Source organism: Oryza glaberrima, chromosome 12 (assembly GCF_000147395.1).
Source record: "Oryza glaberrima chromosome 12, OglaRS2, whole genome shotgun sequence".
In the NCBI taxonomy this organism is placed as follows: Eukaryota; Viridiplantae; Streptophyta; class Magnoliopsida; order Poales; family Poaceae; genus Oryza; species Oryza glaberrima.
This window is the reverse complement of record NC_068337.1, coordinates 11,132,154-11,189,312: the sequence shown is the minus strand read 5'-3', so window position 1 is coordinate 11,189,312 and position 57,159 is coordinate 11,132,154. Positions and strand designations below refer to the sequence as shown.

General features: G+C 43.3%; 3 protein-coding genes across 4 annotated transcripts; 2 read left to right on the top strand and 1 right to left on the bottom strand.

The window, feature by feature from the left end:
• Nucleotides 1–6,470: 6,470 nt before the first annotated feature.
• Nucleotides 6,471–8,577, bottom strand: LOC127756953 (uncharacterized). Its single transcript, XM_052282345.1, is given in 4 exon segments — nt 6,471–6,517; nt 6,634–6,704; nt 8,412–8,517; nt 8,520–8,577. Coding segments are annotated over 4 exon segments (282 nt in total).
• Nucleotides 8,578–25,626: 17,049 nt separating this feature from the next.
• LOC127757707 (40S ribosomal protein S3a-like) lies at nt 25,627–29,323 on the top strand. Its single transcript, XM_052283274.1, has 6 exons — nt 25,627–25,786; nt 25,899–26,004; nt 28,308–28,445; nt 28,518–28,703; nt 28,815–29,015; nt 29,099–29,323. The coding sequence occupies exons 1-6, from the start codon at nt 25,728–25,730 to the stop codon at nt 29,189–29,191; spliced, it is 783 nt and encodes a 260-aa protein (XP_052139234.1). The 5' UTR covers nt 25,627–25,727; the 3' UTR covers nt 29,192–29,323.
• A 2,338-nt stretch (nt 29,324–31,661) lies between these two features.
• LOC127758150 (uncharacterized) lies at nt 31,662–35,309 on the top strand. 2 transcript variants are annotated; one of them, XM_052283770.1, is made up of 3 exons: nt 31,662–32,069; nt 32,689–33,271; nt 34,178–35,309. In XM_052283770.1, the coding sequence occupies exons 2-3, from the start codon at nt 32,720–32,722 to the stop codon at nt 35,024–35,026; spliced, it is 1,401 nt and encodes a 466-aa protein (XP_052139730.1). In that variant the 5' UTR covers nt 31,662–32,069; nt 32,689–32,719; the 3' UTR covers nt 35,027–35,309. The 2 variants fall into 2 exon arrangements, with proteins under 2 accessions (XP_052139730.1, XP_052139731.1); XM_052283771.1 differs by lacking the exon at nt 31,662–32,069 and adding an exon at nt 32,084–32,198.
• The last annotated feature ends 21,850 nt before the right edge of the window (nt 35,310–57,159 follow it).

The following is a 57,159-nucleotide window of genomic DNA, read 5'->3' as shown; positions in this document are numbered from 1 at the left end:
TCCAGCTCTGGTATACACATAATTCATTTTGATATAGGTATTTTTTTTTCGAGGACATTTTGATATAGGTATTTGAAATCCCTGACGTGAACTCGAGGAGCAAGATTTGTTCATAAGGATGTGTTATTTAGATGGTGTTGAGAGCTAGTCTATTCCCGCACGTAAAACGGAGCAACTCATCTACCCTATAGTTGAACAAATGGTTTTATTACTCACTAGTAATGTGCCTGTACTACGCTACGGTGATATTAGTAATGACGATACAGGTATAACATGACATATGTGTGGGTGCACATGATAATCAAATTCTCACAAATTGGCATAGAAGGTTCTCCACTATAAGTTATTTTATGAGACAACCACAAATGATAAAAAAAAAATACTAAACGTACATAAAAATGATATGATAATGAGGTTTATTTAATCACCGATATCTTCTTATATAGTCTTAATAATCTACTGAAATGCTCACATTTGCTGAAAAATGGAATTACTAATCAAAAATAAATTAAAAATATATTAAAGAGCCTTTACAAACACATGGTCGGTGGGTTGTAAATATTCCATCCAGCTCAAGCATTTTAAGTGAAATATGGTTTGTGATTTTAAAAAAATGTAACATGCATCTATACTGCATAACAGACTCAAATCATAGTATACATTAAGTGTTATCTCCAAACAAGATGGTTAGCGGTCTCGGTGGCAGAGTAAGATGCAGAGCAAGGTTATAGCTCCTTCAAAAAGACTATCTATACAAAAAAGAATCACAAATTTCAGATATGCATATTCATATTGTCCACTAAATTTTTTGCTTACAACTATGATTCTTCCTTCACCATCGCATTGGAGCAGAAAAGAAAGTGCAGCATATGCCTAAAACCTTGTTGTACTACTTCATCAAAAGTTATTGTTGTTGACTTCGATAATCCAGAGTTCCCATCTTCTCCCCTTCTTGTATTGCATTGCATAATCTCGCATAGACCATAGTAGGTATGTTCCGTCTTCTTCCATTCTTGTGCCAACTCCTAAATTTTCGACAAACCTTGCTGTAACACTTTGCTCTAGAAGTCCTTTTAAAGACTCATCTTTTTTGTCACTGGGAACCCACAACAGCTCTTTGATTGGCACACTTTTCTATTATCACTTTCTACCTGCATACTTACAACACCCAACTAATTACCACTTATCAGAACAACTGGTAATAGCAGTGTACTGTTAGTTTATTAACCAATTATTTTTCTGCAAATGGTAGCACAGTGCTTAAAATACTGAAAATTTAGCATATTGTGTATATAGGATTAATTAGAAGCACATTAGATTTAATAGACAATACTGGAACCTGTGGCGAAAAGGAGTTAATTTGACAAACCCTTTTCTTTTTATGTGCATAAAAGATATCTGTGGAAGATAATTTGTTCTGGTTTGTCCTCTTACTTTATATCAGATTATTACTAATTTGTCTCTGCAATAATGTAGTAGCCAGATTTTAGAGATATACAGGCAGGGTGCTGAAATGGCACAAATCTCTAAATAGAGCAATCATATTGTATACACCTGATAAATTTGTCCTCAATATTCTTTACATAAATTTTATTCAGTTTCAGGGACATGTTCAAGTTCAGAGAATCATTAAGAGCTTGTTTTCAGCCGTAAATTCAGATTTCAGACACATCCAAAATGATCTGATTTTATTCTTTTACTTAAAAATTCACTTTGGAAGCATATTTTGTGCTATAAAAATCAATTAAAAGGTTGAAGGACAACGAGCGAGGACAGCTAGCAAACCTCAGCTCAGCTCAATTGACCCGACTTCATGCATCAACGGCCAAGCAATTACTCCTAAATTTGTACATGAACCTGCTTGTTCTGATGAGGCGTAGGCTCCATGAAAGCTGAACTTGATGCCCACCTATCTGAGACCTATCCAGCACATGGATGGTATCTTGATCTTCACCAGATGACCTGAAAATACAATAATACAACCAAAGCAACAAAAGATCAGGACAAATATGTATTAGGTAAAGATGGTTAGCAAAGAAACCATGAAGGATTTATTAACCAGCTGTTCAAGCACAACTTCATACAAAATTGTAATATAAAAAGCATGAACTTCCTAAATAATCTTCTTTGTACCAAGCAGTCCTGAAAGTTCCAAATTGACTGGTCTCTATCTAAGAGATGGAAGGGCAGAGCTTTTTTATGGTTTTCATCTTTTCATAAGATCAGCTAAAAAAGCTCAGTGTTGCATAGATATATAAAGATAACCTAAAGAGATACAAATAATTCTTGGTCATGAGGGCACGAGTCTACCATCATAGGCAGTAGTCCATAGAGATGATCATTTAGATAAATAATTCACTGGAATAAATAAAAATACAAAATCATAAATCAAGCCTGCTCTCCAGGGACAAATAATCTGGTAAATTTATAAGACGTAAAGAAGCATGTGCATTGCACAAACTTATTGTGCCATGCAAACCATATACTTCCTCCGTCCCAAAATGTAGCTACCTAGTACAGGATGTGACATTATCCAGTACTACGAATCTAGACAGCCTCCCAAAAATAGGAAGTGCATTTCATACCAACCAAGAAAATAGTTCGCCTATAATAATGACTCAACTCATATATTCTATTTATATACAAATCAAAAAAAGAATTTAAAGAAAAAGTATATACAACTCATATACTCTCTAAATTTCTACATCTCTTCTATGACAGGACCTGATAGGTTAGGGGAAAAATGCAACATGCTGGATAAACAAATACATGCTGGATTGAAACCATTTAAAATCAAGCAACTTGTTGATTTTTATCTTATTGCAGCAGCTACATTTTACAACTCGCGAATGGAAAACCTCAAAATCATTAGAAAAACTATTTTTATTGAGAAAATGATTACCTAAATAACCAACAGAAATCAGGAAATGGACCTAATAAAGTGGATACCCAGGCAGAATGTTTCCATTCAAATAAAAAAAGAAATATCTTGTACTTATAGAGCATAAAAAAACCCAACTATTACCGAGCAAGCACCTGAACAGCTCCCCTTCCATCAGTCCCAGCACCTCCTTTGCTCCCCTCCTAGCTTCTGTAAAAAACAATTTTGCCAATCAGAACTGATGTTAGAACAGCAAAAGAAAAAAAAAACTGAGAGAAGGTCATGGACCCATCCAAAAATAATAATAATATATGATTCGATGCTTCCAAATGGTTAGCCTTGGATCAATCATAAGGTTGAAACCGTAATGGTATGGTTGAAAGCACAACAATAGAATCAAATTATTTTACCGTAACCAAATTGTTGTGAGGCATATCCCTACGAAATCTGGAAGGGAACGCAAATTAGCTGGTGGACTAACAGAGGTAGATTAGGCTCGCTAACATCTAATAGTTTGCTCTTGCATCGTAGTCAAAATCAAATAGGCACAAGAAAAATAATGAACTGGGATGGAGAAGAATCAAACTTGCCATAGAGCTCTAGACACCGGACGTCAGGGCCCGGAGAGGACCGAGCGCGCTACAGAGACTGGCGGGGATAGTGGTCAGGCGGCGCGGCGGCGATTTGATGAAGTCCCGATGGAGAGCGGTCGGTGACCACTTGATGCGGACGGCGACCGACAGAGATGGCGTGAGGCGGTGAGACGACGCTAGGGCGAGTTGGCGCGATGGGCAGAGGGGCCAGATGGGGTGGCGATGAATGCGCGAGGGCGAGCATCGGGTCGGCGGCGGTGCTGATCTGTGCGACGGCGAGGGCGAGCATGGACTGGCAGCTGCTGGGGATAGGCGGCGACCTGGCGGAGGTGAATCGGCGACGGCGCGACGGCAGGGGAGAGATGAGGGCGTCCTGTGTCGGGGCGATGGAGAGGGTGGCGAGCCGGCGCCCTTGACGATGGAGGATTGAAGGCCTCGGTGGCGGCGGCGGTGGCGCACTTGACGACGGAGCGGGAGGGGAGAGAGAGGCGTGGATGCGGTACGGGATGCGGAGGAGGCGTGACGAATGCGGAAGAGAGGGAGATGCGGGAGAGGATGCGCGGTCGCACCGATGCGGCGTCGATTGTGGCAGAGAGAGACGGGGGGTGCGGGAGAGGAGGAGGAGCGACACGCGCGCATCTGGGACGTCCGATCTTAACTCATCAGATGATTTTACACCGTTAGATGTGTGATATGATCAATGATGAATGAATAAAACCATTTGTTCAACTATAGGGTAGATTCATCATCATTATTCATCATTCATCATATCACACATCCAACGGCCTAAATCATATGCTGTAGAAACAATGATCTAGATCAGTCTCCCCTCCCCGCCTCCCCCTCTCTTTCTCCCATAACTCCCATCCCCCACCAACCTCGCGGCGAGATTCTCGCCCATGGCCCCTCAATCTCACAACCGCCGAAGTCCGCCGCTGGGTCATCCACCACGTCGAACTCCCGTCGCCAGGTCTCCGTCGGGTCCAGGTTGTCCGCCGCTCGCCGCCACGCCCCGCGCCGCCCCGAATTCCTGTCGCCAAGTCACCGCCACTTCCAGGTCGTCCGCTGTCCGCCGCTCATCGAAGACGTACACGATCCCCTCTGCCAGCACACCTGCACATAAGATCTGTGGATGCTGCCACAGCCCAGAGGTAAGCCACAGTCCTATGCACTGGAGGTTCTTGTCAAAATGCCTAGCCCAAGCATTAAGTCATAGATGGAATTCTGGTGCACCTATTTCTCCGTTGAATCATGTTGCATTAAACTTTCTACATTTGCATCAGTTCTCGATATATGTTTTGTTTTATTCAGAGAACATACAACGGTGGCATGCCTCATTTTCTGATTCATTTAACATTTTTTTCAGGAAGATCATGATCCTTTGAGTTTATTGGCCCTACTAGGCTCATGGTTGAGTTTATTAGTCCTACTAGGCTCATGGGCAGTACAAGTAAATCGTGTTATGTTCGTTCAGTTGTTCGGATCATTGGTAACTGTTCGGAAACTCATCAAGATTCAGCTTTGTACATTATGCTTATAATTCCAGTGGTTTGGTACGATTTAATTAACCTTCTGCTCATCATTGCAATTGGATAATTCATATATTAGCTAGCTCACATAATTGCATGTCTAAATTGTATGGTGTAAACTACCTTGAACTGCTCTGGGTTAGGGAATATTAATGTATGAATTTACATGCAGTGCAAGTAAGCATCTAATCCTATTACTATTGCCACTGATTATTTCGAGACAGCAACTTGCTCTCCAATTATCAAATAATCTGGTTCAGATGATACTCCTACTGTCCATTCAAGAAATCTAGGGTTAAGGACCAACTTGTCTTCCTAATGAACAAGGGCATCAGGAGATGATCACTGAGATACATGTCCTATACAGGAGAGGCATAATAAGGTGTGACATTATCCAGTTATCTTCTTTCAGGTATGTGCAACCTTCTATACTTTCATTTCCTTTGATCCACAAGGATTATCACCGTTTGTCCTTAGTAATGGTTTGTTAATTTCTGTAACATTTCAAATTAGCTGTTAAAAGAATACAGTTCTGAATTGATGAATCATGTTTTAAAGTGCCTTGTGAGTTATGACATTTTCAATGAATTCCTTTTTAGACATTCCCTGCGTGCTAATACAGTTTGAAGATTAATTTGTTGGAGTAGGTATGTGTAGAGCACAACGGCAATGAACTGCCATCCAAGGCAATGAACTTTGTAGTTTCTCTTTCACTCTCCAAATGCTATGATCTATATTACACTACAAGAATCTATTTAATCTATGACGAAAAAAATTCGTCATGTATCACTGAAAGTTCGTCATAGGAATTTGTCCGTGACGATTATCCTTATCGTCATCTGTTGAGCGTCACAGATTAAATCTACTGACGTTTTCTCCGAAATCGTCACAGATCAGCACAATCTATGACGTTTTTTAACCGTCATAAAACGCTTATGGGCTCGTGTAGTCTAGCCCAAGCCCAACCTCTGTGACGAAATTAAACGTCATGGATGGTTGCCACATGGCGGCCAACATGGCAGTTGACGTGGTCGTTTCGACACGTCTGCGATGACGTGTCACTGATGACGTGGCAGCTGACATGGTTTGTTTTGACACCTGTGCGATGACATATCACTGATGACGTGGCTGCTGACATCAGCAATTTTTTTATATGGCCCATTATTTTTTTGACGGCCCATTAATTTTTAAACAACCCATTAAATTTTTAATTGGCCCATTTTAAAATAGGCCTATTTCAGAACTAGGCCCATTTCAAAACTAGCCTATTTTGTCAACCAACTATCAGATCAAAGCCCACTAAACATGCCCATTAAATTTGTGCCCACCAAATTCAATCCAATTTCTCATACCATCTCAGATTCAAACCAACACAACTCGACAAACATCCAATACAACACAAAATTTACAACACAGTTAACAGCCAAATCCAGTCACATTCCAAATACAATCACAGTAACCAAAATTTCACCGGATGTCGCATGACCAAGATCTTCCAAGTGAGCTTAGCAGCACTGCATATGCACAAGATAAAACAACAATAACTACCATATCATCCTAGTTTCTTCTACTGTTCAAGCAGTATAATAGATGAATAAAAAATATTCATGCAGTTACTGATGTCACGGACATGCTGCAATGTCAGGATCGGGAGGAGCTGTCTCCCTCTGCATGTTATCTCCACCTGCACATCGCACATTTCTAAAATTTTCAGTTCATCTCAGTTTAGCATTTTGTAACAAAGAAACTAAGCATGCTCAGAGATCAGGCAAAACGATATATATATACTTTCTTTTGAAAGATGAATTGGATGGTTTCTGAATTCTGATGAGATTAACAAACAAACCTTCAATTTGATTACAAGTCAAGAATTATGTTACTGTGAGGTGAGGTGAGGTGAGGAATGCAAAAAATGCAAATTGCTTCTGGTGGAGAGTTAGACAGTGATAGAAGTGAAGGACTTTCTCCTTTTCGGCAACAACAAACAACATATATTGCAGATCCTCAGAGCAGTACACTGCTGCTGTGGCTGTGTCTAAATGCCACCTATAAAGTTATACTAGAACTTTAGGCGCGCTTCGCGGCGCCCTACCGTTTGTTATTGGTAAATAGTATCACAAGTCAAGACATGTACTTATATTGGTAAGTGTTGAGTTCGTAAGAACCTTCATTCTAGCACAAGCTGTTACATAACTTGAATTCCGATGTAACATGATGATCTGAAATTGACCCTAAATACTGCAAGATAAAAAATCACCTAATAAGTTTAGAAACCACAACAATTTATCATACCCAAAAGAGCAATAAAAGTTATAATAATGTATTAAAAAATGGTTTAATCATTCATCCTCTTCTAAAAGAGGCTAATTCAGTTCCATTACAGGGCATGAATCACAAGTTGTAATGTGAAGTACTATGTTTGCAATCACTTAAGAAAATAAATATTCTTCAATCGCACAAGAGGGACTCTTAGAATTTGTATGCACCAGGTTTCTGATTTTCGTTGCTTGCCAAATTAAGTTGCTTGCAATCCTGGAAGCTGAGTAGACACTTACTGGTGTGTGTGCACGCGCGTTCAATGTGACATGGAGATTATTACAGACAGCACACTGTGGATATGGTAAATCCCTTTTTACCCCTTTTCACTATGGAAATAATGGTTTTCACGCATGAGGGAGAGGCACCCTCAAATTTCCTTACTAAAGTAACATTTACAGGTGTAAAAAACAACCCTACTTCCTGTCCTGCTACCAAATAAATAGCCCAGTTCTTTCGTGAACTCTGAAAAGACACTGAAATGCTTTTGTACTTGCACGGTGGAAAAATTGGTAAACAAAAAGAACTGCCAGCCCTGGTTTCTTCCTGTTATCCCTTAATTTAAAACGAAAAGACTGACATCGTGCTCACAAATTTCCAAAGATTGGGTATAAACTGAGACATCTTAAACTGCAATGCAACTGCCTAGCATAGTATAACATGAGAAAGCACAGCCACAAGTTTGCTAGATAGCCAAAAAAACCACTTCACATGTTAGGAAGAAACATGCCCCTACAGTTTTGACATTCCTAAGCACCACATATGGTGGCAACCAATCCTTTTTATATGAATAAGATAAAAGGAGTCATCAGATATGACATTCATAATAGGATTTCACTTATTACTTTCTAAAAAAAGGTGACCATGGGACTCATAAGAACTCACCAAAAGTGACCATGGGAAGGATGAAAGTTGAAGCAAACTCAGCAATTCGCACACGAAAAACAGCCTCATTTCAATTTGGAGCACATCCAAAACCTCTACACAGCACACCAATACATCTCTAGTTGCATCTGTAGCCCATCTACCGCAGCAAGAACAGCAACAATCACGAGGTGGAAGGAAGATTAGGGAAGCGAAGGGTGGATATACCTTGATGTAGATGTTCTCGGCAGCCTTCTCCTCCTCGCCGAGCACCTTGCCGCTGGAGGAGAGGAGCCGCCGTGGTGCGAGCCACGCCGCTAGCCTCGCCTGAACCCCCTCGCATTGACTCCCTCCCGCCGCCGTACCAGGTCGCCGCCACCTCCACCGACCCCATCCACGCCGGCCCGCCTCCGCAGCTCCGCCACCGTCTCGCTGCCGGCCTGGCCGATGGGTCCTCCACCTCTGACGCGCCGCTGTCCTCCGCCTCTGCAACGGCGCCACCAGATCCGTCGCCGCAGGCCGTCGCCGTGCCCGCCGCCCGCCGCCGAGAGCCCCTAGGGCGGCGGATTCGGCCTTCCCGAGGACGCGTCGCCAGATCCGCCGGAGCAGGCTGTCGCCGTGCCCGCCGCCCGCCGCCCGCCGTCGAGAGCCAAGCTCCTCCCTAGGGCGGCGGATCCGGCCTTCCCTAGGACGGCTCCTCCGGATCCGCCACCGCGCCTCCTTGCTGCTGTTGGAATTAATAGATGGGCTAAGGCTCATTCGAAGATTAATTCTTTGGAAAATCACAAAAGCCCACCTCATGAAGATGGCATGGATGTGGAATTTAGTACCACCTTGCTTATTCTAGGAGAGGGGGACCTCCTTAAAAGGGAGGGTGCCCTCCTAGCCACTTGAAGCATGTGTGGTGGATTGAAGAGGGGAAACACACGCGCGCTCGCCTCGCCTCGCCTGGCCTGGCAGGGCAGGCGGCGCGTGCACGACGTACATGTCGAATGGTCCGCAAAATTGGCTCCTCACCCTTGCGCAGATGCAGCTTCCTTTTGCAGTTTTGTTTTGCTGCGGGAAATTCGGATTTGTTTTGTTTTGGAAACATTCCGAAAAATCCGGTGCGTGAAAACGGCATGGAGTCCGGATAGGTTACGCGCGACTTATCCGGTTCGGTTTACACGGGCGCCCTGATCAGGCGATCTATCTCTATATAAACCGAGCCGCCGCCTTCACGCAACACACGCGAAATCAATCTAGGGTTTGCCTCCTACTCTGTACTGCGCCGTCGCTCGTAGACTACTCCGTCTCGCTCGCCGGCGTGCTCCGGCGATCGAGAGAGCAGGTCTCCGGAACCTCTGCCTTCGACGTCCTGCACCGGGAGAAGGCGGCAATAAGGTTTTTGGGAAGCGCTTCGCGCGACTGCTCCCTGTTCGTCCGCGACGGCTCGCCTTCCTCTCCGCTCGCGTGCTTCGCGTCTTCGTCGACGCTCGCAACCGCGAGTAGTTCCTGCCGAGCAACCGGTCTTTCCACCACCTCGGTATGTGTTCGACATGTTGCGCATATTTGATCTGTTCATGTTTTACTGCTTAGTTTACATGTGTAGATCTAATGATGCGTTCAATCTAGTTTACATCTGCAATGTCATGATTCATTTATGGAATAAATTAAATCATTATGTGCTTATAATTTGAACAATCCAAAAACCTTATTGTAGGCGCTGTGATTTTACTATGGCTGGTTTTGCCGATGCACTGAGGCCGGATAAATTCACTGGTGTGCACTTTAAGTGATGGCAGATCTGGGTCACTCTGTGTCTGACGGCTATGAAATGCTTCTGGGTTAGTACTGGCAGCTGATCAGCAGAAGCAATTCAAGGAAGCCACTACTCTCTTTGTGGGATGCATTCTTAGCGTTCTTGGCGATCGTCTGGTCAAGGTGTATATGCATATGACCGACGCTAAGGAGTTGTGGGATGCACTGAATACTAAATTCGGTGCTACTGATGCTAGCAATGATCTGTATATCATGGAGCAGTTTCATGACTACAAGATGGCTGACAACCGTTCTGTAGTCGAACAGGCTCATGAGATACAAACCATGGCTAAGGAACTCAAACTCCTTAAGTGTGTCTTATCCGACAAATTTGTGGCCGGGTGCATTATTGTGAAACTACCTCCATCATGGAGAAGTTTCGGTACTATACTCAAACACAAGAGACAGGTATACTCCGTTGAGGGGTTGATAGCGTCTCTTGATGTTGAGGAGAAAGCTCGGGAAAAAGACGCCGCGTCTAAGGGCGATGGTGGGCAGTCTAGTGCCAATGTTGTGCACAAGGTCCAGAACAAGAGCAAGGGGAAATACAAAGCTCAACAGACCACCAACTTCAAGAAGCAGAAGAAGAACAACAACAATCCTAACCAGGATGAGAGGACTTGTTTTGTGTGTGGGCAACCTGGTCATCTGGCTAGGAAGTGTCCACAACGCAAGGGGATGAAGGCACCTGCAGGGCAGACTTCTAAGTCTGCTAATGTGACCATTAGCAACACTGGAGATGGAAGCGGGTATGGTAATTTACCTACTGTTTTTTCAGTTAATCAGTCTACTAATTGGTGGGTTGATACTGGGGCCAATGTACATGTTTGTGCTGACATCTCATTGCTTTCTTCTTATCAGGTCACACGGGGTTCCACCGTCCTAATGGGGACTAGGTCACATGCTTCTGTTCATGGTGTTGGCACGGTAGATCTGAAGTTTACTTCGGGAAAGATCATGCAGCTGAAGAACGTGCAGCATGTCCCTTCTATCGACAGGAATCTTGTTAGTGGCTCCCGTCTGACTAGAGACGGATTTAAGTTGGTTTTTGAGTCTAATAAAGTAGTCGTGTCTAGAGGCCTATTCCGTTTTTCCCTTTCTGATTTCTGCAATAAGTCTGTGAACCATATTTGTGGTAGTGTGGATGATGAGGCTAATGTTTGGCACTCATGTTTATGTCATATTAATTTTGGCTTGATGTCTCGGCTTTCCAGCATGTGTTTAATTCCTAAGTTTTCCATTGTCAAAGGTTCTAAGTGCCATAGTTGTGTGCAATCGAAGCAACCTCGCAAGCCTCACAAAGCTGCCGAGGAGAGAAACTTGGCACCACTAGAACTCCTACATTCAGATCTTTGTGAAATGAATGGGGTGTTGATGAAGGGTGGAAAACGATATTTCATGACGTTGATTGATGATGCTACTAGATTTTGTTATGTGTACTTGTTGAAAACAAAAGACGAGGCTCTAGACTATTTTAAAATTTATAAGGCAGAAGTTGAAAATCAACTTGACAGAAAGATAAAAAGGCTTAGGTCTGATCATGGTGGAGAGTTTTTCTCGAACGAATTTGACTTATTCTGTGAGGAACATGGCATCATACATGAGAGGACGCCTCCCTATTCTCCCGAGTCAAATGGGATTGCTGAAAGGAAGAACCGCACACTGACTGACTTGGTGAATGCCATGTTAGACACCGCGGGACTATCTAAGGCATGGTGGGGGGAGGCATTGTTGACCTCGAATCATGTGTTAAACAGAGTTCCTAACAGAAATAAGGACAAAACACCATATGAGATATGGATTGGGAGAAAACCATTACTTTCTTATTTGCGCACATGGGGGTGCTTGGCGAAAGTCAATGTACCAATAACGAAGAAGCGCAAACTTGGACCTAAGACTGTGGACTGTGTCTTTCTGGGATATGCTCATCACAGCATTGCCTATAGATTTTTAATAGTTAAATCCGAGGTACCTGACATGCATGTTGGTACAATTATGGAGTCTCGTGATGCTACCTTCTTTGAGAGCTTTTTCCCAATGAAGGATACACATAGTGGTTCGAGCCAACCCTCTAAAATAATTCCCAGTTTAATCACACCACCAGAACAAACTAAACATACACATGAACATGTCTCTGAGGAGGATGTCAGTGAAGCTTCTCGAAGGAGTAAGAGACAAAGGACAGCTAAGTCCTTTGGTGATGATTTCACTGTGTACCTCGTGGATGACACTCCTAAGTTAATTTCAGAAGCATATGCATCTCCTGATGTAGACTACTGGAAGGAGGCTGTCCGTAGTGAAATGGATTCCATTATCGCTAACGGGACTTGGGAGGTGACAGAGCGACCCTATGGGTGTAAACATGTGGGGTGCAAGTGGGTGTTCAAGAAGAAGCTTAGGCCTGACGGTACTATTGAAAAGTACAAGGCTCGGCTTATTGCTAAGGGCTATACTTAGAAAGAAGGCGAAGATTTCTTTGACACTTACTCACATGTTGCTAGATTGACCACAATTTGTGTGCTACTTTCCCTAGCAGCCTCACATGGTCTTCTCGTTCATCAAATGGACGTTAAGACAACTTTTCTTAATGGAGAGTTGGATGAGGAAATTTATATGGATCAACCTGATGGGTTTGTAGTTGAAGGTCAAGAAGGCAAAGTGTGCAAATTATTGAAGTCTTTGTATGGTCTGAAACAAGCTCCTAAGCAATGGCATGAGAAATTTGACAAAACATTGACATCTGCAGGCTTTGCAGTCAATGAGGCAGATAAATGTGTGTACTATCGCCATGGTGGGGGTGAGGGAGTTATTCTGTGCTTGTTTGTTGACGATATACTGATATTTGGGACAAACCTTTAGGTGATAAATGAGGTTAAATCATTCTTGTCTCAAAATTTTGATATGAAAGATTTGGGAGTAGCTGATGTTATCTTAAACATTAAACTAATTAGAGGTGAGAATGGGATTACACTCTTGCAGTCCCATTATGTGGAGAAGATCTTGAATCGCTTTGGCTACATTGATAGTAAGCCTTCTCCAACACCTTATGATCCTAGCTTGTTGCTTCGCAAGAACAAAAGAATTGTTAGGAATCAACTGGAATACTCCCAAATCATTGGCTCGCTGATGTATCTGGCTAGTGCAACTAGGCCTGATATCTCCTTTTCTGTGAGCAAGTTGAGCCGGTTTACCTCTAATCCGGGAGATGATCACTGGCGTGCGCTTGAGCGAGTAATGCGCTATCTGAAAGGTACTATGGAATTGGGGCTTCACTATACTGGGTATCCTGCGGTACTGGAGGGTTATAGTGATTCTAACTGGATCTCTGATGTGGATGAGATCAAAGCCACTAGTGGATATGTCTTCACACTGGGTGGTGGTGCTGTTTCGTGGAGGTCTTGCAAACAGACCATTTTGACAAGGTCAACCATGGAAACAGAACTGACGGCACTGGATACTGCTACTGTTGAGGCAGAATGGCTGCGTGATCTATTAATGGATCTGCCTATTGTTGAAAAACCGGTGCCGGCTATCCTTATGAACTGTGACAATCAAACGGTAATTATCAAAGTGAATAGTTCTAAGGATAATATGAAATCGTCTAGACATGTGAAAAGACGATTGAAGTCTGTCAGGAAATTGAGAAACTCCGGAGTTATAACGTTGGATTACATCCAAACAGCTAGAAACCTGGTAGATCCCTTCACGAAGGGACTATCACGAAATGTGATAGATAATGCATCGAAGGAGATGGGTTTGAGACCCATGTGAGTTATACTATGGTGGTAACCAAGTCTATGTGATCGGAGATCCCATGAATTAGAACCTGGGAAGAACAAACCATTAGTAAACTAGAGGAGAGTACCAATCTATACCCTCTTTAAGTGAAGATGCATGTACTCTCGTGAGCTGCAAGGCAGGTTGGCTATGCCTTAATGAGTTCTGTTGGCTTTAATTAGCGAAGATGCTGTCCTGCAGAGCATTCTTGAAAGAACTCACCTTTGTAAGCTTGACTGTTGGTCGCAGTCTATGGAGATTTTGGGTGAATCTTCTAGGAAGCTTACTAAAGACCTAGGAGTATAACTTATACGCTCCACCCGAGGGGTAGTCTACAGACGATCTAGTACCAGATAAGACTCCGAGTGAAACTTGCTTGCACAGGACTTGCAATTCAAGGCGTAGTCCATTGTTCAAGTTGTGAGTAAGTGTAGCTTGGAGTTCTAGGTGGATGTTCAACCTTAATCGGTCTCCAACGAACCGCTGGTATATAAACAATACATTGGAAAAGGCAAATCTCAGTGGGATTTTGAGATTTGGTGGGGGATTGTTGGAATTAATAGATGGGCTAAGGCCCATTCGAATATTAATTCTTTGGAAAATCACAAAAGCCCACCTCATGGGATGGCATGCATGTGGAGTTTAGTACCACCTTGCTTATTCTAGCAGAGGGTGACCTCCTTAAAAGGGAGGATGCCCTCCTAGCCACTTGAAGCATGTGTGGTGGAGAGAAGAGGGGAAACACACGCACGCGCTCAATGGCCTGCCCTGGCAGGGCAGGGCAGGCGGCACGCGTGCACGACGTACGCGTTGAATGGTCCGCAAAATTGGCTCCTCACCCTTGCGCAGATGCAGCTTCCTTTTGTAGTTTTGTTTTGCTGCGGGAAATTCGGATTTGTTTTGTTTTGGAAACATTCCGAAAAATCCGGTGCGTGAAAACGGCATGGAGTTCGGATAGGTTACGCGCGACTTATCCGGTTCGGTTTACGCGGGCGCCCTGATCAGGCGATCTATCTCTATATAAACCGAGCCGCCGCCTTCACGCAACACACGCGAAACCAATCTAGGGTTTGCCTCCTACTCTGTACTGCGCCGTCGCTCGTAGACTACTCCATCCCGCTCACCGACGTGCACCGGCGATCGGGAGAGCAGGTCTCCGAAACCTCTACCTTCGACGTCCTGCACCGGGAGAAGGCGGCAATAAGGTTTTTGGGAAGCACTTCGCGTGACTGCTCCCTGTTCGTCTGCGACGGCTCGCCTTCCTCTCCGCTCGCGTGCTTCGCGTTTTCGTCGACGCTCGCAACCGCGAGTAGTTCCTGCCGAGCAACCGGTCTTTCCACCACCTTGGTACGTGTTCGACATGTTGCGCATATTTGATCTGTTCATATTTTACTGCTTAGTTTACATGTGTAGATCTATGATGCATTCAATCTAGTTTACATCTGCAATGTCATGATTTATTTATGGAATAAATTAAATCATTATGTGCTTATAATTTCAACAGCTGCCGCCGCCGCTCCCGCCGGAGTTGGGACGCCAGCGAGATTGCCGAAGAGGGGGGAGAACGGAGGAGCGGCGAGAGGAGCGGAGGGGGAGGCGGAAGGGGCGGTGAGATCCGAGGGGGCTGTGGATGGTGAGGGAAGGCAGGAGGATGACGACGACGGCGTGGTGGGCGGCGGCGTGAGGGTGGGGAAAGAGAAGGTGAAGGATGGTTGGCTAGGGTTTGGATATATGTATAAGAAGCCATTTTGATGCGATTTTACCAAAATAACCTTGGTATCTGGAAACCTACTATACAAGTTACTTGGACAAAATGGTCATTTAACCTGGAAATTTCAAAATTTTGAAACTTTGAATCGAATTTTATCATACTAAATGAAACAAAGTTGTATAACTTATTGAGATCTACCAATTTTATTTTGGTTATTTCTCTATCTAAGTTTGATTGGCCTATATAAAATTTGAATTTCAAATTATGACAACTTCAAACAACATTTTCAAAAACTAAATGATCTCAAATGAAAAGATCATCAACAACAAAGTTGTATAACTCATCAATACCTATAATTTTTATTTTGGTCATTTTGCTATATGACTTTGTGTCAACGGTTTGAATTTGAATTTCAGATTATGACAACTTCAAACAACATTTACAAGTACTAAATGATTTCAACTCAAAAAGTCATCAATAACAAAGTTGTATAACTCATCAATATCTATAACTTTAATTTTCATCATGTCTTCATCCGACGAAGTGGTTTGTAACATTGTTCACAAAATCTACATATCTCTCTTATTGTTTATAAACGTATAAGAGATATGTACATTTTGTGAACAATGTTACGAATCACTAGTCGAACGAAGAAATGACCCAAATAAAAGTTATAGATCTTGATGAGTTATACAACATTGTTGTTGATGACTTTTTCCGTTGAAATCATCTAGTACTTGTAAATGTTGTTTGAAGTTATCATAATTTGAAATTCAAATTCAAACTGTTTAAACAAAGTCATATAGAAAAATGGCCAAAACAAAAGTTGTAGATATTGATGAGTTATACAACTTTATTGTTGATGACCTTTTTAGTTGAAATCATTTAGTATTTAAAAATATCTACCCTATAGTTCGACAAATACTTTCACTTATTCTTTCGTTCATCACTCAACTGCTCAGATCATCTCAATGAAATCCAACGGACGAAAATCATCCAACGCATCTCAATCAACAAAAGCACATGCGGGGTCACCCAGAAAAATCACGCACGCGATCTCCCCTTCGCGCATTCATCGCCCCCCCCCCCCCCCCCCCCCCCCCCCCCGAGGCCCAAATCGGTGCGTCTCACCCTCGCCGCTCATCGCTGCTTATCGCGCTATCGCCGACCCTGCTCTCGCCCTTGCCCAGATCGGTGCCGCCGCCAACCCGATCTCCCCATAGCGTCTTTTCCTTTTAAAATTCAAATGCCAGTACCAATTTTTTTTCTTTTTTTCCTAGATAAATAGACTCGGTCACGTGTTTATCCTTTGTTTTCATAATTATCCTCTTGGCTCTTCCTCGATAAACACCCTATCTTACCAGGTCATTGTCGATCCCGTGCGATTCACCACCAACACCGAGATTCGCCACCGACCCTCCGCAGACGTCTTGGGATCTCGGCTGTTTGGAACCCGCCGCAGGTGGCTCAATGTAAGACGCAGTTCTCCTCCCCCTTCGTTTTTTTTTTCTTAAGTGGTGTCAAATGGTAATATTGTTTGAGTGTATGTGGTATAGCATTTGTTTTCTCGACCATCGCCATCACCTAGCAGAAGTATTAGCGAACAACTGAAATTCCAGAGTTGGTCGACACCATGCTTCCTTCTTCAAATCCCAATTACCCTTTGGGTCCTCCCAAACAGTTCGGACAGGAACCAAAGGTAACCACAATTTCTCCTATTAGTTATACGGTTAACGTCCCTTTAGCAATTGGTTATATACTTTACTGGTGTACAATTTGTTGTACAGTTAATGTCTCCTACTTGCTGTACAATTTCTCCTATTGGTTTTCTTGCCTGAAGTATCACTGAGTTATAACGAGTGCTGTATGTTATTGCCACCCTACAAAAATTGCTTCTTTTCAAAACGATAAGGGCACAGGGGTACAGAATTGCCTCTCTCCCACGATTGCCTCGCCTCAATTATTCAGGTGTTATATGCCTGTTTATACCATATATCAGTACCATAGAGGTCTTTTTTAAAAAAAAATTTAGAAGCATGACTATATAGCATAATGCTGACCGGAAATAAGATGCTTTCCTAACAATTGTTGTCCATTTAAAAATAACGAAATATTCTGAGACTATGCCTGGCAAAGAAAATGGAGAATTGATGGAGGTGGAAGAATTATTTTTTCCTTCACCCACCCTCTTTACTGTCTAATGTCTACAGTTCATACTACCTCCTGATTTTCTTGTTTTGCAGCGTAGGGTTTATTCCTGGAAGATACGATCTTTGATCATGGTTTTGTACCTGACGTTTGGAGATTTCCTGCTCTTTTTGAAGAATCGTGCTGCAACAGTATTGGCGACTGCTTCTGTGACCAAGGTACTGTGCTAATTAGTCTTCGAATATATGCGAACCATACATAGCTTAATTAATTCAGCACATCTCAGGCTTTAAACAACAACGTGGATTCATTCTGGAATTTAGAATTTAGAATAAGAACCTTAGATACACGCTGCAATTTGGAATAAGATCCTGAGATCCAGGGTCGTGTCCAGGTACCTCCTTCAAATGTAATCTACAGGGTCGTGTCCAGGTACCTCCTTCAAATGTAATCTACGTTCCAGGGGCGACGCCACAGCAAAGCATCGGGGTCTACTGACCCCGACGATTTTTAACAAGCATGTTATACCCCCCCCCCCCTATTTTACCGGCACTGACCCCGGTCAAAAAAAGTATTAGACCCCAGTAGAATTAATTAGTTGAAGCCCACTTGTGATTAGCAGTAATGACACAACAAACAAATTAATATCTAAGCTAGGTCAGCCCAGCCCACATAATGAGAAAACGCTTGGATTTGAGCCCACAAGGCTGGCAGCCCACTACTCCACTAGTCTCCACAAATTCCCTATTTTGATAACGTATTCTAGTATTCCTCCCTGGTAATTACGGAGTCTCGACTTCTCGTCTTCAGGTCTTCTCGAGTCACACTTCTAGGCAAGGGCGGTCGAGACGCCGGGATGGCCGGACGGTCGGCGAACGGGCGAATTGGTGAAGACGAAAGACGTCAAGAACTAGGATTAGGTTATCAGTGACGCCGCGACGGCCAGTGCGAGCAGCCGAGCTGCCGTTTGATCAGGTAAGTAGGTAACCCTATCCCATTTTTTTTTCTGCGGGGACTATCCCAAATTCTTGTTTTCTCATCTCTGAAACCTAATCTTAGTTATTTAGGGTTCTGAAATCTGAAATATGCACTTTTCAATTTATTCAGACTTCTGTTACATGGCCTGATGCCTGATGGGCGTGAACGAGGAGGAGGATTGAATCATATATTCATAATTTTTTTTCTTCCCAACATAACGGATGGTAAGAAATTAGTGGTTTTGCTAAGAGTGGCTGCTTATGCATTTGTTGTCTATATTGTGTAATTGTGTTCCTGATCAATCTTGTTCTATAACTATTTAATAGGCATGCAAACTATGATGGATTGATTCTTGAAAACAAAAATACCCCCCATGGTGATAATGAGAATCGTGGTGGAGTAAATTCTACGGAATCGTATTGGTGATCAATTTATGAATGATTGTATCATTTGTTTCGTCGAGCCGGAAATGCTAGCTTCAATTCCAAATAATGATGTGGTTGTTGGCTTTCACAAGATGGAGAATAGGAGCCGTAGACAAAATTTGTAACATGTAAGAGGTAACCACTACAGCAACAGACTTTATTTTATCATAATATGTCACTGTTAATTTAGCTCTATCTTATGCATAGTCTTAGGTCATTGCAAGCTATAGATCTACTGTTAGTATCATTAGTTAGTAGACCCCGGTGACCATTTTTCCTGGCTTCGCCCCTGCTACGTTCTATATATTCCCGTTCGCAATATCCTTGCCCGTGACAAATCTATAATTTCTGTTTACTTTGGATAAACTATAAGAATTATTCCTGTGAATCGTCATCGCCATATAGGGCAAATAATTTCAAATGTCCCAAAGACAGCATACTAGAATGTTTGTGTGTCAAAAAGCAGGTTTTCCATGCAGTATGGTACATTAACACTGGACCATGTAGAATACCGCTCTTCAAGGCTTGGTAGCATATGTATCCAATTATCCATACTGAATTATGACATAATATCTGTTAGATGTAAATGGATTGTGTGGCCTGATATCTGTTAATTGTAAATGGAGGAAGGTGGCATACTGCAATGATATATTTATTACATAGGTTTGATCCATGAATTATGATTCAGTTTCAGGAATAGTTGTCCAAAGTTTGGAGATATATTGAATGTATGCAGATTTGGAAATTATACATTCTCATTAGTTCCAGTACTCTATCAAATTAGACTCAACTGCATGTTGTATTTTTTTTTATTTCTTCATTGAAGTTTTTCATGTGCAAAATGTTAGACCAAAGCAAGGTATATAGTAAGAAATGTGTATGATTACTACTATGATAGTGCAGTGGCAAGCGGTGTGTGGTTTCAACCCCGAGGTCCCGTGTTCAATCCCCAATGTGCTCACAATTTATTCTTAAAAATGTTTGGAGAGACGTCTCTCCCTCCAAATCTCCTTTTTTTTATGATTACTACTATGAAATTTAATAATTTACTAACAAATGTGGATTTTTCCCTATATACAGTAGATTTTTGGGGCACAATTATTTTTCCACCAGCACGATGAGCATGTCTATATGCCCTATATTTTTATTATAAAGTGGGAAAAAAAAAGGAATCCTCTGTGCAGAGCTCAAATGAATTTTTCATGTGCGAAACTCTGAATTACGATTCATGTCAGGCACGTTTTTTGGTGTGCTACTATGAAATTTAATAATTTGCTAACAAATGTGGATTTTTTTCCCTATATACAGTAGATTTTTGGGGTACAATTATTTTTCCACCAGCACGATGAGCATGTCTATATGCCCTATATTTTTATTATAAAGTGAGAAAAAAAGGAATCCTCTGTGCAGAGCTCAAATGGATTTTTCATGTGCGAAACTCTGAATTACTATTCATGTCAGGCACGTTTTTTGGTGTGCTTGTGGTAAAATAGTCTATTTTAGGATAATGTCATGCGTCTATTTTATTTTTTGCCACATGTTTGATAAAATAGTTTGATTTTTATTACTCTACTTCTAACCATTTACCTGCTTGAACAATAATTGGGCCAAAACCGGTGGAAATTATGTTGACTTTTCAGGGCGTAAATTAAAAGATGTGCTTGGATGGGCAGTAACACATTAAAATTGCGGGCGGTTTCAACCCATTCTGACGAAAAAAATATTGTGGCCTCAAGAGGCCACATTTCAAATGATACGGTTGGGCCGATAACTCGAGCGAGTCGATTCTATCCGCCTCTCCTCAGTATTGACCATAGAAAAATAGTTTTTTTTTTTTTGCTAACATCAAATTTTAAAAGTTATTGAAGACAAATAGAATTGCACCGTAGCGTTTAGCACGGGCATATTACTAGTTAGTATATGATTAGTTAAGTATTAGCTACTTTTGAAAAAATGAGTTAATATGATTTTTAAAAGCAACTAGGAAGGTAGCCCGCGTATTCGCGTGGACATGCATATTAGATTGCGTTAGAAACTTATAAGAACATATAACACCAATTGGATTATTCGTGTTGTAGTTCAAAAATATGATTTCCAAAGAAATTCTTCATGGTATTGCTTAAATAACGTTTTTCCAATCTATTTTGTTATCATTGTATTGTACAAAAATTAATTTGCCCCTATAAGAAATTATCTATAATTCGCTTAATCATCTTTAATAGATGATAGGTTTAGCTTGTTTTAGGAACATATTTCACAAATTAAGTGTAAATTAAAAGTAAGGTGTTTTCCTTTTTATAATTTAAGGGCTCTATTTTTTTAAAAAAAAACTTCCAACACAATAAAGCTACTCTAATTGGTTCACATTGACGCTACTTGTTTCATACTTACGACATGTTTGTAATCTATTAAAACGCCATGTAGCGACTTAGGAGCGTTTACAGGATTGCCACATGGAGGTATGAGAGCGTTTGTAGGATGTTTAATGGATTTTTAATATATATAGATTTTTCTATAACTTTTTTTAAAAAACACACCATTTAGTAGTTTGAAAAATATGCATGCGGAAAAAGAGTAAACTGAGTTAGGAAAGTAGGGGTAGAACACAACTTTAAAGCTAATTTCGCAGAATCATTATGCAAACATCATAAACATCCACTTCTAGTAGTTTGGAAAGTATACATGCAGAAAAAGAGGAAGTGAGTTGGGAAAGTAGGGGAAGAACACAACCTTAGAACTAGTTCCGCATAATCATTGTGCAAACATCACAAACATCCACTTCTACTACTACAGAACTACACTTTTTAAGAGCTACTCCCTTTGTCCCAAAATATAAGTATTTTTAGTTACGAATCTAAATAAATATGTGTCTAAATTCGTAGCTAAAAGTTATTATATTTTGGAACGGATGTAGTAGTTACAAGGAACTAGTTGAAGCAACTTGTAACATGCACTAAGTTTCATCGAAATAGGAAATATAGAGACAATTATAACTTGATAATTTCGAGTGGCTTATCAGAATCTAGCAGAGACATGATAACTTGTTGTATAAAGTCAGATCATCCAGGTCTCTTTTCTATGAGTGTTCTGAGGGTGATAACTTTGACTGAGAATGCACCGAATCCGTTGAGAGGTTTACTGGTATATAATTAAAGCGCTCACACATTAGCTACCGAGGAAGATATTCCTATGCTCTATCTTATATCGATTGATTGGTTAAACTATTGCAATTGCCTCATTCATCCTATTATCATATTAACAAAGTACGGAGATTGAAAAAAAGATTAGCTACCTAGTTTTTTGGTCAGAACGAAATGCAGTCAACTCCGGTGAAACTCTCAGAAGTCGGTAACATAGCTATGTGTGGTTTTGTTCACTACTAGAAAAACCATTTTTCCAGGTGATGATATATTTTTTCCAAATGGATAGGCCTCTCGGAACCAAATGATCGCCTACGAAAATGTAAACGGGGGTTGAGACTGTCATCCGCCTACGAAAATAGATTTTTACAGGCGGATGATATAAGCTGCCATCTGCTGTAATCATTTTCATAGGCGGACTAGATAAGGCATCCGCTAATCGCAGGGCGGATGCCTTATGTTGTCCGCCTCCGAAAATCGTGCCTGCAACTCACCCTAAAATAATATCTAAGTCATCTTATCCTTTCCTCCACCATCATCCTCTCCATCACCATCATCCTCTCCACCACTCATTTCTCTCCACCATCCTTCTCTCTCTCGCGCACGGCTCAGAGGGCAAGGGTGGCGTCGGCTTCGAGGAGGAGTGGCTGGGGGAGGGGCGCCGTTGACGGTGGCTCCGACGAACAGTGGCGACGGCGACGGCGACGGCACAGCCAGTGGGGGGAGGGCGGCAGCGGGTGAGTGGTGTTTTTTTTGTTCGCCGATAACATTTTCATAGGCGGGTGGCTATAGCGCATGCGAAGATGGAGATGCCGCCTGCGAAAATCATTTTTGCAGGCGGGGCAAATGTCCGCCTGCAAAAATCATGTATTTTCACAGGCCTTGAAGTGCGGGCGAAGTAGATGGCCGCCTGGAAAATTCGTTTTGGCCTGTTTATGTTTTTTCTAGTAGTGGTTGTGGGCTAAATTTCTGAATTTGCTGAATCTTTTGGGAGACCTGAACTTACTAGGGACATCATGCTTAAATTTTGGCAGAAACCAGATGACCCTAACCTGAAGGTTAACGCACTGATGGTGATTTTGATGATAACACCCGCTCAAGGTGGCTGGGGTTTTGTTGTTAGGGATACTAATGGCCAGGTGGTTGAAGCAGATGCTGGAATGGAAGCTTATCTCACGGCTCTTTTTTATGCTTCCGAAGTTGGCAGGGGCGTGTTACCTTAAGGTAGTGGCCTACAAAGCTCTATGCTTGGGGCGTTATTTAGAGAGGCTAAATATCTCGTATCAACATTTTATAGAAGTATAAAGGCTTCACTACTAAAGAACTGATCTTTGATCGGATGCCAAAAATCATATTTTTAGCCACGATTCAATAGCTGTTAGTTCATGTCAGGCTATATTTAGTCCAGGTTGGTGTTACCAACCTGGACTAAAGATGCCTCTAGGGTTAGTTTAAAAAGAAAGCATTGCCATCTAAGTTAGATGTGTGTAGTAGGTAGGATGGTAACGCACGTAAGAGCTGAGATGAGAGATCTTTAGTTCGAATTCTACATCCCACACATTTTTTTGACTTAATATGCATCTTTAGTCCCGATTATTTCAATCAGGACTAAAGATGGGCGGATTATGCATCCAAAAAACGGTTGCGAACCGGGACTAAAGTCCCTTTCTCCAGCAGTGCTTACTGTAATGCTAGATTATGTTTCAAAAGCTAGATCAGAGCAATAGGTTGCATCATATTTCGGGTCTTAGACGCCGCGTTTGCAATAATCTTGGATTTTCAGCATTGAGCCAATAATCTGGCTCAATAGTGTTAATGAAATTCTTGAAGAAAAAAAGTGGGACTGCCTATAACATTTACGGGAAAATTCCTCCTCATCTCGGTAAACTTTTGGACGATCTAGATCGCTTAAAGATTCATCCTCCTACAATCACCTTCCTTTCCTCTTCCCTATCCTCCTCCCGAGTCCTGACACATTGCTCCTCATGCTTAGTCGCTTGATGCTACTGCTCCCCTCCTAATGCGTCCACCCTGAACTCGTTGGCACTTGAAGGCACCAATGGTGTCACCGAGGTCCTCACTTCCCGCACCCGCCTCTCTTGTTCTCTAAGCTAAGGGATGCGGTGAGGTGTTCTACCATTATGGTTTATTCTCATTTTTGACGGTTCACTACCACTTTCATCTTCTAACTCCTTATGTCACACCTACGTTTCTTTGGCAAAAATCTAAATTAAGAGGCCTCTCATTTTAGTGCTATCAAGAGACTTATTAGATGTTTGTCTGAATATTTTAGCTATAGGGACTAGTCCATCAAGCAAGTAGAAAATATATTCATACTACTTATGCTTCAAATAAAATTTTCTCTTAAAATACTCATTTGATCTATGATCCAATTACATCATTGTGTTCGTAACAACTAAATCTTTATAACAAGATTTCACATTATTATGTTTTGATTAAAAATTACAAATTACTTTTATAGCCGGAGCAGCGGGAGAGGGGGGAAGGGGATGCGGACGACGACATGGAGGCGACGAGGCGAAGTGGAAGGACATGGAGGTGACGTGGCGAAGTGGAAGGGAGTGGTGGACGCTCCAACGCCCCCCACTGCCACTCCGGCCCTCGCCCGCATGCTGCCTCCCTATGGGAAGAGAAAGGGGGAGAGAAAGAGAGAGAAGGGAGAGAGAGAGGGGAGAGGAAGAAAGGAAGGAGAGAGGATGACATGTGGACCCCACATGTGCGGGTTCCACAATTTTTTTTGGTGTGAATGACAAATGGGTTCCACATATCTATACTTTCTATATAGTTGGTACCCACTAAAATTATTAGAAGCTAAAGCTCAACATGCAAGCATGCAACATCATCACCTACTAGGAATTACTATTCTAGCCCATTTAAAATCCCATGCAAGTATGCCACTTCTTCACTCACTAGCAATTCCTATTCTAGCCTATTTAAAACCCATGTAAGCATGACACATCATCTACAATACTATATTATAGAGATCAACAAGTATGTGTCAAATTATCTTCCTCACATTATTTTCTCAACATTTCAACTTTCATCATTTCGACAATATTTAAATATACTCATCAATGAATCCTGCAGCAAAGCGCGGGGTATTACCTAGTATTTTTTTAATTCTAATACCACCTAAGCACCACATCAACGCCACATGTAACAAAGACCAGATGAACACCGTCACGTAGACGCCATGTTAGCGAAACCGCCCTCCAAAATCACCGAGGGTCAATTTGCACCAGTTTTAATAGTTGAGGAATTGAGATATCCAGTATCGTGGTTTAGGGACATGAACCATATTCGGCTACTAGTTAAGGGAGACAAAGTGAACTTATTCCTCGCAGCCGTTCATCCACTCTATTCAAGCGGCCCATCTCAGCCGCGGAATCGAGCCCCGCACGTATGAGTATATAAACCCACCCCTCGCCCTAGATAGGGTTCCACCCGCGCCGCGCCCCACCCAAGACGAGAGCGAGCGAGGCAGTGCCGCCGCCGCCGCCACTGACGCCGCCCGAGCACCACCGGAGCAGGAGCAGCGTCAGCCATGGCCGTCGGCAAGAACAAGCGGATCTCGAAGGGGAAGAAGGGATCCAAGAAGAAGACGTGAGTTTACCTCTCCCCCCCACCCTCCTCGTCCGTCCTTCTTCCTTTCGCTCTTGGTTGCCATGGCGCATGGGTGTTGATGTGGCTTCCTGCTCGTTCGTTTTTCTTGCAGCGTCGATCCTTTTGCGAAGAAGGATTGGTATGATATCAAGGCCCCGTCGGTGTTCAACGTGAGAAACGTCGGGAAGACGCTCGTGTCCAGGACACAGGGCACAAAGGTATCAGCCTGCTCGCTTGCTTGTGCTTGGGTGGTCTCTGTTCTGTACTGCACTAAGGATTTGTTGCTTAGTCGTTCCTGCGTGATGTTCCCTCGCACAGGCCATGTCATTGATTTGGCAAGTTTCTATCTTTGTTGTGCTTGAGCACGGCATATGTAGGATTGATTTGTGTTTGATGTACTTGTAGTATGGGCTGGGAGAACATACAGATATCTAGAAGATGCATGTTACTTTTCCTGTTCGATTGTTGTTTATGTGCTACTCCCTCTGTTCCAAATTATAGGGAAAATTGGTTCCACGCCACTGAAAGTTCTCCAGTTTTGCTTTATACCACTGAAAGTTGCTGGTGCACTTTAATACCACCCAAAGTTTACTCCGTTAGCTTTTATACCATTTCCTTCTGAGTTCGAGTTTCTTCCGTTAAGCATATCTAAAATGCCCTTGTTTCTGGTCAACAAGATCAAGCACAACCAATCCATCCATGGCGTTGGCCTGTTCATCTGTTCGTCGCCGCGCACGATGCAACCAGGGCAAAGGGCAAGCTGCTGTATGTGCGTGTGCCGAACGGCCGAAGGCGTGCTGCTCCACGCCTCCCGTCGGAGCTGCTCGTCGTCCCCAGTCTGGGGACACCCCAGCCACCGTGTGCGCATAAGCTGTGCAGCTATGCCTCCTGCCCGAGCTGCTGGTCCTTCCTGGCCGCCGAAGCTGTGCAGCCGCTCGTCGTCCCCGGCCACCGCGTGCCAAAGCCGTGCAGCTCCGTGCCTCCTGCCGGTGCTGCTCGTCGTCCCTGGGTGAAGGTGTGCAGCAACGCGCCTCTCCCGCCGCCTCCGCTTGCCCGTGCTTCTCAAGCGCAATGCCCGACTGTCCACGAATAAAAACTGGATGCAGAACATTGGATGTATAGAGCAGGGCAATATGGTCATATACCTCCATATTCTAGCAAAAAAATAAAAAGAAAAACCAATATCTAACAGTAGGTACACAGATGTGGTATAAAAGCTAACGGAGCAAACTTTGGGTGGTATTTAAGTGCACCAGTAACTTTCAGTGGTACAGAGCAAAACTGGAGAACTTTCGATGGCGTGAAACCAATTTTGTCCAAATTATTATAAGGCCTATATTTTTTTACACGGTATTCAATAACATACTTTGACCAGTATTTTATTTCCTTCTATAATCCCAACAAATATGAAATTAGCATCACATGAAAGTACTTCAAAATATGAATCTAGTGATATAACATGCATAATACTTAGTATAGATATAGTTAGTATGATTATTAGTCAAATGCTACCGAGTTTGATTTTCCTTTAAAAAGGGGACGCCCTATAATTTGGGATGGGAGGGAGTATTTAAAAACAATACGGCTATGTTACGTCATCTATTCCATACTGGTGACACAAGAACAGTTTGATGTTATTAGCTGAGATTAACAGTTGGACTAACATGACCTTGCATTTCTTCTGTTCTGTGGCAAAACAATAGGATATGCATGTAGACTATCGAGTCCTATATGCACTAACAAAAGGAATTAAGAAAAAGAATACTCATGCATGAATCCTGTTGAAGCTACACAAAACCAATCTGACAAGCATTTGACCTTTGCATCTAAGTAAAAATTTGAATCTTGTATGCATGTTTCTGTCCTATATGCTTCTCACAGATGGTACATACATATTCCACAATAGGCTGGAAGATTTAACTGTAGATTCAGAGATAAATGATTTTTCTTTTTCAGATTAATGTGAAAATGTCTAGCTCTTTATACCTCATAGAATTAAGATGGAGGCTTCTACAGGGCCTCTAATTAGCATAAAGAAATAATTTTGGTTCAAGATGATGATGCTAGTTCAGATGAACTTGGTAATACAGTTGACAAACTATTATTGTTGAATTGCAGAAAACACTACTTTTTTTTATCTTGGGTCCAATGCTCTCTACTTCCACATATTTGAACTACAGTAATGTACAGTTTAGTGTTTCCTTAATTTTTTTTCTGTTTATGCTGATACGCTATTCTGTTTTAGTAATCCATAGTCCTACAAAAAGTAACACTAGTGTTGTTAGTGGTTAATGTGTTCTTTTAAGTCTTCTTTGTTCCTCCACTGCATTGGATGCACTCCTGACTTAGGTTTGGTGCAGCATTATGTAGGAATACATGTCGTTCTTAGTGGATCTCTGAATGTTATAGTTCAATAGCAGTTGTTCCTTTATTTGTCTGTTTATCTGTGTTTACATATTTGGTCATCAGCAACATAATCTTAGATATCGTTTGATGACATTTGATATTTCCTTCATTTTAGATTGCTTCAGAGGGCCTCAAGCACCGTGTGTTTGAGGTCTCCTTGGCTGATCTTCAGAACGATGAGGATCAGGCGTACCGTAAGATCAGACTACGTGCCGAGGATGTGCAGGGGAAAAATGTTCTTACAAACTTCTGGGTAATGCTTCTCTTACTGTGCAAAATTACTTCTCCAGGTTGTAATTTTTGTTGTTAACCAGTTGTATTGTAGGGCATGAGTTTCACGACCGACAAGCTCAGATCATTGGTCAAGAAATGGCAGACGCTAATAGAGGCTCATGTGGATGTAAAGACCACTGATAACTACATGCTGCGTCTCTTCTGCATTGGCTTCACCAAGAGGAGGCCAAATCAAGTCAAACGGACATGCTATGCTCAAGCAAGCCAGATTCGACAGGTAATTTCAATCGATGTATAGTTATTTTTTCTTTATCAAATTCAATTGATGTATAGTTGTTCTGCTATTGTTGAGCTGCTTGTTTATCGTGTTTGATTGTAATCTGTGCAGATCCGTCGCAAGATGGTGGAGATCATGGTGAACCAGGCATCATCCTGTGATCTCAAGGAGCTGGTGTCAAAATTCATTCCTGAGGTGATTGGGAAGGAAATCGAGAAGGCCACATCAAGCATCTTCCCGCTTCAGAATGTGTTTGTGCGCAAAGTCAAGATCCTCAAGGCCCCAAAATTTGACCTGGGCAAGCTTATGGAGGTGACTGTTACAATCTAATCCATTTTCATTTGACCTTGTATGACATGAATCAGCATTGTAATGTGGCTTGTGTCATGTTCCAGGTTCATGGAGATTACAAGGAGGACGTTGGGACGAAGCTCGAGAGGCCTGCAGAAGATGAGGTCGTGGTAGGACAGGAGGTCACTGCCGAGTAGATTTTCACTTATTTTACTGCTATTTTATTCAGACAATATATATATGTATCGCCTATCAAGGTTTTTGATCACGAGCAGCAGGCTCGGTTTTTGTGGCTAATTTCCTGAATACTTTCTTGAGATTACTAGCCAGCATCGTTTTTGTTTTCTGGATGGAAGTTTATTTGTCTAAAGTTTGTGCTTTCCTTCTTTTTTTTGCAACCTGACAAGTCAAGACTGATAAAGAAGAAAGTTCTTTAACTGATCTCTAATGCTTTGGACCTTTATGCGGTTGTCAGTTTTGGTGGTGTGTAATTGTGCTACTATTTTTAGTTTTTTGTTTTGTGGTGGCCGCAAAAACTCTGGTTATGGCTATATGCCTAACCCAGGTTCGTTTGTATGCATTCGCTTGCTTGCCATATTCTGTAGCCTGTATCAATCTCATTGGAAATTTTTTGATTCAGTGGAAGAAGTTATATACAGATTATGTGGGTTGTCTCGTGAGATTTCTGTATTTTCATTTAGAAGCATGCTTTGGGTCCTAATGTTTGGCTGCTCAAAAGAGGAGATCGAATATGAGGCTTAATTTTTTTTCCACTAACACGAGAAAACAGCTTCATGTTGAAGGCATTACCATATCATACATACCAGATGCACTGTATGCAACTTCATCTTTCTAATCCGCCTGTATTCCAGCCAACAACATTTCTAGATGGCTGGCCAAGAGCCCAAGACTAACATGATTTCTAGGTTGGTAAGTAACCTGGTATTGACAACGCACCCATCAGACGAAGGATTCGACTTTTCATTTCTTGATTTCTTGAAGGACTAGCTTTCTTGTAAGTATGAAGAACAAAATTTGCTTCGAGCCAATGTTGTCCAGGCGTTGCTTGATGCCTCGATGACTCTTACCCTCTCTGGCTCTCTACATATGTTACGAGTTGGCAATGAGTCCCCTTTTAGGAAAGAGACTGAAGCATCATTGGCATTTTAGTACCATCTGCTGATCTGCACCACCAACTTCGTGTGTTCGCCTAGGTAGGTAGATGTTTGGTTGATGTACCATGCTATTTTTTGATTCTTAAAATGTAGGAACATGAAAAATGCAGAAATGAAATGCCCTAAACAGCTAAATCCCATAAATCTTATGACACACCTCAAATCCAATTCCTATGGATTGGAAAAACACATAAGAACTACGAGAATAGCCGTTTGGATAGAGTGACACAGGAATTAAAAGAGAGGTGAACACAAAGAATTTTTTCCATAGGATGAATCTCATTTTAGAATTCCTCCTTGTTTTGAACCAATCCAAAGAAATTTCATAGGTTTTTTTTAGCTGTTCCCATCATCCAAATGACCCCATAGGAAAATTTTCTATTGGATTGAATTCCTGTAAATTCTTTAAAAATCCTTTGTTCTATAGGAGCCCTCAATAAAGTTTTGTGGCATTCTTTTAAAAAAATAAATGGTATAATTAATCTCAACTTGCTGCTGCTGCAGCAGCAGCAGCAGCGAAGTATAATTAATCAAAGTTCTGTGGTTATATAGTATTTGCAGAGTTTGATTTTGGTAGTTTGTTAGAGATTCTCTTCGTGACAGGCTTAAATCCTGGGCAGTGTGGCCATGCAACAATGCGGTTATGAATTGGACACCCGTACATTTTATCAACCATGTTAACTATGGACAACACAACTATGTTTGAGACCTTTGCGCTGTATTTTTTTCGGTATGCTATGTTTGAGACCTTTGCACTCTATTTTTTTTCCGCATGAATTTAAAAAGCGTATACCTACGTAATATCTTGATATGGATTTGGTTTTCCGCACGCTTTTTACTGTTTTCCATGAGTGATGTATTAATTATGATAACATAAAGTCACCCTTAAACGTATAATTTTATTACAATACTGTATGATTTTTTATTTTCAAGATATGCCGGCTTAGTCCATTAAAGATGTATATCTTAGAAACATATACGGTATGCGTATATGTGTTTAAGGGGTGAGTATGTGTGTTATGATTGTTCGTGTTTGTAGCATATTTCTAAAATAATACACCCATTTTTCAATAATCAAATAATATAAAAATAAGATCACACGACTAAAACATTTGACCGTTTAAATTTTCTGGAGAAGATGGGACGTCCGATTTGAAGTTTCTTCCATTTTCGTCACTTCCCAAATCCCCCGAAAAAAAAATCTCCAGCTGCCAAGGTCCTCCGTCACTCGATCGCATGACTCGCGTCTCGTCGCCCCTTCCTTCCGCTCTAGAGTTGGGCTGTGTTTAGTTCTACACCAAAACTAGAAATTTGAAGAAATTGGAATGATATGATAGAAAAGTTGAAAGTTTGTGGGTAGGAAAGTTAGAATCTACACAGGGCCTTGGTTGTGTTGTGTGCTCGTCATTTGGTTAACGGTACGTGCAAGGGCAGTAGCAGGCTAGCTGCAGCAGCAGCAGCGTGGCCGGTCGCGAGGCAGGCACACACAACCCACATCAAACACGGCGGCCACCTGCTGCCGCACAAGACCACAAAGCCCCCAACCACGACACCACACCACATCCCCGCCGCACACCGCCAGTACAGGTGTCCGGTGGTGTCCCCTCCCTCCTCCGGTCAGCCATCCCCCCACGCACGCACCCGCCAACTACTTGACGGCTTGACGCCCGACCTTTCCCCCACAACGACCAACTACTTTGCAGCCTTGCAGGCAGCGCGAGGGAGGGAGGAGAGGCGGGGGCCATTGCCAGCCGCTCCAGCAACGGCGGGCGCCACCACAATCTCCCTGTCCCTGCAGGGGGTAGGGGGGGTTTGGATCACAGCGAGGATAATCGGAGGGTGTCGGGGCCTGATCCGTTTGCTGCCGAGATCTCACAAGAGCAGCGAGAAACACCCCATGGTGAGCCTCCTCACCTGATTCTTTTCAAATTGGCTGGTTGGTAGGTACTTGCTTGATTAGATTGGGTTTGGTTTAGTTTGGTTTAGCCTTTAATTTTGCTTCCTTGCTACTCTGGATCAACCTGCCATGGTGAGCTTCTTCTTCCCTCTCTCTTTCTCTCTCTCTCTTTTTTTTTCTTCCTTTCTTTTTGGATTTATTCTGTGAAGCAAGTGATTAGATTCTTGGGTAATTCTGTAGCCTTGGGACAAATCTACGGACGTGCTCCATGTTTTGCTGAATTATTGGTACTGGGTTGCTTCTGTTAGGTTTCTTGGTCCAAGTTTGCCTTTCTCACTGGGGAGCGGGTGGGCTGTCTGCATTGTTTAGCCCATGATATGATTCTTGATTTCACTTGCTTGTTTCTGAAAGATTTCTGTAATTGTCATGAGGCATTCAACATTTCTGAGTTGGCGCATCACTAATTTTGGGAATGAAATCTGGGGACAGTGAATACCGGACTAATGTGGAGAATTTCCCTTCTTAATTGCCCCAACTGTTTGTTTCCTGATTTGATATAGAGATAAGTTTGTGCATTGATTCATTCTTTGTGCCCTTGAACTGTTCCTTCAATTTATTGCAGCGATTATCAGTTGGAGCAGAAAGGTGCCAGCATGGGTTTGAGGAGCAAGCAGCCAAAAGCATTAGCTTTCCGCTGCTATGCGGCGAGCCACCGATCTCTAACTCTTGCAGTGTGGAGCCTTGCAGCACTGGTAGTAGTTGTGAATTTCCATCTTCTTATCATACATAAGGAGGATGAGAGCACCAGCACACATGAGATCAATCGGTCAATTGTAAGCGAGCTGGAGGAGGTTGAGGAGGAAAAGTTCCGGGTATCGCCTCCCCGGAGCCGGAGGAATCCCCGGGCTGTGCGGCGCAAGGGGGAGCAGAAGCCACCTTCTGTAGTGGATGAGTTCTTGGATGAGTCTTCTGCGGTGCACGACATGTTCTTTCCAGAACGCAACATGGCTATAGATCCAATCAATGGTGGGAATGACAGCATGTACTTCTACTACCCAGGGAGAGTTTGGCTTGACACTGATGGTAATCCAATCCAAGCTCATGGAGGAGGTGTACTGTACGATGAGAAAACCGAGACCTATTTCTGGTATGGGGAGAATAAGGATGGCAAAACATACAAAGCTCACAGCAAGGGAGCTGATCGGGTAGGTTGAAAATTTTCTTATGCTTTCCATATTTTGACATCATTTATGTGTGCAAGAGCTTTTGACATGAGTTAGGTAGGAGTAGTCACTTGGGTAGCACTTCTCACAGAACCTAAATCTAATACATGTAGTATGCATGTTTCTTTGGAGTAGTGTGTGCTAATGGATGGACCAAGTTTTCCTGCCCTTTTACATTCTGTTGGTGACACCCCATTGATAGTGGACATGTTACAATTATGTTATGTTGGGGAGGTACGGAAAAGCCTGGCTTGTGTCAAGGCAGGCCACTAGGAATTTAGTCTAATATACATAGATTGCAGAGATGAAAAGAATAGATAAAGAGCTTCAAAGTGACTTCAATAGTGCCATGGCATCTGATATTGTTAACTAACCAGCATGATTGGAAATTATGTCTCTGGGTTTTAGAAATGAGCAAAAGGGCTGGTTCTGAAAAATGGGTTTTTATCTGTTCAGTAAGGATTCCCTATGTAGTGCTTTACTTGGTTGTCCTGATATGCGGAGCACTGTCTCTAGATAGATAGGGAACAATCATCATTTTCTGTCTCAGGGTGTGTTTAGTTCACGCCAAAATTGGAAGTTTGGTTGAAATTGGAACGATGTGACGGAAAAGTTGGAAGTTTGTGTGTGTAGAAAAGTTTTGATGTGATGGAAAAGTTCGAAGTTTGAAGAAAAAGTTTGGAACTAAACTCGGCCTCAAGAGCAAAATGCACCATCCTGCAGAGACACGTAGTATTTCAGAGTCTAAGTGACATCTGTAGCGTGTCAGAGCTAGTGGTGTCAGAGTTAGTGACTGTCATTGTAATTAATTGTGATATTCTGTTATACTGTTCTGTATAGATTTCTGTGCGTCCCTATGTCATTCCTAACCATGATAACCTTTTCCAGGTTGACATTGTGGGAGTAAGTTGCTATTCATCAAAGGACCTGTGGACGTGGAGAAATGAAGGAGTTGTTCTCCGAGGTGAGAAAAAGAATGTGACACATGATCTCCATAAATCCAATGTCCTGGAGAGACCCAAAGTTATATATAATGATCGGACTGGCAAATATGTTATGTGGATGCACATAGATGATACAAATTACACCAAAGCATCAGTTGGTGTGGCCATCAGTGACTCTCCCACAGGCCCATTCAGTTACCTGTACAGCAAGCAGCCACATGACTGTGAAAGTAGAGACATGACCATCTTCAAGGATGACAATGGGAAGGCCTACCTGATATATTCTTCTGAGGACAACAGCGAGCTCCACATTGGTCAGTTAACTGATGACTACCTTGATGTAACTGATAATATGCGAAGGCTTCTCATTGCACAACATCGAGAAGCTCCTGCGCTTTTCAAGTATGAGGGCACCTACTACATGATAACCTCTGGTTGCACTGGCTGGGCACCAAACACTGCACTAGCTCATGCGGCGACAGCAATAATGGGACCTTGGGAGACGCTGGGAAATCCTTGTGTGGGAGGGAATGACATATTCAGATCAACAACATTCTTCTCCCAGAGTACATTTGTGTTGGCGATTCCAGGACTGTCAGGTTCATTCATCTTCATGGCTGATCGGTGGAGCCCATCCGAGCTGAGAGATTCGCGATATGTATGGCTGCCTTTGACAGTAGGTGGACTACCTGATGAGGCTGCAGATTACAGCTTCATGTTCCCTCTTTGGTCCCGGGTGTCGATTTACTGGCACAGACGGTGGCGGCTCCCTGAGGGGTGGAGGGACTCCTGAAATTTACTTGAGGACTGAAATTGGTATACAATTTATACATGGTGGTCATACTAGAGATACCATACCAAATTATTGACACGACACATTGGAGTGCACTGTATAGATCAGGTTTAGATCAGGTAGAGTTGTAAATGTGCAGTTTTTTTGGTCTGTTCTTAAATCACATATATGGTTGTGGGCTTGTGGCCTGTTGGGCGAGGTGTGGTGTTGATTATTTTTTCCTTTTACTGAGAATAATAATGTAGATGCAGAAATATCAAATATGGGTTTGTCTTGTGGTCTATCTGCTGCACAGGAACAATCACATTCTGAAAGCTCAAACGTCAGGTACTCACTCGCAAAATTGCTGCTTGTTTGTGGTACGATGAAGGGAGTCTGCAGCGGTCAGTTATACTTTTACCTTAAGCAACCATGTTTATGACCACGCGTATGTTCTTTCGCAAGTTTGGTTATAAGACAACCATGTATGTTCATCTTATCGTGAGCGTACTATGGGTTACTTATTTTTAAACTTCAATAGGATTAATCATTTTTATTATTTTAGTTGTATAAAAAACGCTGGGGGCATACTGACTGAATTATAAAAGTCAATACAAAGAAACAGTGTTAAAATCTTATGATGAGAAATAAATCTTGTACTATCATGTGGGTCACTTGATCAAGAGTACGTTGTGCATCAAGGAAGAGATTGACAAGCAACTAACTAGAGACAGGATTCATACGAGAGACATTGCACCACAATTGGTTACCTAATCCTACAAGTATAGGGTGAAAAAGGCAAAAAATAGAGGGTATGAGTGAATTTTACTGACCTCGTGGAGGTCTGTCCCAAGGACCCTTTAGGCCTTGTAAGTACTTATGTATTATGTATTAAGTGTATACTAGACATTGTATCGTAATTCTCTTATGTATTTACTTACAAGGCATAATACATAATACACTCAATCATATTTATTCTAACCCATGTTTAGACTATGATGAGTTAATTATAAATTGATTAATGATGTATAAACTATATTTTTGCGTCGCCGCTTTCTCTTCGGAAATATAAATATATACCCTTGGAAATGCTCATGGATAACATGCTATAGCATATCCGTGCACTTGCGGATTTACCTGTGACCGTAGCAAATACCAACATCGTCTAGGAGGCGGCAACCTCCAAAAGTAATAACAACCCGACTTAGAGATGATCAAGTATCACATTAGCTTAAACAATAATGCAATGCACTTGTCTTGAATCAAACTACTCTCAAACAATCACAACGAATTTGGTCAAAGAGTGAATGTATTGAGTATATGCAAGTGAATAATGTGCCAAGAGAGGCCCCTCGTTGCTGGTGGGGGAGTATTTATACCCCACCCATCAAAACTAGTCGTTGGAGCCAATACCCTAACTCTCAGATGCCTGCCAGTGAGACTGCCAAGGGGTGATCGGTCAGATTGGCCTCTAGGGCAACGCCTAGAAAACTAGCCGTTGTTGTGCATTGAATGCACGTGGGAATACTTGCCGGTCAGACTATTGGTGGCTCCAATCTGACTGGCCCCGGCTCGGTCAGACTGCCATCGGCTCTGGTGACTTTGGATCCCCAATGATGTGACCATGGCTACTACGGATACAACCATTGCTCACATCATGCATGAACAAGAAGACATCGAGATCAAGTACTCCAAGTGCTGGAATCCGATTCGACCACCTACTACACTGCTGACTTCAAACGGCCACCGAATCTGCATACGACCTCCGTTTTCAGCCCGTGAGTACTTGATGGAAAGCTCTCGGAGCCCTCTTTCTAACGGATCCAGCCTCTTCTCTGAATTCCATCTCGTGTGGCTGGAATCACAGGAACAAGGTGCTGCGTCACCTATAATGGGCCTATGGGCTTGTAACTTCATTTGGGACCTCGGCCCAGGTGGGGCCCATGTGGGGTGCGCCCCAAGCTGGTGGAGCACGATCCTAGGCACCCCTAGGTCGTCCTCCCACTCCTATATATAGCTAGTTACCCCTTCAGGGTTTCTCGGGTTTTGATTAATTGTAAGTTTAGCCATTGCTACTTCGCTTGCAGCGCGCGTGTCGGCTAGACCGTCCATCTGCTTGTTCTTCGGAACCCCAACTTATCATTTGTATTAAATTCCTATTTGCAATATCAGATTGCTTTTATCTTGTTCTTGCTTGTTTCTTCGATTTGCTTGCAGGAATAGGGTTGATCTGCACCGGCAAGATCAACAACCCACGGAGAGGTGTATCGATCGCTAAGGCGCAACACAACGTCTCGTACGGTTGTAGTCGGATCGTCAACGTTTCTCCTAAATCGTAGTTATCACAACTCACCGAAAGATCGGGCCAACAACAGCCTTGAGTGTCGAGAGGAACTCAGGGTTCATCAGGTGGTATCAGAGCTTTCGTTGCTCGGTGAATTTTTATCTTCCTATAACCAGAAAATAGCCATACAAAAAAAATTCGCATCATTTACCGAGCCATATTTGTGCCATTGCATTGTTCATTTCAGTTTTTGCTTTGTTGAGTTTGCGTTGCATCGTCTAGTCGTGTTGCTGGTCTTAGCGTTTAGTCCGTTTAGAGTTTCGAGTTCTGGTCATGTTTAGTACCACTGTCGCCGCCGCTGTCGTGTCTTTGTTATCGTCGGGACCTACAAAAACGGAATCGTCTTTCCGCCAAGGTTCCATTTTTCTAGTTTTCAGAAGCTTTTGTCGGTCGGTCTTGGAGTTGCTGAGTTGCATCAAGGGTTTGTCATCTGTATTTGGCCGTGCTTGTTTCTGTTGCGCGAGGAAGAGGAGAGAAAGAAAAGATAACAGATCGGTTTTTGGAGGAAGTTTTGTAGATTAGATCAATCAGGTTGGTTAGTTTCGATCTAAGGCCAAACTTTCCACTTGGGCCGAGTCTATTTCCTTCCCCACGCGTGAAGACCGGTTGGCGCCATCTCCTTTTGTCGCCCACTTTTTGAGTCCGACTCCCTCCCTCTCACGTCGGTTTCGCCTGTTCCGAGTTGTGTCAAACACCTTGGTGAATTTTTGTTTGGTGTCAGTTTCGAGATCCGTTTGGAAAAACGGAACCAGCATAAATTCAGCATTCCATTTTTGTATAATTTTTAATTTTGGTTTGGACTTTTACAGTTGAGTCCCTGTAATTTTTATATTTACAGCTGAAAAAAACCTTACAGTGAGGTCCTTGAGTCCGTTTTTGGTAAAAAAAAATAAAAAAAAGAAATAAAAAAAAGGTAGAAAGGTGCAGAAAAAAAAGAAGAAAAGAAAAGCCGCACCAAAAATAAAAAGAAAAAAAAGAAAAGAATAGAAAGAAAGAAAGAAGGAAAAGAGAAAAATCACTTGTATCCTTGAGTTTGCTTTCATATATCAGAGTGTGCTTGAGTTGTTTCTGGTGTTATCTTGTGGTATTGTTTGTGTCTAGGCTCGCGTCTCTAGTACGTTCTAGCCTAGGACCAGCACGGTACTTGACTTTGAACAATTATTCAACTTTGCATTCTTTGATTTGAGCATTTGCTATTCCTTTGCTACATATTTAAGCCTACCCAGAGCTCCACAGATTTGATTGCAGCCGTACAGCAAGTGTTTGCCAAGGCATCGATACATCCAACCTCCATTGGGGTGCTTGGTTGAGTCGGTGTATGTCACCATTCCACTTGCATTGGTAAGAACTTGTAAGAGCTCGATGTAAAGCTTGAGTGTGTGTGATTTGTGAGTTTCCACTACCTAGTAGTTGATAGGAACGTATATATTCTTGTATATGTTTCTTGTTTGCTACTAACTATGGCAGGGTTACACAAAGAGTTTGGAGCTGTTCGTGCTCAATGTGGACATTTTCACTTGCGACAACACATGGCAAGTGACCAGCATGACGCAAATAAGGTACATGATCATAATCTTGCAAGAGTGGAGTCTGTTTTGCCATCTTTTGATGGGAAGTATGATTCCGCTGCATACATTAATTGGGAGCTAGCAGTAGAAAAACAATTTGATGAGTATGATTTCTCTAATGCTCAAATGATTAAGGCTGCTAGTAATAAGTGTACCGGTTCTGCATCTTTTTGGTGGCATACTGTGGGAAATAAGCTTGAAACTTGGGATGAATGCAAAATACTAATGAGAAAAAGATTTGTGTTTTCATACTATAGACGTGCTCTCCTTGAGAAATTTGAACATCTAAAACAAGGTGACAAAACCGTTAGGGAGTACTTTCATGATTTTAAAATTTGTATCACTTATAGTGGTTTACAAGAATCTAATGAGAACACAATGACTAGATTTTTCAGAGGGCTTAATTCCAATATTCAGGCTGGGCTTGTTAATGTGACATATAATCATATAGGCCAATTGTTTATGCTTGCTTGCAATGTTGAGCGCAAAATTTTGGAGAACCCAACGGAGCAACAAGTTATGCGTGTGCCTCCTATCGCTGATGTTTTGCAGGAAGTTCAGAACAATCTCCAAAATGAGAAGAATGATATGTTTGAGATGTCACTTCCATCACTCGCGAATGAGGAGAAGGCTGATGCACCTACATTATCTGAAGAGGGCATAAAAGGTAAATTAAATGGTGCAGAAATTACTCAAGGTGAGTATGCTTCTGATGAATTACATTTTTCCACTTTCCATGTTGACCTAGAGCAAACTTTAGTGGAACCTACTTCTGAATTGCCTTTGTCACAAGTTGGTTTGCATTCTGTTCCTTGTGATAAAGAAGAGTTGTGCGATAGTACTTCACTTATATCCATTCCACAACTAGTGAATGAACATGCTACTTTTAATATTGATTCTCCATGTACTGAATTTAAGCATGTTATTCACACGTCCAGCGAGAATGATGAACTTCAATTTCAATCTTCTTTAAATACATTGGGCTATATTCTGTTTGATGATTCTTGTGAGCTCAATTATTTGAAGGCCAAAATATTAACTCATTCTGATTTGCCATGTCCTCGTAATGTTATTTTTCACATCTTTGGCAAATATAATGATAGCGACATTTATTTGGTGCACAAAGTTTACATTCGTTCAGATATGCAACCCTCTGTTGTTGTGCCAAGAAAATGCAAACTGGAGAGTAGTGTTAGGACCACTGATGTTACTTCAAGTTTGTTTTGCTTTTGTCCAAAGACACAGGTTGGTTTTGAAGAAGGGGAGCAAGATTTGCACCACATGGAGAAACCGAGGACGGTTTTCCGTGAAGAAGGGGAGGATGATGTGACCATGGCTACTACGGATACAACCATTGCTCACATCATGCATGAACAAGAAGACATCGAGATCAAGTACTCCAAGTGCTGGAATCCGATTCGGCCACCTACTACACTGCTGACTTCAAACGGCCACCGAATCTGCATACGACCTCCGTTTTCAGCCCGTGAGTACTTGATGGAAAGCTCTTGGAGCCCTCTTTCTAACAAATCCAGCCTCTTCTCTGAATTCCATCTCGTGTGGCCGGAATCACAGGAACAAGGTGCTGCGTCACCTATAATGGGCCTATGGGCTTGTAACTTCATTTGGGACCCCGGCCCAGGTGGGGCCCATGTGGGGTGCGCCCCAAGCTGGTGGAGCACGATCCTAGGCACCCCTAGGTCGTCCTCCACCCCTATATATAGCTAGTTACCCCTTCAGGGTTTCTCGGGTTTTGATTAATTGTAAGTTTAGCCATTGCTACTTCGCTTGCAGCGCGCGTGTTGGCTAGACCGTCCGTCTGCTTGTTCTTCGGAACCCCAACTTATCATTTGTATTAAATTCCTATTTGCAATATCAGATTGCTTTTATCTTGTTCTTGCTTGTTTCTTCGATTTGCTTGCAGGAATAGGGTTGATCTGCACCGGCAAGATCAACAACCCACGGAGAGGTGTATCGATCGCTAAGGCGCAACACAACGTCTCGTACGGTTGTAGTCGGATCGTCAACGTTTCTCCTAAATCGTAGTTATCACAACTCACCGAAAGATCGGGCCAACAACAGCCTTGAGTGTCGAGAGGAACTCAGGGTTCATCACCCAAGACGTGGCCATCCAACCAACTTGCCAGGTGCCCGGTTAGACCGAGCCCAGCCTGGTCAGATAGACTAGGGCACGCTAGTTAGACCGCCCTGGAGCCCATGGTCAAACCGACCTTGGACAAAAAATAAGATGAATAAAATTATCGAACCAAGCCCTCATGCAAATGACCTACTGTGGTATTTTGATCACTTATTTACCAAAGTCACTACCCCTCTTGATAGTATGTCAAAGTTAGAAATAAACTTAGCAAAAATTCAATCGCCCAACGCCTCGATCGATTAAAATAATCAGGCTAGATTTACCACCTTATTCCATTAATTTCTTTGCGCCATAAATTTTAATCCATGGTAATCATCCTTGGCATATACATCATTGGCATATACATCATGTGGTTCTAACTCAATTATATCACTCAAATAGAATAGTTAGTCTATAATTAGCACTTATCATTAATTACCAAAATTAATAATAGGGACTAGATGCTTCGCCCCCTCGCCCTATTTTTTTTAAATGTTAATGATTGGATGTACTTTAATGAGGGTATTTTAAATTTGGAACAATTGCTTTAAATTTTTGCTGCTAGTATTTTAAATTTGCATTGGACTTATAAGGTTGGTTTTTTCTGGGATAGAGGGATACTCGTCGACTTGTGTTACACGATCACCATGATTGCTTATGTATTCATTTTCGATCCTCATCTATTTATACTACTAGAATATATTAAACCCAAATTAAAATGCTGTATTTTCCAACAAGTTCATGTGGTAAGCAAAATGATTCTTCAAACTGAAGCAAAGCACCAACCTCTTGATTGCTGGCTGGATTCATAAAGAGCTTACTCTCTCCGTCTTAAAATAATAAAGTAACCTAGGATCGGATAAGACATGTCCAGATTTATAGTACTAGATTGAGTCTCATTCGATTTTGGTTGCTATATTTTATAACGATGGGAATATTTCTGACTAATTAATTATAATGCTAACAGACAAGCTCCCTGCCAGTCCCCCTCACTCTGGGACTCATAAAGAGCTTATTCTCTCCGTCTTAAAATATAGTAACCTAGGACCGAATAAGACATATCCAGATTTATAGTTATAGATTGAGTCTCGTTCGATTTTGGGTTGCTATATTTTATAACGGCGGGAATATTTCTGACTAATCTCTACTATCGAAATTTGAGCAAAATCTCGAGCTAATAGCCCCTCCACGTGGCATCATGCAATTGCAGCGTTTGTCCTCTTCCCGCAGCCGTCGGATCGCGGATCGCCGGTTAAAAATTGCTGTGGTGGAGCTCGTTGTAATATACAAAGTTTAAGGGTCTATTTTGAAAAAAAAGCTAATCCATATCTGTCCATCTCTCCTCTCTCGCCTTGCACACGAGCCTCAGCCTGTGCGCTCCGAGTCCTCCGACGCCGCCGCCTCTTCACGCCCCTCGCCACCGCTGCTATCGCTCCTCTCCATCCACGCCACCTTGGCCCACCTCCCTCCATGTGCCCAGTGAGTGCCCTGCGAGTCCCTCTCCTTCCACGCGCCGACGAGCCGCTGTCCCCTCCTCGTCGTCGCTGGATGGGGACGAGGAGCTCGGTGACGGCGCGCGGGATTGGGGAGCAGCTCTCCGGCAGCGATGAGCTCCAACGATGCCGCCACCTCTCCCCTCAATCTTGACGGCGGCATGGCGACGGGGCTCCTCGAGCGGCTGCGGCGCAGATCCAGCCCACACCGCTGCCCAGGGGCGGAGCTAGAGAAGAATGGAGGGGGTGCACCAGCAGCACCACTAGTACTCCCTCCGTTCTAAAATATAACAATTTTTAGCATTTAGGATTTGTCCCAAAATATATAACAATTTATCCACCAATATTCTCTTCTCAACCAATCACTTTTCCCACCTACATTCACTACTCATCCAAACTTTCTTAATAATCGTGTCCAACTCTAAAACTTTTTATATTTTTGAACGGAGGGAGTAATTTATATATTTTTTAAAGCAATATTATAGTAAATTATAATTTTTTTGCGTGTTGTTATCATCAGCAATAACAGTGGAATGCACTAACAAAGAAGCAGAGATAAAAAACTGCACTAACCATAACCATTCGATCTGGAAAAAAAGAGAGCTATTATCGCGTAATTGAAAAGTGAAGGAGCTATTCAAATGAATCCATTAACTGGTAAAGAGTTAGTAAATAGAACAGAAGATAGAGGAGGCAAGGAATTGCCTGTGCCCAGCCTCGGTGACATCCCATCATCTTGCTGAGGCGTCGATTAGTCATCCAGGATTAATTGTGGCATTGGCGGTAAGAGGCGAGGATTAATTGTGGCATTAGCGGCAAGAGGTGTCGGCACTGGTAGGGACAAAGAGGAAGAGCGAGTTGCCAGAAAGAAAAAAAAAAGAGAAGAGGCGTGCGTGTGCGTACGTCCTCACGCTGATGCGGCAAGCAGGACTGAATTGGGCTCCTATCGTGGTTGTAGTTGTAGGCCGTTCGTGCTTCAATGGCCTGATTTCTAGCGTGGGGGTACACCAAGCTTAGCTGAGGGGGTGCACATATGGTTACAAAGGGGTATTAAGCACTAATTTTTCTTTTGCAACCGGGTGCCTAGGAACCCTATAACACTACTTAGCTTCGTCCCTACCGCTGCCCCCTCCTCCTCGTCGTTGGATGGGAGCGAGGAGGTCGGTGGTGGCGTTCAGGAGAAGGGCATTACAGCGAGCTAAAAAGGAGATGATGATATGTCTATAAAGGCAATATATTTTGGTCTATCCGTGTTCTTCAAACCAGGTATATGCATGTCACATTTTAATGCATGTGTAGTGGTTTATTTTTAATGCTAAGAGAGTAACAGATCAACACATAATGTGTATATGCCTTCTTTGCTGTATAATCTGTGGATAGTAGTTAAATGCCAACAGAATCGAGACCATATCCTAATTATATTCTGTTGTTTATCCATCTTCCTTGACAGTTCTTGCATTGTATGTGTCAGCTCATGTGTGAAGTGTTGTGGTTACAAATTAGTTTTTGACTTTTATCTCTACTTAAATTTGCCGTTTTACAATATCAGGTTTTTACTGAGAGGTGCTGCACAAGTGTTATGTTGTTATGTACTAGAATCTGTTGGGAATAGTCCCACATTGCTAATCTAGAGGAAGTTGAACCAAACTTAAAAGTGGGGGGAGCCCTCACCTCTTGAGCTAGCTTTTGGTGTAGCAAGGCTTTCTCCCGGTTGGGCCAACGTCTCCTGGTTTTGGGCCAACAAGTGGTATCAGAGGCAAACCCACAATTTCTAGTGCTTGTGCACACTCAGGGTGGTGTAAGCCCAAAGCCCAGTGGACTGCGGGTGTGAGGCCCATATGTGCCCGTGTGTGGGGCCGGTCAATGGACCGCGGGTGTGAGTCCCGTATGTGCGCGTGTGTGGGGCCGGTCAGGGCTAAGGGGCGCCAATGTGTGACGGGGGAGATAATGTTGGGACTTATTCCCAACAGAATCTAATGTGTGTTGGGTGGTGTAAGCCCAAAGCCCAGTGGACCACGGGTGTGAGGCCCGTATTTGCCCGTGTACGGGGCCGGTCAGTGGACCGCGCGTGTGTGGGGCCGGTCAGGGCTAAGGGGCACCAATGTGTGACGGGGGAGATAATGTGGGACTTATTCCCAACAGAATCTAATTTGTGTTCAGCTGGAATGGTACTTTACATTTTGCTTAGTGGAGTGCCGCCATTTCTGGAATATCAGGTGTTAAATTTGAAATCCAATATATTTCTGGAATTGCTAAAGGAATATTTGATGCAGTTCTGAAGGGTCACATTGATTTTCAATCAGTTCTAAAGATATCTGATAGTGCAAAGGATCTTATAGAAAAAAAAAAGCTCTCTCATTGTTCTTCAGAGCGTTTGAAGGACCATGAAGTGCTAAGTATATTTGACATATTTCTTCACCTAAATTTGTTGGCCCTTTGTTTCATTGCCTGTCTATATAGCTGAGTAGCTCTGCATTTTTGTCATAACATATATTGATGCATAATTTTTATTTTCACTAATTATTTAATATGCACAAACCTTTTGATTTTTTGACTGATATATATGTTAATATCAGGACATCCTTGGATCTGTGAAAAATGGAGTTGCCACTTATCAAGCTCTAGATAACAGTGTTATCTCTTGGCCCAAACAATTCTCTGCAATGAACAAGTTAAAAAAGTTGGCTTTGAGAGTGAGTGCTTCATCTACCCATATGTTGCTTCCATATTGCTGCTATGATATTTGTATCATATCATCTTAGTCAATATCGTCGATTGGCCTTCACTAGAATCCCTTTGTATGCCATGCCATATTGTCATTCTTCTTTGGATCCTTATGATAATAAAATAAGTTAATTTTGGTCAATGTCAACATTGAGAGCTGCTCAAGGCTGATCATATGATTTTATTGCAATATCAGTCATCACTATGCCGCCACCTATATTCTAAGTCTTTAGTTCCATTCCTAACTACCATATTGCAAACATCAAAGAATAAAGATTTAATAATCAGACTAGCATGCACCATCACTTGGTTTAACATTAATTTGCAAAATAGAAATGATCAATGGCTGCCAAAGTCCATTCTTTGTTTTCAGAGATGTGAAAGTTCTATCAAATGATAGCAAACGTGGGACTATTGTTTTTCTTTGGGTGACTCTTACTGGATCTTTTTATAGTGAGGATCATGCTGAGTTGAGGAGTCTTCCTTCACACCCTCATTCCCATCTTAAAATGGTCTACATTACAGGATTTTATGGTCAGAAAGATCAACTGGAGCTGGCACTTTATATTCTCCGAAACTCTGTCAGGCTAAAGTCAATGAAGATAAATCCAAAGCCTATAATTGCTGAATATCTTGGAGAGGTGAGAGAAAGTGAAGGATTTTTCTTTCTGGGATGGCTACCAGGTTGCTCTTAAGTTTCTCTGCAAAGAGGATCGCTATAATGTTGTTGATGTTAAGGAAGTTGGCCTTAGTGTTATTGAGAGCGCACCAGATCTCTAGCTAAACTGGTCCAATATGTATCAAGTTCCTAGCAGAAAACTCTTGCCAGCAAAGAAGGCAAGAAAGAAAATGCATAGACCCTTGAATTTTATTGAATAGTTAGTTTATATGAAACTTTCTTTACTGAATATATGCTACGCGTGCCTCCAAAAATTACGTATGTTTGGAATTTGAAATAAAAAGTACCAAACAAATTTGGAGTGTGTTGAATTTTTTTTCTTCTTTAGTGACAATAATGTTTATATATTTTTTGTCAAGTGCCTTGTTCAACTTCCCTAAACTATATATCTCTGTTTCCACCTGTTGGCCATGAGAAAATGTTCAAATAAATAGAACAATCACCGTAAGGCGCGGCTTTTGCCGCGCCGTGTTTTCTAGTTTATATATCTAAAGCTGGCTAATCTCCTTGCCAGCTTGGTCCATCTTTTACCCGTTTATTTACTGCCACGTGTCCCTCCACCATTTAGACAACCGGCCTAGCATAAACTCCGTGCGTGCAGCATACATGCCTCCGTTGCCATTCAGGAATAATAGGGAGTAACGGTGTGTGCCTCTCGTGTGAAAATCATGCACTTTCTAGACGTCTCGCTTGCCCACGTTGGTTCATGGGCAATTGCAGTGCTTTTGCACTATGCCGACCGAGCCAACCGTGCAGTAAGCTCACATATTGTCACATGCATGTGCATAAACTAAACCGTAACTTGTATGAAGAAAAGAAATAAACAAATTAATTATATATAAAAATTAAATTTCAATATAGACGGTTCAAATACAAGAGGTGAGGGTATAAATATTTTTTATTCTATCGCATCTGCAGATTTAACTTCATAGTAAGTAAATGAGAGATTTCCCGCAAAAAGAAAAGAGAGATTCCAACAAGTTAACCTGTATTTCTTAAAAAAATTAAAACAATTTTTTTTAAAAAAAATAATAGAAAGCAAGTATATAATAAAAACTATTTTATTCTAATCATAACAACTTAGATGCTAAACTTTAAAAAGTACAAAAGCAATGTAGAATGTTCAGGAAATACACCTTTATATATATTAAAATATCATCCTCACCGCTGATAAGTTAAAACTTAAAACAATATTATTCTATAGCATGATATATGTTATTCTTCGGTGTTCTACAAACTCATCTAGAAAACACTAAAGGATACTTCCAATGTAAGATATTTGCATATATTTGATATAAATCTTTACACTAATTGCTATAAATAAATCCCATATTCCAAATAATATCTAAATGAAACATTAGAGGCTAAATTAGCATGCGTGCCAACAGGCACGCTCATTTTCTAGTTAATTATAATGCTAACAGGCAAGCTCCCTGCCAGTCCCCCTCACTCTGTCACCTACTTTCGCAAAACCATTAGTCCTTCTGATTACACATAATGGGAGGATAATGTTACTTAGGCTGTGTTTAGATCCAAAGTTTGGATCTAAATTTTAGTCCTTTTCCATCATATGAACCTATCATAAACACACAACTTTTCAGTCACATCATCTCCAATTTCAACCAAAATCCTAACTTTGCGCTGAACTAAACACAGCTGTGGAGATTATGGATACCCCATATCTACACGGCATATATAGTCCGACTGGGTACGGGATACCAGATATAGATAGAATATCTTTAAGAGGACTCGGGTTAGGTTCTAAACTTGTATGTCAAGGAAATATCCGGGATCCTAGTCGGTTACGATTGTATTTTATCTGTAATCACATATTCCGTTAGGGATATGGATTGTATTTTGTAATACGGACCCCTTCCCCTATATAAGGAGGGGTCCGGGTCCCTTTGGGGACACGATTTTCTCCCAGATCATACGATCAATAATACACTCGGCGGATCAATCCCCGGACAGGAGTAGGGTATTACTTCTTGATTAAGAAGGCCTGAACCTGTATAAAATTCCTTGTCTCTAAACCCATTCACTTTTCAAGCTTGATACCCACCCCCTTTTAGTATTGCCGAAATCTTGTTTCGACAGTTGGCGCGCCAGGTAGGGGTAGCGTCAAGTTTTTCGCCGATTAGTGCGATGGGTTCCGTCTCCGGCATCGACGACTTCGTCTTCCCTCCCGGGCAGGCGTTCCGGTTCGGCAGCCTCGACTTCATCACCAACGACTTCGGCAAGATTTCTCTCCTTGACTTGGATTCAAACCAGTCAGGGAGAGACCAGGTCTCAGCCCCGTTCGGTATTCCGAACTCGACCGAGATCTACCCCAAGCTTATCTCGATCGAGTCGGCTCCAAACCACTCGGACGAGATCCCATCTACTTCAACACCACCAGATCAAGACGATGGGGCTTACCCGCCAATCCTGATGAAACTCCCCGACGATCTGGCTACCGTCTTCACTACAAGGACGTCTTCTCCCTGTAGGCCTAGGCGGGATCCGGCTTTAGCACCGATCCGGCCTAGCTCCAGGGAAGTCGGCGTCATACTCCAGCCACTCGGTACGGTTTCGACGGATCAATTGGAAGGCTACTTCAGCTCCCCCGGCGTCGACTCACGACCGACAGAGATCGTAGAGTATGATGAATTTGGCTACCGCTACGACAACCGCGACCTCGACGACTTCGACGAAAGCTTTGAAGATAACTACACCCCTCTCTACTTCGGTGTCTTCATGGCCGATAACGAGACGGAAGAACAACGCCAAGCCCGAGAAGCAGAAGCACGACGCGTACAACAGGAGGCCGAGCGACGCCGACTGGAAGAGGAGCGCCAAGCACAAGAGCAAGAACGGCTGCAGCGTGAGCAACAGGAACGCGAACGGGCTGCAAAGGAGGCTGAGGACCGACGACAACGAGCCTTGGACGCAGGGCGATGAGCGCGAGAACTCATCGGGCAGCAAGACGTTGAGGGGATAGCGGTCTTCCGCACCCCTCAACAGAACGCGGTTGCGGCGATCACTCTCCTCGACACCCTCCTCAAGGAAGACGCACTCAACCAAGCTGATCACGTCGTCAACATCTTGAACCAGACCAAGACCATGATTGCTGCCTCGGTCCCGGTTAACTCCGCAAGCGTCCGCACCCCGATTGGCAGCCGAGTCCCATATCTTCGATCTCAAGATTATCACCAGCCAAGCCTCAGCATCGCTGGCGCGGGATCCAATCGCAGGAGCAGGGGTCACAACGAGCGATCTGTCTACTCGCCTCCCGAACGACACAGGAAGCGCCGAGTCGAACGACCTCGCTCCCCACCTCGTAGGCGCCCCGTTGATCTTCTTGATACGATCAACCAGCGCCGCCCAGCACGAGGCTACGCCTACCGCCATTCACTGGATCGCTATGACGACGACATGGATGGAGTCGCTGCCTTTACCAATGACCTGCGTCGAGTGGATTGGCTAGCCGGCTTCAAGCCGACTGGAATCGAGAAGTATGACGGCACCACTAATCCGGAGTCTTGGCTCACCGTCTACGGTCTCGCAATTCGCGCAGCAGGAGGAGACAACAAAGCCATGGCAAACTACTTGCCTGTGGCTCTAGCGGATTCTGCCCGGTCCTGGCTTCACGGGTCACCCCGTTGCACGATCGGATCATGGGCGGAACTTCGCGACCACTTCATCGCCAACTACCAGGGCACCTTTGAACGCCCTGGCACACAGTTTGATCTCTACAACGTGATTCAGAAATCTGGAGAATCCCTTCGAGATTATATCCGGCGCTTTTCTGAACAACGCAACAAGATCTCCGACATTACCGACGACGTCATCATTGCCGCTTTCACCAAGGGGATTCGTCACGAAGATCTAGTCGACAAGTTCGGGTGCAAGCCTCCCAGGACGGTCAAGCAGATGTTCGACAAAGCCAACGAGTATACCAAAGCTGAAGATGCCATCATCGCGTCCAAGCAGTCGGGTACCACTTGGAAGCCAAAGAAAGATGCGCCAACTACGGGAGGGGGTGGAAGTAATAATCACAAGGACCATAAGCGTAAACCCGAGGAACCTTTTGCGACTACTACACAATCCTCCCGACAACGTTCGCGCGTCAACACTTTTGACAAGATCATGAACTCCCAATGTCCGCATCACCCCAACTCCAATCATGCAGCCAAAGATTGCTTCGTCTACAGACAGTTTGCAGAACAATACGCCAAGAATGCACGGAAGGCCTCTGACGGAGATCAAAGCACGTCAAAAAAGAAGGACGACGACGATGATGCCTCGACAGGTTTTCAAGACCATCGCAAGGAGCTCAACCACATCTTTGGCGGACCTCTGGCTTATGAATCTAAAAGAAAACAAAAGCTGACTGAACGGGAGATTAATGCTGTTCAGCCTTATACGCCCCAATATCTTCGGTGGTCGGAGACAACAATCAAGTTTGACCGCTCGGATCATCCAGACTGAGTGGTCCACCCGAGGCGGTACCCCCTGGTACTGGACCCAGTGGTTCGCAACGTCAAGCTTCGCAAATCCCTCATCGATGGCGGGAGTGCACTCAACATCCTCTTCGCCAAAACCCTGGACGACATGCAGATCCCTCGCACAGAATTGAAACCGAGTAATGTGCCCTTTCACGAGTCATTCCAGGGTTATCCGCTACGCCACTCGGCCAGATCACTCTTCCGGTCACCTTCGGTACTCGGGAGAACTTCCGCACAGAAAACGTCTGCTTCGAAGTCGCTGATTTCGAGACGGCGTATCATGCCATACTCGGGCGCCCGACGTTAGCCAAATTTATGGCTGTCCCGCACTATACCTACATGATAATGAAGATGCCCGGTCCTCGAGGAGTCATATCCCTACGGAGCGACATCAAACAAGCCGTCACATGCGACAAGGAAAGCTGCGAGATGGCCCAAACCCACGAGATCGCGATCGCCCGAGAAGACATCCGACTGGCTGCAACCACGGCAAGCGAAGGGGAAGTGCCTACAACCAAGATCTCAAAGAGTGGAGAAAGTGAAGCCAAGACCAAGAAAATTCCTCTAGATCCTTCTGATCCTACTAAAACTGCTGTAATAGGCGCTGAGTTAGATTGTAAATAGGAAAGCGCGCTCATCACCTTTCTTCAAAATAATAAAGATATCTTTGCGTGGAAACCATCCGATATGCCTGGTATTCCTAGAGAGGTGATTGAGCACTCTTTGCTTGTTAAGGAAGACGCTAAACCCATCAAACAACGACTCTGCCGCTTTGCACAAGACAGGAAGGACGCGATCAAGGAGGAATTGACCAAGCTGTTAGCAGCAGGCTTCATCAAAGAAGTCCTTCATCCCGACTGGCTGGCTAACCCAGTCCTGGTTCGGAAGAAGACCGGGCAATGGTGCATGTGTGTCGATTACACCGACCTCAACAAGTCTTGCCCCAAAGATCCTTTTGGTTGCCTCGCATTGACCAGGTAGTCGACTCGACCGCCGGCTGCGAGCTACTCAGTTTTTTGGATTGCTACTCAGGATATCATCAGATCCGATTGAAGGAATCCGACTGCTTGAAGACTTCATTCATCACGCCCTTTGGGGCCTACTGCTATATCACTATGCCTTTTGGATTGAAGAACGCAGAAGCAACTTACCAACGCATGATCCAGAGATGTTTTTCAACTCAGATCGGTCGCAACGTTGAAGCTTATGTGGATGATGTAGTCGTCAAGACCAAGCAGAAAGATGATTTGATCACGGACCTAGAAGAAACCTTTGCGAGCATCCGCGCTTTCAGGATGAAATTAAACCCTGAAAAATGCACCTTCGGAGTACCGTCAGGGAAGCTGCTTGGATTTATGGTGTCTCATAGAGGCATACAAGCCAACCTGGAGAAAATCAACGCCATCCTCAACATGAAACCGCCGAGCTCCCAGAAAGATGTCCAAAAGCTGACTGGTTGCATGGCGGCGCTCAGCCGGTTCGTTTCACGACTCGGCGAGCGGGGGATGCCCTTCTTCAAGCTGTTAAAGAAAACAGACAATTTCCAGTGGGGACCCGAAGCACAGAAAGCCTTTGAAGACTTCAAGAAACTTCTCACCACTCCACCTGTTTTGGCCTTACCACATCCGCAAGAGCCGCTATTGTTGTATGTATCGGCAACTTCTCAGGTTGTGAGCACGGTCTTGGTTGTTGAGCGTGAAGAAGAAGGCCATGTCCAGAAAGTCCAGCGACCAATCTACTTCGTTAGCGAGGTTTTGGCCGACTCCAAGACGAGATATCCTCAGGTCCAGAAGCTATTATATGGTGTTCTAATTACCGTCAGGAAATTATCTCACTACTTCCAAGGTCACTCGGTCACGGTGGTTACATCGTTTCCACTCGGGGATATACTTCACAATCGCGAAGCAAATGGGCGGATCACAAAATGGGCCTTAGAACTGATGTCCTTGGATATATCGTTCAAGCCGCGAACTTCGATCAAGTCCCAAGCTTTAGCCGACTTCGTCGCCGAGTGGACCGAGTGCCAAGAAGATATGCCCAAGGAGAAGATGGAGTATTGGACTATGCACTTTGGCGGGTCGAAGAGACTTTCGGGCACTGGGGCTGGGGTTGTTTTAATTTCCCCGACTGGAGAAAGATTGAGCTACGTGTTGTGGATACATTTTTCTGCATCTCACAACGTGGCAGAATATGAGGCGCTTCTTCACGGACTACGGATTGCAATCTCTTTGGGAATTAGGCGTTTGATAGTTCGTGGAGATTCACAGTTGGTTGTTAATCAAGTTATGAAAGAGTGGTCCTGCCTTGATGACAACATGACCACTTATCGACAAGAGGTACGCAAGTTGGAGGATAAGTTTGATGGACTCGAACTAACCCATGTTCTTCGGCACAATAACGAAGCAGCCGACAGATTAGCTAATTTTGGATCAAAACGCGAAGCAGCTCCTTCCGACGTGTTCGTCGAACATCTTTACGAACCGACCATACCAAGAAAAGAAACGGTTGAGGCCACGGACGCTCAAGACATAGTTATGATTGAAGCCGACTGGAGAGAGCCCCTTATACAATTTCTGACCAAACAAGAACTCCCCCAAGATAAGGATGAAGCCGAGCGGATCTCCAGGCGTAGCAGGCTCTATATTATTCATGAGGCCGAGCAGTACAAGAAAAGTCCATCAGGAATCCTGCAATGCTGTGTGTCTTTGGAGGAAGGGAGACAATTGTTGAAGGATATACATTCTGATATCTGTGGCAATCACACTTCTGCACGGACCATTGTCGACAAGGCTTACCGGCAAGGTTTTTTCTGGCCTACAGCTGTGTCCAATGCTGACAAGATTGTGCGGACATGTGAAGGTTGTCAATTTTTCGCTAGACAAACTCATCTGCCAGCCCAAGAGTTGCAAACCATCCCATTGTCTTGGCCGTTTGCGGTTTGGGGGCTTGACATGGTCGGCCCGTTTAAAAAGGCAGTCGGCGGTTATACTCATCTCTTTGTGGCTGTCGACAAATTCTCCAAGTGGATTGAAGCTAAACCGGTCATCACAATCACGACAGACAAGGCTAGAGATTTCTTCATCAACATTGTGCATCGGTTTGGGGTACCTAATCGGATCATCACTGACAATGGCACTCAATTCACTGGCGGAGTATTTAAAGACTTCTGTGAAGACTTCGGCATTAAAATCTGTTACGCCTCCGTAGCGCACCCTATGAGCAATGGACAAGTCGAACGAGCCAATGGCATGGTACTCCAAGGAATAAAGGCACGAGTTTTCGACTGACTGAATCCCTATGCCGGCAAGTGGGTAGAACAGCTGCCGTCTGTACTTTGGTCCTTGCGTACCACTCTCAGTCGGGCCATGGGCCAGTCGCCTTTCTTCCTAGTTTATGGAGCAGAAGCAATGTTGCCTAGTGAGGTGGAATTTGAATCTTTACGTTTTCGCAACTTTCGCGAGGAGCGCTACGGAGAAGACCGAGTAGATGATCTAAACCAACTGGAAGAGGCCCGCGAAGCAGCCTTAATTCAGTCGGCCCGATACTTGCAAGGGTTGCGTCGTTATCATAATCGTAACATTCGATCACGAGCCTTCTTAGTCGGCGACCTGGTTCTGAGAAAAATTCAAACTACACGAGATCGGCACAAGTTATCCCTCTTATGGGAAGGGTCATTTATAATCTCCGAAGTCACTCGGCCAGGTTCCTACCGACTCAAGCGTGAAGACGGTACTCCTATCGACAACTCCTAGAATATCGAACATCTTCGTCGTTTTTATGCTTAAGTATTACTCTTGTATTTCCCTATTTTGACTGCTAACATCAAGCTTTTCCTTGAAGTTATCAGTCGGGGGCTACTATAATAATAATGGAGTGTGATTTTTATCAATTCAATTTGCTTACTTGATTTATCATTGCCTTGCTTGATTTTTTGGCTTAGTCAATAAGGACTGAAAGTTTTTTAATAACTTTTGCGGGTTTTAGGCTCAATAAGGTTTGACAAAAGCTTTTAAGAAATCAGAAGCTAAGTTCGGAATATTGAGCACAACATAAATTCATCAGTATTGTACAAATTGTGCCTCCATCATCATCATCATCATCATCAGAATCATTGTCCTCATATCATATCAATCAATATCAGTCTTTTCATCATCGGAATTATCAAATCCAATCGGCCGAAGGTTGTTTTCCTGGAATCTCTCGACTACATCAGCGGCTTTCTGCGCATCGTTGATGAGGTCGAGAGCAGCTTCTTCGCTTGTGCCATCTGCGAAGCCATCGATGGCGTCAATATCGATCTTCGGGTATAGAGACTTGGTCATCGCTAATGCCAGGCTCGCTCCCATATTTCCAGCCTCCTTGATATTCTTAAAATATGTATCCGGAGCAACTCTCAGCTTGTCGAAGATTTCGGAAGCATCGAATGTACTTGGACCATTGTTATTGAAGAACATGGCTTGGACGAGTGGGGTAGCAGCGTTGGCGACTTTATCCCTGGCCCCTTCAAGCCTTTTGATTTTGCTGACTAAGAGATCGCATTGAGCCTGCGACTTGATTTTGCGGTCTGCATTAACAGATTCACTTTAACAATTAGGCGTAAAGAAGATAATGGCTTTTGAAGTATTGATTGCTGGTACCTTCAACGTCTTTCAAAGCCGAGTCCCTCTGTCTTGCCAGTTCTGCTTTGTCATTTTCCAGAGTCTGAATCTACTTTTCCAGTTGAGATATCTTGGCAGCTTGCACTATATTGCCTCTAGTTAATCGATATTACAAAGATGGCAGCACAAGTAAGTTGGACAGAGTTTGTGTGTACCTTTTGACGAGCCACTCAGTTCAAAGTTGGATTCCTGGAGTTCGGCAATCCGATCCCTCAGATCATGCTTAGTTTTCCTGGAAAGTTCTTTGGCTTCGTGCAGCTGGTCTCTGGTAGCCTCAAGGGTTCCGAGATGAGGAACTAATTTTTCTAGGGTCGCGGTTTTCGCTTCATTCCTGAGATGGATTCTCTGCAAAAAAGTTTTACTGGCATTTGAGCTAAACAGCAAACAGGTTGAGGCTGTGAATGAAGAAACTTACGTTTACAATGCGGGTAGCCTGGTTGAGTGCCTTTTTCAGCAGGCATACTTCCTCATCTTCTTTTTGCTTATTGATCACAATTCCTTGAGGTTGCATATCGTCGTCCCACCACTTGACTAAAATGGGTGGAAGGGAATCCTCAGCTGATTGTATCCGGAGGACTTCTTCTTCGTTGCTGACCATCGGGCCTTAGGCATTTATGAAAAGCGATGAAACAACTGGAGAAAGTTTGTCGGGTCAAAATTATTTCAGATAATGTGTTTACCTGTGATGATTTCTGGTCGGGGACGAGTAGGCTCTTGTGCTTTTACAGGAGATCTGGATCCTGGGTCATTGCTGGCATCCTTTCCAAGAGGGCTGTTCGCTTGAGCTTCAACTTCAGGGATCTCTTGGCCTGGTTCTGTGCCCGACTGGTTTCTAGTCGGGGGCTCCTGGTTAACTCCGACTCCAGCTTCGGCCGACTGGTTTCCAGTCGGGGGTTCGTTGCTAGGTTCTACATTGTCGGTTGCCGATTGATGGTCACTCGGGTGATCTTTGGCAGTCGGCCCGGTTTCCTTTGAAGGATCCGTCTCCGTGTTAGTCGGATCAGAGTCTTTTCCAGAAGGATCTATGTCAGATGGCTTCCTACGAGTTTGAGTTGTGCTATCAGTATTATTTTAATAATGAGTAAGCGTCAATACAAGGAAGATCGCCAAACGATTTGTACCTGGAAGACTTCCTGATTTTCGGCATGGGACGACTGGATGTTTTCTTCTTCGGATTGGCTTGCTTCGGTTGTTTATCGGTCGCCTCTTTATTCCCAGATTTTCCAGCATCATCGCCTTCATCATCACTCAGAACCAATTTCCTCTTGCGGGAATCTGACTGGCCGGCTGGTTTAGAGGTGTTTGGTTGAGCATCAGACCGGATTTTTGGTCCTCCACTCCCCTGACCGGTTTGCTGGCGAGGTGATCGGCGCTGAGCGATTGGGGGATCCGACTTCATCAACGCGAACTCCTGAGAATAATATTTCGAATTCTCAAATGGCTTAACAAGAGACAAGAGCATGCTTTGGAGAAAGGTTGAGGTGTTTGAATACATACCGGCGGAGGAGGATTGAAGGCGTTGTAGGGCACCACAGGCAGCAAGTGCGAATAGCTGACTACGATAGCATTTGAGAAGATCTTGTACATTCTCTCCTTCATGACCTTAAAATCAAGAGAATCTAGATCTTCACGGTTTGGATCATGCTTGCCATCAAATTCGAAGGCTGTACGAGATCTTTCTTTAATTGGAGCTAGCCGGCTTTTGATAAAATGCCGGTGATCTGTTCTCCTTGTAGACCTTGATCCTTTAGCTTTATCATACGGTCCATCAGGTCTAGCGCCTGAGCGGCTTCATCTCCAATCGGCAGTGAGTTCCAAGTGTCCTGATAAACTGGAGGGAGACAGAAGTACTCGGGGAGTGCAGGCTCAGGGTTTTGTACATAGAACCAATTTGCATGCCAGCCTTTGTTCGAGGTTTTGAAGGGCATGGAAAAGTATTTTTGGCTCAAAGTTCCCGTAAGTTGGAAACCAGCCCCCCCAAGAACACATGGTCTACTCTTGTTCGGTTGGGGCTTGAGGAAGAAGATGCGGCGGAACAAGGCAAAATGCGGCCTGATGCCCAAA

Bases quoted from the DNA above. Each gene is read 5' to 3' on its own strand.
- LOC127758150 (XM_052283770.1), top strand. From the start codon at position 32,720: ATGGGTTTGAGGAGCAAGCAGCCAAAAGCATTAGCTTTCCGCTGCTAT. The intron at 33,272-34,177 runs GTAGGTTGAAAA...AACCTTTTCCAG, and splicing joins ACAGCAAGGGAGCTGATCGG to GTTGACATTGTGGGAGTAAG.
- LOC127757707 (XM_052283274.1), top strand. From the start codon at position 25,728: ATGGCCGTCGGCAAGAACAAGCGGATCTCGAAGGGGAAGAAGGGATCC. The intron at 28,446-28,517 runs GTAATGCTTCTC...GTTGTATTGTAG, and splicing joins ATGTTCTTACAAACTTCTGG to GGCATGAGTTTCACGACCGA. The intron at 29,016-29,098 runs GTGACTGTTACA...GTCATGTTCCAG, and splicing joins ACCTGGGCAAGCTTATGGAG to GTTCATGGAGATTACAAGGA.